The sequence below is a fragment of the Bufo gargarizans genome, chromosome 1 (genome assembly GCF_014858855.1).
Source record: "Bufo gargarizans isolate SCDJY-AF-19 chromosome 1, ASM1485885v1, whole genome shotgun sequence".
Classification (NCBI taxonomy): Eukaryota; Metazoa; Chordata; class Amphibia; order Anura; family Bufonidae; genus Bufo; species Bufo gargarizans.
Window position 1 is genome coordinate 97,403,852 of NC_058080.1, and position 72,089 is coordinate 97,475,940.

At 42.5% G+C, this 72,089-nt stretch overlaps 1 protein-coding gene across 1 annotated transcript; it reads left to right on the forward strand.

The window, feature by feature from the left end:
- Positions 1-6,832: 6,832 nt before the first annotated feature.
- LOC122931740 (max dimerization protein 1) lies at positions 6,833-7,634 on the forward strand. Its single transcript, XM_044285829.1, has one exon. The coding sequence runs from the start codon at positions 6,966-6,968 to the stop codon at positions 7,632-7,634; it is 669 nt and encodes a 222-aa protein (XP_044141764.1). The 5' UTR covers positions 6,833-6,965.
- Positions 7,635-72,089: the final 64,455 nt, after the last annotated feature.

A 72,089-nucleotide genomic window follows, 5' to 3' on the forward strand; every position in this document is an offset into this window, starting at 1 on the left:
TCACTCCAGAGGGGGATGAAGAGGCTGAGTCTGCAGCAGAAGAGGAAGCAGGATGAGCCAGAGACCTTTCTTGGTTTTTGAGGTGTCTACTCTACTGCAGCTCGTGCTTTGCACTTAGATGCCTGGTCATGCAGGTTGTGCTCAGGTTGAGAACGTTTATGCCTCGCTTCAGGCTCTGATTGCACAGCGTACAAACCACTCGTGTCTTGTCGTCAGCACATTGTCTGAAGTACTGCCACAGCAGGGAACACCTTGGAGCTGGCTTTGGTGTGCTTGGTCCCTTGCTGCGGTGGGCAGTAGCAGGCGTACCGCCTAGGGAACGGCCACTCCGCTTTTGCAGCCTGCTCCCTCTTTTGCTGTGCTGGTGGCTCTGTGCGACCACCGCCTCTTCTTCTGAACTACACAGGTTACTCGCATGACCTTGATTCCATGTGGGGTCGAGGACCTCATCGTCCTCCACATCGTCTTCCACCCAGTCTTCACCCCTGCCCTCTTTGTCGGTCTGCACACTTTCGAAAGCCACAACAGTTGGCACCTGTGTTTCGTCATCATCCGTAACATGCTGCGGTGGTCCTCCCATGTACTCATCTTGAAACATAAGTGGTTGGGCATCGGTGCACTCAATCTCTTCCACTTCTGGGGCAGGGCTAGGTGGATGGCTCTGGGAAACCCTGCTAACAGTATCATCAAAAAGCAGAAGAGACTGCTGCATGACTTGGGGCTCAGACTGCTTGGCTGATTTGCAAGGGGGTGAGGTGAAAGACTGATGGACATCGGCTGCAGGTGCCAACTCTGATCTTTCAGCAGGAGACTGGGTGGGAGACAATGTGAAGGAACTGTATCCACTGTCAGCAACCCAATCTACTATCACCTGTACATGTTCTGGCCTCACCACTCGTAGAGTTGCATTAGGCCCGACCAAATAACGCTGAAGGTTCTGTGGCCTACTCGCACCTGAGGAAGGTGTTTCACTTGTGCGTGTAGCTGGCACAGATCGACCATATCCTCTCCCTGCAACAGGAGCTCCACCAGCAGCACCACGACAGGGGCCACGTCCCTTATTTGACGCTCTCCTCATATTTCTCAAATTTAGGATTTTGCCCAAAAAGGGTGTTTTTTTAAAAACCGAATAGAACACCAGTATCTAACACGTGTATCTCACACTGTCAGATGCAGGAAAGGCTGCAGATTTATTATTTTGCCCAAAATTGGTGTTTTTTTTATAATATAATAGAACACCAGTATCTAATGCGTGTATCTCACACTGACAAATGAAGCATAGGCCCCTGATGTAGGGTATTGCCAAAAATGGGTGTTTTATTAAACCCAGAATATTATTGCAGTATTTCAAGCTTGTCTGTCAGATTAACAAATGCAGCATAGGCCGCAGATGTAGAAGATTGCCAAAAATGTGTGTTTTTTTAAACCCAGAATATTATTGCAGTATTTTAAGCTTGTATCTCACACTGACAGATGCAGCAAAGGCTGCAGATTTATAATTTTGCCCAAAATGGGTGTTTTTTTAATAACAGAATAGAACACCAGTATCTAACGCGTGTATATCACACTGACAGATGCAGCATAGGCCCCTGATGTAGGGTATTGCCAAAAATGGGTGTTTTATTAAACCCAGAATATTATTGCAGTATTTCAAGCTTGTATGTCACACTAACAAATGCAGCATAGGCCGCAGATGTAGGGGATTGCCAAAAATTGGTGTTTTTTTAATAACAGAATAGAACACCAGTATCTAACGCGTGTATATCACACTGACAGATGCAGCATAGGCCCCTGATGTAGGGTATTGCCAAAAATGGGTGTTTTATTAAACCCAGAATATTATTGCAGTATTTCAAGCTTGTATGTCACACTAACAAATGCAGCATAGGCCGCAGATGTAGGGGATTGCCAAAAATGGGTGTTTTTTTAAACCCAGAATATTATTGCAGTATTTCAAGCTTGTATCTCACACTGACAGATGCAGCATAGGCTGCTAAATTAAGTATTTTGCCCAAAATGTTTTTTGTTTTTTTTTATAACAGAATAGACCACGAGTATCTAACGCGTGTATCTCACACTCACAGATGCAGCAAAGGCTGCAAACTTAGTTTTTTGCCCAAAATGGGTGTTTTTTTTAATAACAGAATAGAACACCAGTATCTAATGAGTGTATCTCACACTGACAGATGCAGCAAAGGCCGCAGATTTATTATTTTGCCCAAAATGGGTGTTTTTTAATAACAGAATAGAACACCAGTATTTAACGCGTGTATCTCACACTGACAGATGCAGCAAAGGCCGCAGATTTATTATTTTGCCCAAAATTGGTGTTTTTTTAATAACAGAATAGAACACCAGTATCTAACGCGTGTATCTAACACTGACAGATGCTGCAAATTTAGTTTTTTGCCAAAAATTTGTGTTTTTGTAAATCCAGTAAATTGTTGAAGTATTTCAAGCTTGTCTTACACACTGACAAATGCTGAAAAGGCACCAGATGTAGGATATTGCCAAAAATGGGTGTTTTTTTAAACCCAGATTATTATCGCAGTATTTCAAGCTTGTATTTCACACAAAAAAATGCAGCATAGGCCCCAGATGTAGGGTATTGCCAAAAATGGGTGTATTTTAAACCCAGAAAATTATTGCAGTATTTCAAGATCGGATTTCACACTGACAAATGCTGCAAAGGCCCTAGATGTAGGGTCTTGCAAACAATGGGTGAGTTTTTAAACCCAGAAAATTATTGAAGTATTGCAAGCTTGTATTGCACACTGACAAATGCTGCAAAGGCCCCAGATGTAGGGTCTTGCAAACAATGGGTGAGTTTTTAAACGCAGAAAATTATTGAAGTATTGCAAGCTTGTATTGCACACTGACAAATGCTGCAAAGGCACCAGATGTAGGATATTGACAAAAGTGGGTGTTTTTTAAACCCAGATTATTATTGCAGTATTTCAAGCTTGGCTTTGAATGTCACAAATGCACATATGCTCTGCTGGTGCACTGAACTTGCAAAAAATGGCCGCCGCCTTCCACCTAACTAAAATACGGTTAAAAGTTATTGTGCACTGAACCACCAAAACTAAATCTGTGTAGATCGCTGACTTAACTAGCACTACTGATAAAAGATTCTTTCCTATTCTGTCCCTCACAGCAGCAGCATCCTATCCCTACACTAATCAGAGCAGAGTGACCTGCAGCGCTACGTGACTCCAGCTTATATAGAGCCTGGGTCACATGCTGCACTGGCCAATGACAGCCATGCCATTAGTAGGCATGGCTGTGATGGCTTCTAAGGGCACATGAGTAAAATGCGTGTTGATTGGCTGCTCTGCAGCTTTTCAAAAAGCGCCAATAAATCACCGAACACCGAACTCGAACCCGAACTTTTACTGAAAAGTTTGCAGGGTGGCAGGTGCCACTGTCACTCCAGAGGGGGATGAAGAGGCTGAGACTGCAGCAGAAGAGGAAGCAGGATGAGCCAGAGACCTTTCTTGGTTTTTGAGGTGTCTACTCTACTGCAGCTCGTGCTTTGCACTTAGATGTCTGGCCATGCAGGTTGTGCTCAGGTTGAGAACGTTTATGCCTCGCTTCAGGCTCTGATTGCACAGCGTGCAAACCACTCGTGTCTTGTCGTCAGCACATTGTCTGAAGTACTGCCACAGCAGGGAACACCTTGGAGCTGGCTTTGGTGTGCTCGGTCCCTTGCTGCGGTGGGCAGTAGCAGGCGTACCGCCTAGGGAACGGCCGCTCCGCTTTTGCACCCTGCTCCCTCTTTTGCTGTGCTGGTGGCTCTGTGCGAAAACCGCCTCTTCCTCTGAACTACACAGGTTACTCGCATGACCTTGATTCCATGTGGGGTCGAGGACCTCATCGTCCTCCACATCGTCTTCCACCCAGTCTTCACCCCTGCCCTCTTTGTCGGTCTGCACACTTTCGAAAGCCACAACAGTTGGCACCTGTGTTTCGTCATCATCTGTAACGTGCTGCGGTGGTCCTCCCATGTACTCATCTTGAAACATAAGTGGTTGGGCATCGGTGCACTCAATCTCTTCCACTTCTGGGGCAGGGCTAGGTGGATGGCTCTGGGAAACCCTGCTAACAGTATCATCAAAAAGCAGAAGAGACTGCTGCATGACTTGGGGCTCAGACTGCTTGGCTGATTTGCAAGGGGGTGAGGTGAAAGACTGATGGACATCGGCTGCAGGTGCCAACTCTGATCTTTCAGCAGGAGACTGGGTGGGAGACAATGTGAAGGAACTGTATCCACTGTCAGCAACCCAATCTACTATCACCTGTACATGTTCTGGCCTCACCACTCGTAGAGTTGCATTAGGCCCGACCAAATAACGCTGAAGGTTCTGTGGCCTACTCGCACGTGAGGAAGGTGTTTCACTTGTGCGTGTAGCTGGCACAGATCGACCATATCCTCTCCCTGCAACAGGAGCTCCACCAGCAGCACCACGACAGGGGCCACGTCCCTTATTTGACGCTCTCCTCATATTTCTCAAATTTAGGATTTTGCCCAAAAAGGGTGTTTTTTTAAAAACCGAATAGAACACCAGTATCTAACACGTGTATCTCACACTGTCAGATGCAGCAAAGGCTGCAGATTTATTATTTTGCCCAAAATGGGTGTTTTTTTTATAATATAATAGAACACCAGTATCTAATGCGTGTATCTCACACTGACAAATGAAGCATAGGCCCCTGATGTAGGGTATTGCCAAAAATTGGTGTTTTATTAAACCCAGAATATTATTGCAGTATTTCAAGCTTGTCTGTCAGATTAACAAATGCAGCATAGGCCGCAGATGTAGAAGATTGCCAAAAATGTGTGTTTTTTTAAACCCAGAATATTATTGCAGTATTTTAAGCTTGTATCTCACACTGACAGATGCAGCAAAGGCTGCAGATTTATAATTTTGCCCAAAATGGGTGTTTTTTTAATAACAGAATAGAACACCAGTATCTAACGCGTGTATATCACACTGACAGATGCAGCATAGGCCCCTGATGTAGGGTATTGCCAAAAATGGGTGTTTTATTAAACCCAGAATATTATTGCAGTATTTCAAGCTTGTATGTCACACTAACAAATGCAGCATAGGCCGCAGATGTAGGGGATTGCCAAAAATTTGTGTTTTTTTAATAACAGAATAGAACACCAGTATCTAACGCGTGTATATCACACTGACAGATGCAGCATAGGCCCCTGATGTAGGGTATTGCCAAAAATGGGTGTTTTATTAAACCCAGAATATTATTGCAGTATTTGAAGCTTGTATGTCACACTAACAAATGCAGCATAGGCCGCAGATGTAGGGGATTGCCAAAAATGGGTGTTTTTTTAAACCCAGAATATTATTGCAGTATTTCAAGCTTGTATCTCACACTGACAGATGCAGCATAGGCTGCTAAATTAAGTATTTTGCCCAAAATGTTTTTTATTTTTTTTAATAACAGAATAGACCACGAGTATCTAACGCGTGTATCTCACACTGACAGATGCAGCAAAGGCTGCAAACTTAGTTTTTTGCCCAAAATGGGTGTTTTTTTAATAACAGAATAGAACACCAGTATCTAATGAGTGTATCTCACACTGACAGATGCAGCAAAGGCCGCAGATTTATTATTTTGCCCAAAATGGGTGTTTTTTAATAACAGAATAGAACACCAGTATCTAACGCGTGTATCTCACACTGACAGATGCAGCAAAGGCCGCAGATTTATTATTTTGCCCAAAATTGGTGTTTTTTTAATAACAGAATAGAACACCAGTATCTAACGCGTGTATCTAACACTGACAGATGCTGCAAATTTAGTTTTTTGCCAAAAATTTGTGTTTTTGTAAACCCAGAAAATTGTTGAAGTATTTCAAGCTTGTCTTACACACTGACAAATGCTGAAAAGGCACCAGATGTAGGATATTGCCAAAAATGGGTGTTTTTTTAAACCCAGATTATTATCGCAGTATTTCAAGCTTGTATTTCACACAAAAAAATGCAGCATAGGCCCCAGATGTAGGGTATTGCCAAAAATGGGTGTATTTTAAACCCAGAAAATTATTGCAGTATTTCAAGATCGGATTTCACACTGACAAATGCTGCAAAGGCCCCAGATGTAGGGTCTTGCAAACAATGGGTGAGTTTTTAAACCCAGAAAATTATTGATAATACAGAAAGTTATTGTGCACTGAACCACCAAAACTAAATCTGTGTAGATCGCTGAGTTAACTAGCACTACTGATAAAAGATTCTTTCCTATTCTGTCCCTCACAGCAGCAGCATCCTATCCCTACACTAATCAGAGCAGAGTGACCTGCAGCGCTACGTGACTCCAGCTTATATAGAGCCTGGGTCACATGCTGCACTGGCCAATGACAGCCATGCCATTAGTAGGCATGGCTGTGATGGCTTCTAAGGGCACATGAGTAAAATGCGTGTTGATTGGCTGCTCTGCAGCTTTTCAAAAAGCGCCAATAAATCACCGAACACCGAACTCGAACCCGAACTTTTACTGAAAAGTTCGGGTCCGGAGTCCAAAAATCCTAAAGTTTCGTACGAACCCGAACTTTACAGTTCGGGTTCGCTCAACCCTAATCAGGATGTCTTTAGTTTAGTCACTGTGCAATTTTTGGATGGAGAAAATACTCCAGCATGCTGCAGTATTTTCTCCACCCAAAATTCCGGAACACTTACCGGAATTCCGGATCCAGCATTATTTTACATTGAAATGCATTAATGCCGGCCCCAACCGGTTTTACGATCTGCGTTTTTCCGGATGACAACCAAACAGACAACCAAACAGACTCGGTTACTTAGACACCGGGACCAGGCTGAGGACTCTGAGCGGCAGCCCGGCGCACGCCACCTTCTCGTCAGCCAGCGATCTGTCACCCCCGGTAACGCCGTGCCCTGCCACCGACACTTCTCTCTCCTCCTGTTCCCTGGTGCTGGAAAATGGCGGCCTCGGTCTGTGTCAACATCCAGATGCTTCTGGAGGCGGCGGAGTATCTGGAGCGGAGGGAGAGAGAAGCCGAGCATGGTTATGCTTCCATGTTGCCTTACAATAGCAAGGAGAGGGACAGCTTGAAGAGGAAAAGCAAGTCGAAGAAAAGCAGCAGCAGCAGATCAACCCATAATGAAATGGAGAAGAACAGGCGAGCTAATTTGCGGCTATGTCTGGAAAAACTAAAAGTATTGGTACCCTTAGGTCCTGAATCTAACAGGCATACCACGCTAAGTCTCTTAACAAGAGCAAAGTTGCACATAAAGAAACTTGAAGATTGTGATAGAAGGTCACAGCACCAACTAGAGCAGCTACAGCGGGAGCAGCGGCACTTAAAAAGACAGCTAGAAAAATTTGGGGTGGAAAGAATAAGAATGAACAGTGTAAGATCGGCAGTGTCATCTGAGAGATCGGATTCTGATCAGGAAGAGATTGATGTGGATGTCGAGAGCACAGACTATTTAACAGCAGACCTGGACTGGAGCAGTAGTAGCAGCAGTGCCAGTGACTTGGACGAGAGAGGAAGCTTGCAGAGCATTTGCAGTGACGAAGGTTATTTCAGTGCCGGAATTAAAAGGATAGAACTACAAGACAATCCCAAATCCAGTGTTACCCTATAAACCCCCAGTAAGAGAAGGTGAGGGGAGGAGGAGGGAGAGCTTTCAAGTATCCCAGCTTTCAAGTATCCGGTATTGAAATGCATTTGTGAGACGGATCCGCATCCAGATCCGTCTACAAAAGGTATCCGTTTTGCATACAGATTGCTGGATCCGGCTATGGAACTGCCTGCCGGAATCCAGCAACGCAAGTGTGAAAGTACCCTTTAGAGACACTAAATTACCAGCTTGGCCAGTGAGATACCAGCCAGATGGCTACCCTGCCCCAGCCCACCTGGAACACCTAATCATAGGCAGGCTTATGTTAGCCATACCCATTTTAATCCTTGGGACAGCTTGGATTTGCCAGGACAGCCCCTGTAGATTCAGGATTGGTGATTTTCTCAACCTTGCCGGTACGCTCCACCTTTAAAAACCTGTGCTATATACAGTGCCTTGCAAAAGTATTCACCCCCTTGACTGTTTTCGTGTTTTGGTGCCTCACAGCCTGGAATTAACATGGATTCTTTGAGGAATTGCATCATTTAATTTACAGAACATGCCCACAACTTTGAAGATTTTTTTTTTTATTGTGAAGCAAACAACAAATAGGACTAGTGTTGATTGCGAATATTCAAATCGCGAATTTTTATCGCGAATATCGGCACTTCGAGAATTTGCGAAGATCTAAAATATAGTGCTATATGTTCGTAATCGCGAATATTCTACTTTTTTTTTCATTAGTACCCTCACTGCTTCGTGCTTGTGGGCCAATGAGAAGGCTATCTTTGTCTGAGTTTAGCAACATCCCTAGCAACCAATAGGAAAGTTGCCTACCCATTACTATGTAGAAAACTCCCCAACAGCCATTTTCTGCAGTTTTTTGCAGTTCTGAGAGAAAGAGCAGTGTCATTGCTGTGTTCTGTGCTTTGCTGAGTAGTGTTGGGCGAGCATGCTCGGCCAAACACAAATTTTACTCGAGCATCGCAATGCTTGGCACATCGCGGTGTTCAGCCGAATACCACGTGTGCTCGAGCGTGATGCTCGATTCTCCTCCCCGCATGTTTTTTGGCTGCTACGCAGCCAATAAAAGTGCAGGTAAGTACTGCCACTATGCACAGACTCCACTCCAGTGGAACCCGAATTCCAGTGTCCTCAGCCCAAACCTGCCTAATAATTTGACAGAGCCAATATATGAGGACAGAACGCCAAACTCCTCAATCATCAGGCAACACCAATGTTGAAGAGTAAATCAAGAACTTCCTTTATTAAAGACCAACTCAGTATATATACAGTTCAAGAAGTCATACAACATAACTCAATCGAACATGAACAGCATGCAAAGAGACATCCCCTCCCCAGTGTCTTGATGAAACAATAGGGAGAGAGGAGACCCATGTGATGGGATTATCTCCTGAGTGTATCATAGGGTGATCTACTTCTCTACACCGGCTACTTCTAGAGTCAGCTATTTTAAATTCTTAATCCCATCACTAACACAATAAAAGAAAGGGACAAATAAACTAACACATTTATTGGGAGTCTCAGTGCAGAGTTAGCTCTTTTTGTGTTGCTGGATTCACACCATTTAACTTTAATGGGGAATAGGAAAGATGTGGCCTATAAACTCCACACATAAATCAGGGTTAATAGTTCCCTCTAACCCCAAGAGGTCTGAGGGGGGTCTCCATAGTTCTGGGTCTATAGTCCGTAGGAAGGAGGCTAGCCCTCAGGCTTCTCCAGCACCCCAAGTGACGGTTCAGTCCATCACATGTACGAAATCAGCCGGTTACATCCTTAATCTATACCTCGCTGTGTGTATAAATATATATATATACTCATGGCGAGGTAGAGATGTATGATGTAACCTGCTGATTTGCTACGTGTCACACCAGGAACGAAGTAATAATTTGTGAAGGGATGAAATACTAATTAGCATAACTGTATATATACATTACAGAGTGTTGGCGATAGATACAAAAGTAATGTATGTATTGTACCTGTGCATTTTCTGTCCAGGATTCTCTTTGATCCACTCTAAATTCCTCCTCTTAAAATCCGACCCTTTTTTAATATGGCCATCAGAGGGTGCCTGACTTTAAACTTTGTTTTGAGCTCGGAACGGAGCTCTTTTACAATGGCCTGTTTCTCTGCCAGGACCCAGGTGCGGTCATATCCCCGCTCCAACATGTGCTGCAGGATAAAGACACAAGCATATAATCCCAATTTTGTTTAATACAAATATTGAAAGTAATGTCCTCAACAAAACATCAAAAAGTATTTAAGTGTTTGAAGGGGAAATATTAGATTTAATGTTACCATTATAAGATCGGATTGTATTGCCATTGTACTGTATGTGTGTGGGGTCTGAGCAATCAGATACTGGCCAGCTAAGCAGAGATGTACCTGTCTCGTGAAGTGACGGTATTGGGTGTACAGCTGGTTCGCCTCCCCGTGGTGCACCCTGGGTAACTCTAAATGAACCAGTAAATAGTGGCAGTAATACAAAGAAAGCTTCACCTGAGTCCTGACCAACAGGACACTCTAATCTATAGACTCTGTGTGTGTGTGTGTGGATATAGTGTGCGGCAGGAAAATGGATGTGCATGTGAGAGATATTTCTATGCTGTCTATACGTACATGCTACAGACATAGTGCTGTGATGTTAGAATAATACTTAGTGCACCAATCAGTAATATTTACTTAGATCTGATAAAATATGAAGTTGTATGTATTGCGAAAAAAATATATTCGCATCATAAGTGGCGATTTTCGAAATCGAGAATATTTAATAACACCCTATCTGCATATACAGTGCATTGCAAAAGTATTCACCCCCCTTGACTTTTTTCGTATTTTGCTACAATATAGCCTTAAGTTCAATGTTTTGTTAATCTGAATTTTATGTGATGGAACAGAATACAATAGTCTAAGTTGGTGAAGTGAAATAAGAAATATATATATATATAAATAAAACTATTGTTTAGAAATAGAAAACAGAAAATCGGCATGTGTGTATGTATTTACCCCCTTTATTAGGAAGCCCATAAAAAGCTCTAGTGCAACCTATTACCTTCAGAAGTCACATAATTAGTGAAATGATGTCCACCTGTGTGCAATCAAAGTGTCACATGATCTGTCATTATATATACACACCTTTTTTGAAAGGCCCCAGAGGCTGCAACATCTAAGCAAGAGGCATCACTAACCAAACGCTGCCATGAAGACGAAGGAACTCTCCAAACAAGTAAGGGACAATGTTGTTGAGAAGTACAAGTCAGGGTTAGGTTCTAAAAAACAAAACAAAATTTTTGATGATCCCCAGGAGCACCATCAAATCTATCATAACCAAATGGAAAAAACATGGCACAACAGCAAACCTGCCAAGAGACGGCCGCCCACCAAAACTCACGGACCGGGCAAGGAGGGCATTAATCAGAGAGGCAGCACAGAGACCTAAAGTAACCCTGGAGAAGCTGCAGAGTTCCACAGCAGAGACTGGAGTATCTGTACATAGGACAGCAATAGGCCGTACGCTCTCCATAGAGTTGGGCTTTATGGCAGAGTGTCCAGAAGAAAGCCATTACTTTCAGCTAAAAACAATACGACACGTTGTGAGTTTGCGAAAAGGCATGTGGGAGACTCCCAAAATGTATGGAGGAAGGTGCTCTGGTCTGATTAGACTAAAACTGAACTTTTCGGCCATCAAAGGAAACTCTATGTCTGGCGCACACCCAACACATCCCATCACCCAAAGAACACCATCCCCACAGTGAAACATGGTGGTGGCAGCATCATGCTGTGGGGATGTTTTTCAGCAGTAGGGACTGGTCAGAGTTGAGGGAAAGATGGATGGTGTTAAATACAGGGATATTCTTGAGCAAAACCTGTCCCACTCGGTGCGTGATCTGAGGCTAGGACGGAGGTTCCCCTTCCAGGAGGACAATGACCCCAAACACGGTGCTAAAGCAACACTTGACTGGTTTAAGGGGAAACATGTAAATGTGTTGGAATGGCCTAGTCACAGCCCAGATCTCAATCCAATAGAAAATCTGTGGTCAGACTTAAAGATTGCTGTTCACAAGCGCAAACCATCCAACTTGAAGAAGCTGGAGCAGTTTTGCAAGGAGGAATGGGCAAAAATCCCAGTGGTAAGATGTGGCAAGCTCATAGAGACTTATCCAAAGCGACTTGGAGCTGTGATTGCCACAAAAGGTGGCTCTACAAAGTATTGACTTTAGGGGGGTGAATAATTATGTACATTGACTCTGTCTGTTATTTTTATTCTATTTGTTGTTTGCTTCACAATAAAAAATAATCATCTTGAAAGTTGTATAAATTAAATGATGCAAATCCATATTAGTTCCAGGTTGTGAGGCACTAAAATACAAAAAACGTCAAGGGGGTGAATACTTTTGCAAGGCACTGTAAAGCGATTGGTCTGACATGCATGTGAAAAGTAATCAAATACACTGGTGTAATGTGAAATTACTTACAGTGATCGCGAAATTTGCTTCCAACCATCTTTTTCAATCTCATCAAACTTCGGGTAGTTCAAACCAGTTGCTAAACTAGACCACGCCCTTTTTGTGCATGCGCATTATAAGAATTTTATTTTTCGATTTTGACATTGAAAAAAACTGTTAACGAAGATAACAAATTTGCGAATTAGCGAACATATGACAAATATTCGCCCGTATATTCGAGAAATACAGCAAAATCGAATATTGCCCCTGCCGCTCATCACTACTAATTACATACTTTGATTAATTAAATCATATTACACTCTCGTTACCCTGATGAGTTAGGGTCGTTATAGACTTTTTTTTCCAGCCTGCGATGTGTTTGTATTCCGCTTACGTACAGTGCTGGTGGATTGCATTGTACTATAATTACGGTAGTGCAAGCCTGTTAAACAGACTGATCTGATAATCAAGATGATTGCCATGCAACAGGAGCACACTAATTAAGCAGGGATTTTGCGGCATCCCATTTAATGGCAGACTCGTATGCAAATATAATGAAAGGAACACAAGATCAAGAGTTTCCTTTATCATTTTTTGGGGGGGATAGCGAGGAATAAATATATAATCAGCAACAAGAAATGCCAACATTTAAAAAATCTTAGTAGTGAACGGGCTAGGATTCTTATCTTGTTGCACATGTGGGCTTGTTTAAATCATGGCGTGGTATATTTCTGCATTCTATATATTTTTGCCATGTGGCATAGATAATATTTTGTACCAGATATAGCTCTTAAAGAGGAACTATCACTAGTAGGTCGTGGTTTATATTATGCAAAAATAAAAATTAAAAGAAGGCTTTTAATGCCTACAAATATCATGCATATAGACAGTCTCAACCAGGGGCATAGCTATAGTGGCAGCAGGGGAAGCGGCAGCTTTGGGGCCCACTCAGGATGAGGACTAAAAGATTTTATTGTCAGGACCCCCTCAACAGTATTATAAATTTACTTTATATATAGTGACACTGTAGTAAATGGATGGAGCGGCTGCCTGGCCTGGTCTAACAGAGAGATCTTGACTAGATGCAAGAGTGGGAGATGCACGAGAGGGTAGGGTCGAGAAGAAGTTGCTTGAGGGGGGGTCCTTCAAAAAATCTGCTGTGGGGCCCAGTCATTTCTAGTTACGCCAATGGTCTCACCCAAGTTGGCACCAAGCTTCCTGTCAGGCTGTCATGCCCATGTCAGTGCCATGAGAGAGTCTCTATGCCTCATGCACATGGGCGTATGTATTTTGTGGCCTGCAAATTGCAGATCCACAAAACGCAGACACTTTCCGTGTTGCATCCGCATTTTTTGCAGACGCATTGTGTTCAATGGGTCCTTGGTCCACATTTCGCGGCCAAGTATGGGACACATTTTATCTTTTTATAGTACGGACATACGGATGTGGATTATCCATGTGCGTTCCGTATCCACATGTACATTCCGTAAAAAGATAGAATATGTCTGCCAAATGCAGACCACTGAATAGGTCCGCAGAAAAGAAAATGCAATTGGCACACAGATGGCAGCCCTGTTTTGCAGATCTGTGATTTGAGGACCTCAAAAAGTATATGGTGGCGTGCATGAGGCCTAGTACTGCCTACTGAGCTCTTGTGGATCTCACAAAATTTACAGAATCTCCCTCATGGCACAGGGAGGGTACACTCCCCTCTATTTTACCTTTCACCATGGGATGGACATTTTTTTACTTTCTATGCCACAAGGGTTTATGGGCAGGTGCTGGGCATGATGGGATCAGCCTGGCAGGAAGCTCAGCACTTATTTCAGAGCTGAGTTTGTCTAGCGTATAAAGCCTTTACATGTTGGCAAATAGAATATTTTGTGGGTCTGCAGTAGGGGCATACACTATGCCTAGGGATGAGCAAACCTGTGGAAGTTCAGGTTCGCTGGGTTCAGCTGAACAACAGGTCAAAGTTCGGGTTTGGGACCCGAACTTGATCCAAAACCCGAACCTCATTGAAGTCAATGAGGTCCCGAACTATCACATGGTTATATCAGAAAAAAATAGCATTCTTAAGACAGAATGCAAAGCAATATGGCCATTTAGGGGTTAAAAAACAACAACAACTCACCTCATCCACTTGTTCACGCTGCAGCAGCTTCTATCTTCACTGAACAGGACCTGTCAATGGACCTGGGATATGCATGATGAAATCACCACGTGGGAGTGGTGAGGTGGATGAGGTGAGTTGTTTTTTAATCCCTAAATGGCCATATTGTTTTGCATTCTGTCTTAAGAATGCAAATAAATAATAAAATATAATGAAAATAAAATAATAAAATCACCCGAACACGGAACCCGAACTTCAGTGAAAAAGTACGGGTCCGGGTACAGGCGCTTGCAAAGTCCCTTCGCTCATCCCTGTGACCTAAAACCATAGTAAATCATGATACAGTTCCAATTTTTCACTTTGATGAAAAATTTGTGGTGTGTCTTTAATGTTGTTTTAAAAAAATTCATAGAATTTCTATCTATTAATATGTTGTCATTTAGACAAATGCAATCTAACTAAAATAATAACATAGAGTTACACTGTTCATGAATTTTATTGAGCACAATTGAGTAACCATCCACAGGGAGAATAAAAAAAGTTAAGCCCTAAATTGAATAAGCTATAGACCCCCCTTTACCAGCAATCACCTCCACCAAACATTTCCTCACAAAAAGCATTTGCACAATGGTGAGGAGGAATGTTGGTCCATTCCTGTTTGCAAATGTGTTTCAGTTCATCAATATTTGTGTGAAGCCTTGTGTGTACAGACCTCTTCAGGTCATGTAACAGCATCTCAATAGGGTTAGGGTCAGGACTCTTAATAGGCCTTTCCAAAACACATATCTTTTTTTTTTACCTGTAAGTTGATTTACTTTGTTTTGGGTCATTGCATTCTTGAATCACCAAAGCTCTCTTCAGCTTGGGGTCATTGGTCAATGGTCACAAGGTGACTTGTCCTTGAGCCAGCAAAGAAGCTAGAAACTATGATGCTCCCTTCACGTCAGTTGGGATGAGGTTTTGGTGTAAGTGTATGGTGTTCTTTTTCCTCTATAGAGCGTAGCATTGTGCCTTTGTGCTAAAACGTTCCACAGTCCATGAAACATTTCCTCAGAGGCATTAATCTAGGTGGTCTTGAGATGGTTCTCAATGTGGCTTACTTCATGGTATCCTTCAATTAACACTATTTTTGTTTAGAGCTTTTCTAACTCTTTACGCATGAACAGAAGTTTTTTGCAATTTTCAGTCTTCTGTATGACTTTTGATAATATCTTTAGGATTTTTTCTCAGCTCTCAGGATTGCTCTATGATTTTTACAGGATGCCTACAATTAGCAGTCTTGAATTTTCTACATAAGTAGATAATGGAGTGGGGGAGGAGGTAAATTATCATAGACCAGTCTATGATATCCCCTGCACAGCTGGAGGATTTGCCTAATTTAGGATGAGATGCAGTCCATGCGCCTAAACTGAAATCTATGCCAGCTCCGAACTGGCGTGAATTTCAGTCTTCTTTTATGCCAGAAAACTGGCATATAAGAGGATAAATGTGCCAGGTCTGCATAGTGCACTGTGTACATGATGTGACATCACAATGTACAGCTCATAGACAAGGTAGTGGCCACATCACTCGTCCAGATGGCTTTTAGGGGTGCACGTCTCACGGGTGATCTCCCTCCATCTGGGGATCTGGTTATATGTATTTTCGGATGTATTGGTTGCAGCAACCCACATGTGGCCAGACACCATTGCAGCCTGAAGAAGGGCACCCATACAAGGGCCCGAAATGTTGCACTGATGTAGAATATGTACCACTGGTGTTGAAATGAATTAATAAAATAAGCAATTTTCAAAAATACTTCACTGGCTTGCTGTCTCCAGTACATCCAAAATTTGTTAAGTCTGAAGTCTCAAAACTTCGGTGAAGATCTTCAGACTTCGATTCTACAACTTTGAAAAACGTTTTAAAACAGCAATCCGAAGTCGGCTTTGGTATCAAGGGACAAGTCAGCACTAAAGCCAACTTCGGATTCCTGTTTAAATTTTTTTTTTAAGTTGTAGAATAGGAGCCTGAAGTTCTTAACAAATTTTTCCTCCACCCAATGCATACATTTTAACTCTATACGGAGACAGGTTTCCGTACAGCATAAAAATGAAGTTGGGGAACGAATCGACTTTGGATCTTGGATCTGAAGCATGAATCGCTCACCCCTACTGATGACCTATCCTGAGAATAAATCATAAATATCTTTTCCTGGATAACCCCTTTAAGCATAGAAAGAAAAGGGATTTCTGTAACAGGGCACCTTTAAGTTTGTGTTCACATCTGCTCTGCCAGACAAAATCGCGCGGCATGCTGTAAAATGAAGAACACTATACACCTAATTATATCATTGGATATTTAGGCATCATTTGAGTCTATCATGTAATGGATTCGGCGCTGTCAACATTTTTATTGCATGATCGACACAACGGTGAACAAAGCTTAACATGAAGGACTTTGTATTATTTTGACTGTTGGACAAGGATACGATAGCAAAGACAAAAAGCAGATGTAGACAGTAAAGGGTCAGCGGTGTCAGCTATTACCAGACAGGGTGCACGTGATGACGTCATTTTTTGTTCAGCACATTCTGACCAATATTATATGTCTGAATTAGAAAACGACATTTGTGTGGGTCTTATGATGCATAATGCATGCTACATAAAATAAAGGAATAATGACTATCACATGTGCCCTACATGATGTAAGGTCACACGTCTGATCACCATTACCGCTATACTACACTCCACTGAATATATTATCCTGCCCTTAACTCACTCCACCCAACCTGTCATGTGAATCACGTGCCACTTACATTCACCATTCCCATTACATCTGGTTTCTATTTTATAATATAGCCATTGCAGACTTTTGAGCCAATTTTGGTCTTTTTTCTGATACATTTTGGTTATAATGAGACAATTTATTGCTCTCTACTGTCAAGATTCGAGTCGGTTTCGAGGATGTGGCCAGATTTTTTAAAATTTTATTATTTTATACAGATTTCTTTAGAGAGGTATCATTAAATGTATTTACTACTGAACTGCAATTGTGCGGTATAATTATATCTATTACAAATCTAAGCTCTGCTTTTCTATTATTTACTTGATAATAGGGAGACAGATCAGCCGTCTTCAAGGTGAGTCTCAGTTTTAAGTGCATAAGTGATAACACACATTTACCACACTGCAAAAAACACATGTATTAACTTGATTTTGCTGGAATTGAGGTTGTGGCGTTGAACAGAAGCAGACCCCGGAATAGGGAATAACCATGGCGGCAATTGCAGCAAAAACTCAACAAATTTGCATTCTTGCGGTGCAGCAATGGTGAATTTCTTAGGTGCCAATCTGCCCATGTTAAAATTGAAGGGAGTCCACAACAAGTGTCATCCCTATGAAGCCAAGCCCAGTGCCAAATACAGTAGGTACCTGCTGACCTGATTACAGCGGTGCCCCTATTTTCTTGATCTGCAGGAACCCCACAGGCATTTAGTGCATCAAGGACGACGCTGTTGCTCTCTTTGCATCCAAGGTGGGCAGGTAATCTTGCACCAGTCATCAGGGGCGTAGCAATAGAAGAAGCAGAGGAAGCGGCTGCTGCGGGGCCTGAAATCAAAAGGGGCCCACCCAGGATGAGAACTAAAAGATTTTATGGCCAGGGCCCCCTCAACAGTGTTATACAATGACATTATATACAGTGACAGTACATACAGTGACATCACATACAGTACATATTTGTAGGAAACGGACGGATCAGCTGCTGGACCTGGTCTGAAAGAGCGATCTTGACTGGCCGCAGGAGTAGGGGGTTGCACGGGAGAAGGGGGTTGCTTGGGGGGAGAGGGCATTCAAAAATTTGCCGTGGGGCCCCATCATTTCTAGCTACATCACTGCCAGTCATTTTCACAGTGATACAATACACTAAGGCTGGGTTCAGACCTGAGCGTACTGAACGTACGCTCTGTATGCGCGATTGTATGGGCGTTTGCAATCGCGCATACAGAGAGAAGCGAACGCCCATTGTCGCGCGTTCCCGAAAGTCTATGTACGGGAACGCGCGACAAGACGCCCCAAAGAAGCTCCTGTACTTCTTGGGGCGTCGGGCGTTTTACAGCGCGATCGTACGTGCTGTAAAACGCTCAGGTAAGAACCATTCCCATAGGGAAGCATTGGTTCTTGCCTGTTGAGCGTTTTACAGCGCGTAGGAACGCGCTGCAAAACGCTCAGGTCTGAACCAGCTGTCAGACTTAGACCAGTACATGCACAGGAACACAGGACTAGGTGAAATTACATATCTACTGCCTGGTCTTGTGAATTAACAGTCCAAAGGAGGGACTGGGCAGAAAAAGAAGCAGACCTTGGGTGCAATGACAGAAGCGTCACGGCCCTTGTTGCACTAAATGCCTCATTTGCATATTGATAAAGAATGGAATTTCTCTGCAGAGCAGATCAACAAGACAAAGGCACCATTGTAATCAGGTGATCCATGCCCATGTGGAACTGGCACCGGTTACATAGGAAGGCTGGTGACAGACTCCTTTGTGCTCCGTGTTAGTGCGGCCACAGAGGGATGTTTTCAGCAGCAGCCCGTAGCCGCAGGAGTGGGGGTTGCATGGGAGGAGAGGGTTGCAAAGTAGTTGCTGAGGGGGCTCCATTCAAAACTTTGCTGTGGGGGCCAGTCATTACTAGTTACACCACTGTGTTTCTCATCTACCTGCACCCCCCTGGCTGCTGATGAACAAGTCTCATATTGTGCACCCCTGATGCTTAGGCTCTGACAGTTACAGCCTCCTATAACTACTAGTGCAAGAATTGAGCATGCTCGACCAGTAAGCTGAAGCAGAACTACAAGCCGTAACCCTAGGCAGAGAGCTTGAAAAGTGACATTTTTGGCCGTTAAGTGGTGAGTACAGATGAATTTCTGTAAATAAGATTGGGTTACGATTCCATTAAATCGATGTCTCTCTCCGAAAGATCTCCTGAATCAGATCACTTACAATTATGATTCTATAGATTCCATTGTTTAAATTTTTTTTTAATTCTTACTCTGTAGAACTGATTTGCTCATCCCCAGTAGTGAGCGATTACGCGGGAAGTTACTGAAAAGATTTCCTTACTATATCATACCACCCAATTTTTTGGATGGTCAAAGACGGACATGAAAGATCCAATCACTGGCTGAGGCAGGTCATGGCTGCAGCCAGTGATTATACTGAACAGCATTCACAGCCATTTCCTGACATGTCAAGACAGTAGCAGGAAGTGGGGTGCAGCAGAGACGCAGCGCCATCAGAGCTGCAGTGGCGGGGAATTTTTTTGTGCATGTGCAGCTCCTCACTTTAAATCTTAGCTCAAACATCATCTGATAATAGACATTTTAAAGTCAAAATTGCTCAAAATATTGAAGACCTATATAAAGTGAGGTCTAATATACAGGTAGGAACCAGTTTAATAAATGTAATGTATTTATTAATGCAAATGGGTTTCCCAGATCAAAAAGAGAAACTTTTAAGGGGCCAAGAGGGACAGAGGGACTTGAGTCCAAGTGAGGGACTATCCTTCCACCACATACTTTCAATAGGAGTTAAGTTTCATATACTGGAATACCCCTTTAAACACCCTTTTGTTATTTTATTTAAAAAAGAACCAAAATATTGTAATTTCCTATATCTCTTTAAAGGAAATTTGTAACTTTGAACATGACGTCTGATCTACAGGCAGCATTTTGTAGAGCAGGAGTAGCTAGAACATAATGTCTGAATGTACTTTTGTTGGAAAAGATTTAGGCCCTGATTATCAGCGCTTGCTGCACTGGTCTTGATGGGGTCTGTGTTGTTGGAGGAGGTATGTAATTTATGGTAAGGCACAGACCTCATCATAAATTACATGCCTTCTCTGGCTCTCCATGCCATAGATCTCAGCCATTATGTATGCCAGTTTCTGGAGTAAATAACGATGAATGATCTGAGATTGATGGCCCTGCCCACACCCCGCACTCACCATGCCCTTTTTTCGTAAGCCTGGTGAGGGGCGGCGTAAAATGGCAGTTGCGACTAAAAAAAAGTCACAATGGCATTGAAAAAGTCACAAAACACATAGGGTGAATGATTAATTTTTCCCCTTAGTGTCACGAACTGTGTTGTTACCCAACTCTCCCCCGCTGGCAGGATGCCATTTCATCCAGGTGGTCTATTCAATTCATGTCTGCTCCTATTTTGCTCTACAAATTTAGCTCAGCTCTTTTGGATGCAATTCAGCTCTGTTATACTCTTGTGTTGTTCTGACTTCATTGCTCAGCCATATCCCGCCAAGCTAACAAAGCAACATATAAAGCTCCCATGACTGGACTATGGCTAGGCAAAATCATGCTCTAGTTCTGATGTTTGGCCTCTCCTGCTATTTAAAGGGGTCTTCTAGGGAGATATATTTAAAAAAAGATCAAGAAAATAATTAAATAAATAAATAAGATATACCACTCTTCACTGCTCCAGTCCCGATGGTGGTTCGGTAACCACTGCTCTCCAGTGCCTGGTCACTGCTCGACACTTTGGAAATTCCAAGAAAGACCCACTTGGCTATCGTCTGGTCAGTGGTTGGCTGAAAGGGCCTTTCTTGGTGGTTCTGCTTTGTTTGCTGATTACTGCATTTGGTTCCTGAATTGTTCCTGAATATTGTGACAATACCTCTCTACTATGACTATCTCTCTAGTTCAGTTACAGTGAGCTCTCTTCTACTGTGACTATCTGTCAGTGTTTGGATCATCTGCTAATGACCATGGTGCTCCTGGTCTCTCCCACTTCTATCAGAGGCGTTCTCCTGGTCACTGCTCCTAGTGTCTTCTGGTTCCACCTGAGGTCTACTTATGGTCACTGTTCCTGGTGTTTCCTGATCACTGCTGCTGGCTCCTGATGACATCCTGGTGACTACTGCTGATCACTGCTGCTTGGGTTTCTGAGTGCCATCCAAGGCCTACTTCTGGTTCCTGTTCCTAGTTTCTTCTGGTACCATCCAAGGTCTGTTACTCATTAGAGATTAGCAATCCTGTCGAGGTTCAGTAGGGTTCAGGTTAGCTGAATTTTTCAAAAAGTTCCGTTTGGTCCAAACCAGATTGGCTCCAATTGCCCTGGATATTGGTATATAACACCCTCTAGTCTCCTTTTTTAAGGAAAACATGTTATCTCTTTTCATTCATTTTCTATGATTTTTTTTTTTCCTCTATGACAGGAATAGTAAGTCATGTCTGAGTGACACTGACATACATACACTGACATGTATGGGTAAACGCACATTTGACGGCATTACCATACAGTGTGTTTAAAATGATACCACACCGTCACATGTGTCATGCTTTTATATAAAGCTTAAAAAAAAACTGTCTCTTATCGGGGACAGATGGTGCTTAAACACACATGATGTAAAGTGATAAAAAAAATAAAAAGTGGCTTGTTGGAGGACCAAACATCCAAAAAAGTATGCCTCGACAGGGTCAGAAAGCCAGTGTCACGACCATGCTCATGGCCGTGACTCCTGAAACCGCATGCAGTTGTCTTGTGGTCAATCACAGGTGAGGGCTGAAGTATGTTGCCTCACGTGTGTTTGCTGCAGGCAACATGTTGTATTGGCAGTATAGCAGCCTGAGCTGTTGCTAGGCAGCTTGCTGTCAGGTGCATGCGGTTGCACCTGGCAACCTGTCTTTGTAGGTGTGCCTTTTATCTGTTTGGTTTACACGGGGTATATGTGTGTGTGTGCACTTCCCCTTTAAGTGGCTTCACTACCCTGTCTGGCGTTGGAAGGATTAATTCCCTTTCCACTGTGTGTCTGTGTGGGTGTGGCTACTTGGACTATTTAGCTTCTGCTGAGATCTGAAGCTGAGGGGTGCTCCAGCCTTGTTGTAAGCTGGAGTCATCCTCCTGGTCTCTTATACCATCTGCCAATGAGGGCCACCCTTGTGGTCATAAAAGTTATGTGTGATCTTTATTTTATGTTTGTGTGGTGTTTATTATCACTGCAGCTATGGATCTGGTTGCCTGTGTGTTTATGTGTGTGTGCTGTGTCCTTTTTATGTTTGGTGTGGACACTAGCATTTGAGCACGGGATCCAGTCAGTGTGTCTGTGGCAGGTAGGTGTGGAAGTGCTTTCACTCACCTGCCATATCCATAGGCTGTTTATGTTTCCCCTTCCTTGCAGTTTGGCCAGATTAGACTCCTGTTCCTCGGTGTCTAGGAGGAACAGGTTGTCTTACCCAGCTCCTAGCTCAGGGATCTGCTGAGGGATAGTAGGGACCCGAGGTTCCTGAGTATGAGCCCTCCTACCATCTGGGTCGGCTCATACAGTTAGGAGTCAGGGTCAGAGTTAGGGACGCTGTAGGAGGTGACCTGCTCCCTAATTCTGTTGTCCTGGCCAAGCAGCTTCCACATATGTTTAACATTGCACGGCTGAGGGTTTCCCCCATTCTCAGTTGTGACAGCCAGTCCATATGACAAGCACAAATATTAATTGTCAGAAGAAAGAGTGGCTTGTTGTGAACAAGCCTAGAAAAATTATTCCTCTTAAATGGGAGCTGCAGCATTGCAGTATAAATCTGGAAAGGGTAAGGTATTGGAGGCACATAGCTGGAACAGTAGCAGCAGCAGAAGCAGCACAGCATGGACCGTACAAAGCAGTAGGTCAGCTGTCTATCGGTAGTAGTAGTAGTAATAGTATTAGTGGTGGTAATGGTAGTACTGGCAGAGGCGTAGTGTGAATAGTGGTGGCAGTGTCGTCCACTGCTGCATGAACGTCAACGTCTGTTCTAAGATACATATGAGGGGAATTAGGGACCACTGGAGCATGAACGGCTTGAGCTGCCTGACCTTGAAACAACACATGTTCCCTGCTGAGGTGGTCTGGTGCATGACAAAATCGTCTTTCCATTGCTCATACAGACACTCTAGCATGTGCAATGTTGAGTTAGAATGTCATCGATTAAGCGGTGTAGCTGTAAACTGTTCTGTTGCTGGAAGTCCAGAAGAGTGTTGTTCGGCACATGAGAATGGCTGAAAAGAGGGACAGCCTCCTGGACATTGCCAGCACCTTGTGCAAAATAGTGTACTTTTTAATGCAGGGAGCATGTGTTATCTCCCAGGTTCAGGAGCTGCGGAATTAACTGCCGCTGATCGCAGCTTCCTGTCATATAGGCTGGGCACCACCTCCTGTATTTGTATTAGACGTTAACTTTCATTGGTGGCGCTGCCCCTCCTCCTCCCGTCTCTCCTCATTGGCAGCACGGCACAGGGGGGAAGGAGAGAGTGACTCCTTCTCCCCTGCTGCTGAGGGAACATGAGCGCGCTGACCGCAGTGCGCTCATGTTCTGTGATGGCGCGCTGGACGCATTATCGGCATATCGGCAAGGTTAGATGCTGATACTGATAACTTTTATAATCATGAATATCGGCCAATAATATCGGTAACTCTGATAATCGTTCAATCCTTAGTGTCCACTGCGGACTGCAGGTTGTCGCACAATGAAAATCGCAAGGAGAGGCCCACGTTCTCCACGATAGGAGACTACAAGGCATTACTGAAAGGTACAGTAGCGACTGCACTGCCAGAAACTTGGCCAGGTAGGGGTTCAGCTTGTAGACCAGCTAATTGCTAATGGAGAAAAGTTTTTTCATGGCCAAACATTCCGTTGTCTCATGATTGAATGTCTCAAGATGGAGTGAAGGACAAGAAGGATTCTTAGCAGGAGAAGAAGAAGGTGATGATGATGATAAAGATGATGTAAAAGATACCGTATTGCTGTATTGGTTGCCACAAAGAGGATCAGGAGAAGAAGGACAGACTTGTTATGACTGGGAATGCTGGCCAGTTGTATTTTCACAAAGGATCACAGGAAGACAGAGAGGAAACTACTGAAAGCCTTCTCAAGGACTGCAAGGAGGAGGAGCAGGAGGAATGCTCTGACCCCTGACTCCACAGCACAGTGTCAGACTCAGAATTCACCTCCACGCCATCCTGCTATGACTAAGAGGAGGAGTGAGCCTTCCACAATCTCATTCTCTTTTTCCTGAATGATAATGTTGTGCCTTTCCAAAGCCAGCAGGAACAACTGCAGCCTACTACTACTTCTGGCTGGATAGCTGGTCCGGGACCTGGGTCTTTCGTTTGGAACCTTTCCGTATCCCTGACATTTTTGGGCCTAAATATATATGACAGTCACACAAAGTATGGAATGGTTTGCAAATCTGATTTCTGGTAGTTAAAGACAGGGAGGCGTAATATGATGTCCTTCCCTTACCACAAACACACTAAAGACACTGTTACTGATTTTGGAAATAATACAGTATCGGCGTCACTTTGGGCCTACTGTAATTAGGAGTTAAAATAAGCAGATTCTGAAAAAAAAAGTTTTTTCTAGTTTAAAACACAAAATGTCAAAACTGCTATGCAATTATTCCCCCTCCACCCCCACACCCCCATCACCACACCAACAGTTGAACTGTCTAGAGATGCACCGACACGGATTTCAGCTGAGTATTTCATGTTATCACACAGACATGTAATCTGACTGTTACCATTTGTATTGTAAGACAAACTAATATGCTCTTTTCCTAAACTTAATTTTAATTTTTAAATTAATTTTAAGTGCCTGGAGATGCACCAACACAGATTTCGGCCTAGTATTTTACTTTATCACTCAGACTGGTATAGACTGCTAGTCCACTACTCTTTGTATTGTAAGACACACTAATATACTTTAAATCATTTTTATTAATATGAACCAAATAAATGTGCAACATTAGTCTTACACCACGGCACATACGTGATGCAGTAACAACAAAAAAAATCACAGTATAAGGTACACAAGAGCATCCCCCTTACAACTCCCACCCCTTTCATTCTGGTATCACACTCCTACGTGCAGGTTACCATTTGCTACCTCAGTACATGCCAACCACGGGCCCCATGTCTTTTCAAACTTGAGATGACTGCCTCTTTTCTTAAAAACCGCTTTCTCATACATGATTATATTGACTTTCCTCTTAAATTACTCTACTGATGGAGGAGCAGACTGGAGCCAGTAGATCCAGCTTCCTTGTCACATATAGCAACCTACCAATACATTAGATAAATTTAGTACTTATATAGAAGTAGAATTTTTTTGAGTAAAATATACCTAAAAGAATATTACATGAAAAATCCAATACTACGAGAGGATATGACCCCAGCTATATATAAACATACTGATCTTAAAGAAAAATCTAAAAACTACCCTAAACAAGAGATCGGTCAGGAAATAGCCACTTTTCGGCAGAATATTAGATACGATATAAGGAAATAAATCAGTACTTAATAATCTAAAAAAAATGAGAAAGAGGCCATAAAACAATTACAAACTCAACATAATATCACCATCAGACCAGCGGATAAGTGAGGGGCAATTGTAATAATGGATACTGATCAGTATGATGGAGAATGTAGACGACAATTATCAGATTCTGACACATATACAAAATTAAAAAGAGACCCTACTATTGAATATCATAGAGAATTGGTTAAATATTGCAACATAGGATATAAAAAGGGGATTCTGCTTGAATGTGTATACAATTATGTAATTGGCACACCAAAAAGGTTGCCAATTTTTTTTTGCTTTCCTAAAATCCATAAGAACTATAATGAACCTTCGGGAAGGCCCATCATTTCGGGCATTGGCTCAATATCGTCTAATCGATCACAATACATAGATAGATTATTACAACCCACTGTCAAACAGATTCCTTCTTATATAAAAGACACTACAGATATAATATCCAGTTTGGAAAAACTGGAAGTTTAAGATAATTGGATGCTCAGCACAATGGATGTACATTCACTGCACACAATTATAGAACATAATCAAGGTATGGAATGCAATGGGAGGCTGACACCATCAGTCCATTACTGGGTATTGGTGCTATGGCGTCATTACATAGACAACATTATATTTATTTGCCAGGATACAGAAGAACTTCTAAATACTTTTTTTACAACAAATTTATAATAATGAGAGAAATGTAAAATTCACTATTAGTACAAGCAAGTCACAGATAGATTTTTTGGATTTGACAATAAGGAATACTGACCGTAGATTAGCATGTAACACCTATCATAAACATGTTATGAAGAATAGTTATACTCTTTTTTCAAGTTGTCACCTTCCCCGATGGCTATTGAACATCCCTACAAGCCAATTTAGACGACCGAAACGTAACTGTACAGTGAATGCCCATTTTGAAAGTGAGCCGATCCAATTGAAACAGCAATTTCTAGACAAGCAATACCCGAATAGTATATTAGATTCATCATTGAATAAAGTTAGGGGTAGGAATAGGGACACGTTTTTCATGACCAAAGAGAAAGAGAGCAAACAAGATGAAAACCTTCTCATGATTTTGCCTTTTCACCCGCACCGTTAAGAAGATTATTAGAAAACACTGGCACCATTTACTGAGAGATAAAGTGGTGGGGCCTACACTGACTACTACTCCCCAAATTACATTTACTAAAGCACCCAATTTGGGTCTAATGGTTGCACCAACAGTAAAAAGAAAAATGACAGGAACAAAAACGGATTGGTTATTTTCAAAAGGCTTCTATCATTGTGGTAGGTGCAATCATTGCAAAATAACACATTTTTCTAAAAAAAACGGTACAAGTTAACTCTACCCAAAATTCATTTCACTACAACATCAACAGTTGTGATACAACTGACGTAATATACATTTTAGAATGTCCATGCCGTAAACAATATATAGGAAGAACTAAAAGAACATTAACCCCTTATGGACCCTGGGATTATCCATTTTTGCGTTTTCGTTTTTCACTCCCCGCATTCCCATAGTCCTAACTTTTGTATTTTTCCATTCACATAGAATTGTGAGGGCTTATTTTTTTGTGGGACAAGTTGTACTTTCTAATGGCACCATTTACGGTTGCATACCATGTAGTAGGGAGCGGGGGAAAAAATTGGCTGATCGCATAGCAGAGACCCTGCGGCTAAGGCGCCCGCTGCACGAGCAAGCGGGCGCCATGTTTAGGGATTAGACCCATGAGGTACAGCAACGTCATGGCTCCTTAAGGGGAACAGAGGGTGGCAGAACATATCACAAATATTAGAAATGGTTTTGAGAATCATTCAGTTTCACAACATTTTAAAGATCATCATAATAAAGATCCGCAGGACACGTGGCTGGTATGATATTGTGATATTGTTATACTGTGATTTACTTGGCTGCTATAGGATTGACATACTAATAGAGTATATGTTTACTTGCACAAGCACTTTACTATATAATACTGTGTGTATTGCTCCTATATGTATGCTGTTTATAGAAAGTAATATATTTCTTTAATTGTCAGCCCACATTGCCTGCCTGGGAGTTTTGTCCCATGTTCTCTGTGACCACCTGATTTTTTAAAAACCATGTAATAATAAAGAATTGTTAATTTATATATCTCCGGCTGTTGCTTTTTCTTTGGTGTAATATTTTGGTGCGTAAACTGGTGAAAGTTTTTGGCTCCTTGAATTTGGTAGTGGTTAACAATAAAGATCCGTCCAAACTCACATTTGTAGCTCTGGAGAAGATAAGGAGATCATGGGGGGGGGGGGGGGGGGGGGTAATCATATTGCCAAAATCTCTAGAGCCGAGTCTAGGAAAATTTTTGAATACTATACGATGATTCCCACTGGCTTGAATGCTGAGATGGAGATATTTGGTTTCCTGTAGTGCTGGGATGGGTGCCAATCAAGGACAGGACATCGAGGTCTGGCTGTTTACCACCTTGGTAGGCTCCTACCCCCTTTCTGCATTCTTTTCACCTGTCCACATTCACAGAAAGATGTAAGAAAAAAGTAAAAAAAAAGGACAAAATACATTTATACAGATAGTAATAAATAGCATTAAAATCAATATATCATACTTACATTCTATACACTTAATTGATTGTGATTGCTATTCTGTGAATGAAATATACAGAAGATAGAGCATTTGAATATTTTTCATTTTTAATATATTATTTTTTCTAATTTAACTTTTTACATTTTTCATTTTTATTTTTATATTTTTTTTATTGTAGATATGATTCCTTTATTGTTTGCTTTGACAATATGGATTAATATATAATTAATACATCAAAGCATTGAGAAATACAAAAATCGCATTTAAAACGCATATGACATATAGTTGAGTTTTTTTGGCTATATGCAGTTGAATCTTGAGTATAGTCTTATGTATAATGTAATATCTCAATTGGAACAGGCGTTATCTTTTTATATGTATAAAAAATACATGATGAAACTATATATGAACATGGGAACCAGCATCGTCCATCCCGTGTATTGTTTTCTGTCAGAATCATAAACATCTCCTCCTTAAAGGGAATCTGTCACCTATTTTGACCATATAAAACTGTTAAAATAGCAATGTACAATAAAGTACCTTCTTACCTATATGTGTCTTCTTTCTTTTATTCCACTTTTCATTCTTATAAAAAAGCGATTTTTGTGATATGCAAATGAGTTTCCAAGGTGCCCAGAGGGGCGTTATTACTCTGCTATAGTGCCCAGTAACGCCCCTCTGCAGTGCCCAGCCCGCCTCTCTTCCAAGCACAGCCGGCCTCCTCATAAATAAATGTCCTCCCACATACTTCCCGAACGGTGCCGCCCCCTCTCCACCACGTCATTTAATTTATTCATGCAACATCATGCTTCCTCCTCTTTTGGACTATGGAGCCGCCCCCTCCCGATTACGTCATAAAATGTATTCATAACACCGGCCCTCCCTTCCTCCTGTCTTGGTCCACTGCGCCGCCCACCTCCCGATTACATCAGTAAATGTATTCTTAGCACCGGACCGGCCCTCCCCTTCCTCCTCTCTTGTCCTCCGGAATTCCTGCGCAGGTGCAGTATGGGTGAGTGCCTGCGCCTGCACGATTCTCCTGTGGCAGAAGGCAACAGCCTCAATATTGTCACTGGGCATGCGCCGAGCCCAGTGACAAGAGAGGAGGAAGGGGAGGGCCGGTCCGGTGCTAAGAATACATTTACTGACGTAATCGGGAGGGGGGGGGGGGCGGCGCAGTGGACCAAGAGAGGAGGAAGGGAGGGCCGGTGGTATGAATTTAATGACGTAATCGGGAGGGGGCGGTGCCATAGTTCAAAAGAGGAGGAAGCATGATGTTGCATGAATAAATTAAATGACGTGGTGGGGAGGGGGCGGCGCAGTTCGGGAAGTATGTGGGAGGACATTTATTTATGAGGAGGCCGGCTGGGCTTGGAAGAGAGGAGGGCTGGGCACTGCAGAGGGGCGTTACTGGGCACTAGAGCAGAGTAATAACCCCCCTCTGGGCACCTTGGGAACTCATTTGCATATCACAAAAATCGCTTTTTTATAAGAATGAAAAGTGGAATAAAAGAAAGAAGACACATGTAGGTAAGAAGGTACTTTATTGCACATTGCTATTTTAACAGTTTTATATGGTCAAAATAGGTGACAGATTAAGGATCTATCTTTAAAAGAATTCCGTTACATACTCCGAAATGCATCTGAATGGAGAGGAGACAGTACTCGGAGGAATGATATTATCCAGTATACCGGTTTGAACATCTAAGTCTGATTCCACTAGCTACAGGAGCGCTCCGCATTATTTCATTGACTGGCCATTGAGAACTGAAGGTCCCGGCTTCCTTACAGCATGTGGGACGCCACGTGGAACGCCAAGGATTTTCAAGTGACTGAAAGACAATCGGGCTGCAGTGAGACATCTGCTTCATATTCGCTGAATTTCTCTGGTCATTCAAAGGAACTGGTAATGTAACCAACACTTTGTATACTTACCTATATGTTGCTAACAATCAACAATGCTTACTAAAGAACAGTGGAATACCAACTAACCATATTAACCAAGTAACTGTTTATGTATACAAGAGGATTTAAGATTGACACATTGAGACAAATATCATCGGGAATCTGCATTTTATAGCCATATGAAACAGCTGATCCATCAAAACGGATTATTATGTGCAATAGACATTCATGTTTTTTCATGAATATCATAAAATAACTGTTTATGTGAAAAACTAAAAAAGATTAAATGTTCCCTTAACGATTGGACTTTTACCAAAAATTGTTGTCTCAATACTAACTTGAAGTGATCTGAAAGGCACATTATTATATCAATACTAAGCATTCGTTGTTACCATTATTTTATTCATTTAGAGGATATTGTGATACAGTGCTGCCCATGATTATTCATACCCCTGCAAAATTTTGACTTAAAGTTACTTTTATTCAACCAGCAAGTAATGTTTTTGACGTGAAATGACATAGGTGTCTCCCAAAAGATAATAAGACAATGTACAAGAGGCATTATTGTGGGGGGGGGGGGGGGGGGGGAACATTTCTCAGCTTTTAATTACATTTAAGCAAAAAGTGTCCAGTCCAAAATTATTCATACCCTTCTCAATAATCAATAGAAAAGCCTTTATTGGCTATTACAGCAATTAAACTCTTCCTATAATTGCAGACCAGCTTTTTGCATGTCTCCACAGGTATTTTTGCCCATTCATCTTTAGCAATGAGCTCCAAATCTTTCATGTTGGAGGGACTTCTTGCCATCACCCTGATCTTTAGCTTCCTCCACAGATTCTCAATTGGATTAAAGTCTGGATTCTGGCTGGGCCACTCCAAAACGTTAATGTGATTAGGCTCCCTGAGCCATTGGCTGAAAAACACCCCCAAAGTATTAGGTTCCCACCACCATGTTTGACAGCGGGGATAGTGTTCTTTGGGTTGAAGGCATCTCCTTTTTTACGCCAAATGAAGGAAACATCATTGTGACCAAACAATTAAATTTTTGTATCATCTGACCATAACACTGGCATTGAGACATTGCCACCAGCAGAGTTACCAGGATGACCTTGGTGGTGATCGTTGGATTCCTTTCCATCTCTCTAACTATCCTCCTGGCCAGCACAGGTGTCACTTTTGGCTTCTGACCACGTCCTCTGAGATTTTCCACAGTGCGGAACATCTTGTATGTAAATAAAAGCTGAGAAATGGTTTTTTTTTCCCACAATAATGCCTCTTGTACATCATCTAATTATGTTTTGGGAGACACCTATGTCATTTCCCGTCAAAATATTACTTGCTGGTTGAATAAAGGTAACTTTAAGTCAAAATTTGCCAGGGGTATGAATAACTATGGGCAGCACTGTATATTTTTTTTCATTTTTTATACAAAAAATGTTTGGTTGTATTTTTTTTTATTTTTTTTTATTTGTGCTTTTCTAGTGTGATTTTTTTTGTATACTGCTGCAAACTATATCAGTTTACCGCATTATACTGTATATTTCACATTGAAAGGTGGAATTTGTGTTGTATATGCACTTTATAACTGCAAAAATGTATAACTGCAAAAATTTCTCACTTTCTTTCAAAGAGGATTGGGGTACTGTAATAAGGATATCTGACCAGTTATCCTGTGGAATATCACCCAAATCCTGTTCCTATTTGCACATTCGGACCAAAGGGTGGGACTCCAGAAATGTATTCAACAGCAGCTGATATCATAGATATGATCCCCCTCCTCTCTCCACTGGATACCATTAAATGTAAGGTTGTATTCCGTTGACACACCATGTTCCCCTTTCTAGACAAGGCACTGTGTGCATGACGCAATTGAAGATATTGAAAAAAACATGTTTGGGGGAGGGGATAATCCTCCTGAAGGCTAGCAAAAGATCTAAAGGCCAGCATCCAGAAGGTGCCCCACCCTGCACACCCCCTTTCTTTCCATTCCTCAAAGCCTTCTAAGGAAGCAAAATATTTTCCCAAACTTAAAGAAAAAAATTAATTACACTGTCAGGAGATGCACCAACACAGATTTCAGACTAGTATTTCACGTCTCTATATCTCGTATTTTCACAAGAGATAATTGAGTTCTATTCTAAGTATTGTAAGACACACTAATATGCTATTTCCTCAACTCAGACACAGATTTTGAACTGAGATTTCATATGCTATCTATCTCCTGCATAGTAAAACACGTGCTGTACAGTTTTGAGCTTACCCAACACCCCCTCCACATACACACACGCACAAAAATGCATTTCTGTTAAAATTCCAAAAAAGGAAAAGATATGTCCTTGCAGGTAGCTGTTTTTGATGTTCTGCAGCAGCTACAGCTGTGTTATAAGACAGTAATTGCAGCTAGAATGTACTGCCAGGTGCACCCAGCCTCAGCTCCTCACTTCTCACTACCTGGCTGACAGCTTTCCCTGCCTTTCCCTATTCTACACAATTCTTCATTCTAGTCTTTCCCTTCACTGTCCCTTACACTAGAATAAAGCTTGATTTTGACTGTAAACTGTCCCTAGGGTCGTTTTCTGTCAGATACTGCTTAGACCCATGCACACTCGTTCACAGCCCAACACAAAATGCCTGCAGCAACACTGATTGGCTGACAGAACGACAGACAGCCTGGATTAGCCAATCAGTGTTGCAGCAGGCATGGAGATGGCAGGCCAAGCGCTCCTCTCTGCCTCTACTTAGGGCCATGTGAGCATCCTTATTCCTCCCTAACGCTTTTTCCTGCCGACATGTGGAGTAAAATGGTGCTGTGCACCGTTTTACTAGATTTGTCCGAAACAAACCAGAAAAGGTCCGGGTTGACCTATTGTACAAACTTTTTCAAACACACTTCATTACGAACTGGTTTGCTTATCGCTACTACTTATCATTGCTACTGGTGTCTCCTCGTTCCTTCCTAGGCACCTACTCCAAGCTGCAGTTTATGGAATCTCTTTGTTCCTGGTTCCAGTTTCTCTCTGTGTCCTTGGGCTGCATGTCTGGTCCCTGCTCCAGATTAGGTCCCGCCACTTCACAACTGCAAACTCAGTTTTGCTACTTCGCAACTATGAACTTGGATTTGCTGAGGCTTTTCTGCCAGTTTTTGGACTATATGATTTACTCTTTGTTCCTGTTTCTACTCCACATGCTCCTGCTATGTTATCTCAATGCCAACTGGTTGAAGCCCAAGAAGTCATAATCCAAGTCTCAGAAAGTGCTTTATCTTGAAACCTGTTTGTTTGCAGTTTTATCACTGGAAACCACCAGCAGAATAAGGAACTAATTATCAAATGTAATAGCGACAGGAATAGAAAAGTGCTTTACCGCAGGGATTACACCCCTTCAGTTGGGAAATATGTGGGAGTGCTGATTCATAGATCCCTTCATTTTTTTAATTACTTTAAATACCTATATGACTAGATGAATTAAAGTATAACTCCTTGGGAACTGTCGTATATAATCCTACACAGACAGACCTTATCCCATTAAGACAACCCTTTTCTTCTTGCTGGAATATCTAGCAGCTAGAAGTTCTTGACAGGGGCTGCTGCAACCCCCCAATATTATGTGTATATGCCTCAATAGGGCCACCTATTTGGTATGGCATTCATTTATATTGTGTTTTTTTTCACTGATCCATATCCAGTAGTAGGCTTTGGCATTGACATATTGTTTGTTATTTCAAGTTACTGTTATGCAGGCTTCAGTACCGTATATGTGTTATACAGTGAATTCACTTTTTTAGTTATGGTGCCATTAGTAGTGACAGCCGTCACTGTTATTCGTTAACATTAATAGGGCGTTCTCGGTCCAAACCCTTGTTGGTATTCTATCTCCTTATTATTCGGGGTTACTTTGATACTTTTTAAATATAGTTTTTAAAAAAAATAAAGATTCTATTTATGAGCAAAGTGGTATTGGCTCAGTTGATTGTTGTATCAGGTTGGTAATTATTAATATGAGTAGCTGAGCCTCCTCTAGTGAAGTTAGGCTACTTTCACACCAGCATTTTTGCTAGATTCGTCATGGATCAGCAAAAACACTTCCGTCATAATCATACAACCACCTGCATCCGTTATGAACGGATCTGGTTATATTATCTTTAAAATAGCCTAGACGGATCCGTCATGAACACCATTGAAAGTCAATGGGGGGACGGATCTGTTTTCTATTGTGTCACATTGTGTCATAGAAAACAGATCCGTCCCCATTGACTTACATTGTGTGTCAGGACAGACACACCACATCGCAGACAGAAAAACGCTACTTGCACTGTTATTCTGTCCGCTATGGGGACACAACCAAGTGGAACGGAATGCATTTTGATGCATTACATTTTGTTCAGTTCAGTTTTGTCCCCATTGACAATGAATGGGGACAAAACAGAAGCGGATCTCTATAGCGGAAAGGGAAAGAGCAAGTGTGAAAGAAGCCTAAATTATAGGACTTTATGCAATGATATTCACAGATGGCGTACTGTGTACAGTTCTGGGCTCCTGTGAACAAGGCAGACATAGCAGAGCTAGAGAGAGCTCAGAGGAGGGCAACTAAAGTAATAACTGGAATTGGGGGACTACAGTACCCAGAACGATTATCAAAATTAGGGCTAAGTTTAGAAAAAAGCAGACTAAGGGGAGATCTAATAACTATCTATAAATATATCAGGGGTCAGTACAGAGATCTCCCCCATCATCTATTTATCCCCAGGACTGTGACTGTGACGAGGGGACATCCTCTGTGTCTGGAGGAAAGAAGGTTTGTACACAAACATAGAAGAGGATTCTTTGCAGTAAGAGCAGTGAGACTATGGAACTCTCTGCCTGAGGAGGTGGTGATGGCGAATCCACTAAAAGAGTTCAAGAGGGGCCTGGATGTATTTCTGGAAGGTAATAATATTACAGGTTATTACTAGAGAGGGAGTTATTCTGATTGGAGTCAGGAAGGAATTTTTCTCCCTATAATAAAGAAAATTGGCTTCTACCTCACAGTTTTATTTTTGCCTTCCTCTGGATCAACTTTGCATGATAACAAGGTGAACCTGATGGACGGATGTCTTTCTTTTAGCCTTACAGGCTATGTCACTGTGTTGCTATCTGAACACATATGGTACTGTACATGGTTCAAAATGTTCATGGTTCAAAAAGCTCATTGGTAGCAAAGCATATGTACCATCACATTAATTACTTTAATATTGTTAAAGAAAAGTACATACGAGTATGATGCATTATAAAGGAAGGTAATGTTTGATGATATGAAGGATTTTTTTCTTTATGGAAAAAGCATTTATACTGTGCAAAATAAATATATGTGTATGCATCTGTCCCAACAAACATCCAAATTACAAATAAGTTATAATACCAAGTGTATTGAAGGAAAACATCTTTGTTCACTTATATCCAATCATAGTTTACACATTGCCAGGATGAGAAATTGGAGCAAAAAAATGATGCCTAGAGGATGTGATTTCTGTCATATACTACCTTAGAACAGAATGTAAACCCTCTTGTTGCATTTGTTTCATGGCTCTATAAAACACCTGTAGGTAAAATACAAATATAGTCACAAATTCAGGAACCTAGAAACCATGTTGCTCAGGCAAGGATCAGGTGACATGGAAGTTTTAAATAGGGATTCATTTATAGGCTAATCACTGGTCATTGCAAGATGCTGAATAAGCACATTAGGAAGGATTTATCACAAGGGGAACTTTTGAGATCAGTTTTGCAGGAGTCTGTGTTGATACAATTTGAATCAAATGTGTCAAATGTCACATAAATTTGGTGTATCTTAAAGGGATTCTGTCATCAGAATTTAGGCCTATAACCTAAACATATGGCGAGGTCCCTACTAATACGCAGAATCCTAAAGTGACCTTATCAAATGCGCCTGTGGCTCTATAATCATATAAAACAGGTTTATATAACCTGTCACTCACGTCACAAATGTGTCCAAGGGGACGTCTCACGATGCAGGGTGCCCGGCTGCAGCCATCTCCTTTCGGTGCCCAGCGCCGCCTTCTGAATTGAAATCGCCGCCCTCCCTTTCATTAGAGCCGCCTACCTCAGTTCATTGCCGCCTCTCTAACGTCAGCGCCGCCTTTGAAATCGTCCGCTCTCCTCAGGTTATACCTAGTGCACACGCGCGGGATCTGGCTGAGGAGAGCGGACGTTAGAGAGGCTTCAGCCGGGCACCCTGCATCGTGAGACGTCCCCTTGGACACATTTGTGACGTTAGTGACAGGTTATATAAACCTGTTTTATAAGATTATAGAGCCACAGGCGCATTTGATAAGGTCACTTTAGGATTCTGTGTATTAGTAGGGACCTCTCCATATGTTTAGGTGTGCTCTCCATTAATTGCTATGGGACTTCCAAATGAGCCTGCAAGTGCGGCCACCGCTGGAAATGGCCTACCACTGGCAGAAATTTCAGAACTCCCATTGCAGTGAATAAGAGGGTGGACTTACATGCATGGCTTGCTCTCCCTTCACTTCGGGGGCTACATTCTAAGGATAAGGTGGAAGGTGGGGATGGCAGTGATATGCTGTAAATGGTGAGATGGGCCAAGCCCTTTAACTCTGGCTTAAATCATCTCGCCAACCATGCCCACATCACTACCCACTTTTCAAAACTGGAGTGTGTTGTGTGAAAAATTTAAATGGACTCAAACCCAAACCCCAAAAAGTGTGAAAGCCCTTTTTTGACACTTTTTGAAACCATAATTCTAGCGTGCAGGGCTTGACAAATTTCTCCTCGCATTGTATCTGCGCTGCTATGAGTAACAGAACACCATCCAGAAGCACAGCCGTGACTGTGGCCTCAGGGAGCTGAGGCAATATCTGTCTTTCATCAAATTATATTAGTCATTTCTATCACTGTTCCTGTGTAACACTACTGTATAAGTCAGATTGTAGCTATTTTGGACAGTAAACATGCACATTAGAGTTCTATATGCCATGTACAGCTCTATGTATGTTTCATATGGACATAATACTGATATTCTGTGCAGTTATTTTTCCTACACGTTATGATGGTTTGAGGTCAAGGCTTATTTACTGGAAAAATTAATGTACATATTGCTTCACTTTATCCCTATCGGTTGCCATGTGCAGTAGGTAGTCAGTATCCTGAACTATAGAGCCTATTGTTCCATACCTTGCATTTATAAGAGGCGATAAGTTCAGCGGCATGAAAGTTGCCTACATAGATTTTTGCCATTAACTAGAGGTTTCTGGAGGTATACCGTAGTTGGTGTACAGGGACACATAAGGAACTACGTGCATGACTCCACCTAAATGTTCTGCATAGACCAAATCCCTTAGATTTTCCCTATGAATGTATATTACAAAAAAAAAATATTTTGTGGCAGTACAAATAGAAGAAGGAAATGTCCATAGCACTGCCCATCATTAGCCCTTGGCGACATCCGGCGTGCATGTATGGTGGATGTCAGGAGATTAATCCGTAGAGGACCAGCACCATACATGTACAGCCCTGTGATCGGGCGGGTGCAGGAGATGCGCCAGCCCGATCCACAGCAGGAATCCGGCAGTCATTAATAGTCGGCATTGGTGAAATCACTGACGCCGACGCATTAACCCTTGATGTGTCACGGTCAGCACTGACCGCGGCACATGCGATGTCCTTGCAGGTATCCGAGCTTCCATCGGGTCCCAGTGCTGCTGTGACAGGGACCTGATGGCAAGAAAGGCAGCCCGATGCCTTCCTTAGGCCTCGTAGCTGCCTTCTGGGAGAGCCTGTGAGATCCAGTCCCCTTGATCTCACAGGCATACAGACTGTAAGTGTATCACAGTGTGTAATACACTTACAGCCAACTCATCACAATACAGAAGTATTTAAAATAAAAAAAAATCATAATAAGCCAAATCTTTGTTCTGCATAGATTAATTATCAGCAGTCATCTCATCATCATCAAGATTACAGGCAGTATTACAATGACAGATATTACCTATAAATAGATAACAGAGGATTTACCATTCACAGTAGGTGATGTTGCAGCTTATCTACTCCCCTGCACAATGACCTCAGCACAGGTCACAGAACATTGTACTATCAATATAAGACACAAGGTCACATCTTTGTAGTATGCCAAAGTACAAAGTTACAGAGCATGCCAACAACACTCTGCTATAGAATTCAATAAACATCTATAGTCCATATAGAAGCATATCTCTGAATTCTTTTAAAAACAGTTCAAGCAAGATATTTGCCCTTATAACCATGTACAGAAAATAGTATTTGAAAAATTTACAAAGAAAAAGTTAAAAAGATTAAAATTTGAGATAGATCAGTATCTGGCTTTACTTATTAAAATGTAGGGGATACAATCCCTTTAACAGATTTAAACCTGATTAGAAAGAAAGCCATTCAGTTATGATAGAACGGTAAATTTTGGATTGTTTTTGACTCCGTTGTTATAAAATGCTAAAGTAACAGTGTCCTATAGTCAGTGGCGTACATAGAGAAGTAAGGGCAAGGATCAAACTAGACCCCCACCCGGAACAAAAGGTTTTCTGCCTAAACCCTTTTCAATGACTCTTGGGCCATTTTTCCACTGCCTCGTTTGCTAAAAGTTGTTCCTTTAGAGCAGGGGTGCACAACGTTTCCTGGTTGGGGGCCACATTGCCAGACTGAACCAATGACGAGGGCCGAAATTAAAATTTAAAGGTGTATTAACAACTGAAATATTGTACTTATGGCATATTGAACACATTATATACCATTAATGTCTAGTTACACTTCCAGGACTCCCATCTAATGGGAGAAATACATGAAAAATACATGTGAGCAGCCACAAGACATAGGCATACATGTCTGTTACCAGATGGTTGGGGGCCGCACAGAATGGTATCAAGGGCCGCATGTGGCCCCCGGGCCGCAGGTTGTGCACCCCTGCTTTAGAGGGTAGAGTCCTGACCAAGTTTTCACCTTCAGTAGAAGAGGAGATAATCCCAACTAAGACTCGGCCCCCTCTTGCCCTGGGCCCTATATGAGTCGCATGGTCTGCCGCTATAGTAGTTACACCCCCGCCTACAGTTCACAAATAATGCCAACATGCAGCTTTATAAAATATTAGTACCCTCCAGTTAACCAAATAACACTGTTTTAAAAAAGCTACATAATACTGTCATATCCAAATATTAGTGCCGGTCAGTGGCCAGAGACCAGCATAGCGCTGATTCTACTACATGCCCTCAACTCCCACAGTTATTTATACAATCCAGCGCTGATGTGATGGCCACTGGTGTTGGTCGAGCACCAAAGTAGAACCCGAGCATTAAACCAGGCACCCCCTGCTCTGAAGAGGGGAGGGTGTCGGGACTCTAGTTCGGCTTAGGAGTCCCTGCTTTGACTCCATATATATATATATATAGCTATGTCCATATATGGAGTCAGTGCTAAGGGACACCCAGTGTATTTAAATCTAATTTAGCCTCTATTTCTGCAAAGTTTCTGGCGGGATTCGAACTCCCAACTTTCTACATTACAGCCAAAAAACTTAACCACTACACTATAGAGCTGCATGGCCAGTTACTTAAAAATCCAAAAAAATAAATAAATATGAGACTTCTGCTGTATAGGAATACTTACTAGTAGTAAGTAAAGATGGCCTTGCGGTTCGCCCGGCGGTCGTTTCTCGGCGAACTTTGCTCGTTCTTGGTTCACCGAACATGTGAACATATGGCGATGTCCGCTGGCGCCATATTCTTTTGCATTGTGCCAAATTTTGACCCATGATACATCCATCAGGTGGGACAGGACAGCCAATTGAGACGTTTCAGCACATGGACACACCCCCTACCCTATAAATAAACCTGATCTGGAAGCCATTTTACATTCATTTTTTTGCCAGTGTAGGGAGAGGTTGCTGTGTAGAGCAGGGAAAGACTGTTAGGGACACCAAACGCTAGCCAATAGGGCCACAAAAGTCCTTTTAAGGACTGGTATAGGTGTGCTATCGATAGGTGTGACATACTGAGCGGTGTGATATACCTATAATATGCTTTCTAACATACAAAGTATTTTATAGTGCATTTGTATTGTGCAGCAGTTGTGTGCGGTTCTGCTGAGATACCGCAGCTACACAGAGGGACAAACGCTATTGGAATAACTAGTTGCAACTGTACCTGTTGCCCCCCCCCAAAAAACTGAGCCTAAGTGGGAAGTTGGAGAAGGTGCGTGCGATTACGTCAAAGGATGCACCAGAGTTGGTTGAGTGGCTCACTCAGCCTTCTGCTTCTGCACTCTCCTTATCCTCTATCTCTGCACCCTACTCACTCTCTCATAGCCCCTCTACTCAAGTCAGAGAAATTATTTTCTCATCCATTCCCAGACCTTACCAATGTGCACCCATTCTTGGCATCGGATCAGGAAGAGGAAGTAGCAATGGCCACCACCCAGCGGTCTGACGACAGTACCCAGATCAGCCCAAGGACAGAGGTCCACGCTGTTGCTGCCTACTGCGAGATCTCTAATGTCAGTGGTGGTGAAGGTGACGATGATGACGTGTCGATGGATGTCATGTGGGTGCCCACAAGAGAGGAAGAGAAGGGGAGTTCAGAGGGAGAGACAGAGTATCAGATAGGGGGTAGAAGGAGGAGAAGCAGGCAGAACTCGCAGTGCACAGGAGGCAAAAAGCAGACTGCAAATGTATCTGGAGTGAGCCATCCACCATGCACGGTCACATCTTGCGCTCCCAGGATGCCGACACATGGCTCTGCAGTGTGGCCTTTTTTAATGAGTCAACTACTGACAATAGTGTTGCCATCTGCAGCCTGTGCTGTCAACGCATAAGTCGCGGTAAGCCCAAAACTCACCTAGGGATGACCGCCTTAAGAAGGCACCTGGCTTCCCATCAACGAGCCTAGTGGGAGCAATACCATCAGAACCCACAAAGCCATACTCCCGACACTCCACGTCCTGCCTCTTCTCCTCTCTCATCCCATTTGTCCTCCACTCCACTTTCCACCGTGCCGTCGCTGCGTTCATCTGGCAAAAGGCAGGCTTCCGAGGCCCAAATGTTCGAGCGTAAAAAGTTGACGGCGGATAACTCTCTTGCCCAATGGCTGACAGCTGGCTTGTTGGAACTGCTAGCCCGCCAACTACTGCCATATGAACTAGAAAATTTGGGCAAAATGACACACAGGCTGCAGTGTATAGCACAAGTCTTGAACTTAGTCGTGCAGCGATTCGTTGCCAAATACCCCGGGGTCCAGGACGTCTTGCGGCAGGCTAGGAAAATCTCTAGCCATTTTAGAAGATCTTACACGGCCATGGCTCGCCTTGCTGACGTACAGCGGTGACACCACCAGACATCTGATTTGTGACAGCCATACGCGCTTTAACGCTACCTTGTATATGCTTGATAGGCTGCTCCAGCTGCAACGTGGAGTTAACGACTACCTATACGAACTTTGCAGCAGGACAGGTTCTGGGGAGCTTGGCTTCTTTTCACTGCGCCAGTGGCGGCTCATGCGCAACGCATGCAGACTTCTGCGGCCATTTGATGAGATCACCAAACTGGTCAGTCACTGCCAGGGCACCATCAGTGACATTGTACCTTACGCCTTCTTTCTGGAGCGTGCATTGCGTTGTGTCATTGATCAAGCCGGAGCAGGAAGATGAGGAAGTCACAATGCTGAATGAATTCCCAGGGGAGGCTACTCCATCTGAGACAAGTCAGCAGAAGTCTGAAGAGGAGTCAGAGGAGGATGGTGGCTGGGGGGAGGAGGAGGTGCAAGAAGTTTTTCGGGGATCCCTGGTGTTGTCCGTGGCTTGGGAGAGGAGACCGAGGATGACATTCTCCTGGGCGATGAACAGGAGCCATGGCGATCCACCACTTCCAATTTAGTGCAAATGGGTGCCTTCATGCTCCAGTGTTTGAAGAGGGACCACTGTATAAAAGGCATAAAGGGCAAGGACCAGTACTGGGTGGCAACATACTTAGACCCCCAGTAAAAACACAAAATGGCGGACATGTTACCAGCATCACAGAGGGCTGTCAGAATGCAGCTTTTCCAGGCCTTGCTGTGAGAGATGCTGCATTCTGCTGTTGCGGGTGCTGGCAGAGGAATTTCCATCCACAGCGAAACAGGTGCGGGTACCAATCCTACCGCGCCTGCATGAAGAGGGTGGTTTGAAGATGTGTTGGTCACTTCAGATATGAGATCATTCTTGCAGCCAACCCATCGACAGCCGCCCTCCGGATCCAGCCTCAGGGAAAGCCTAGAACTACAGTTGTCTGACTACATCGGGTTAACAGCCGATGTGGATGCTCAGAGAAGCGAGGAACCCCTGGACTACTGGATGCGCAGGCTTGACCTGTGGCCAGAGCTAGGACAATTTGCCATGGAACTCTTGGCTTGCCCCTCATCGATTGTCCTGTCCTAAACGACGTTCAGAGCAGCAGGGGGGATCTTGACCGCTAAGCGCACTCACCTAGCTCACGACAGTGTGGACTACCTCACATTTCTAAAAATGAATGAAGCATGGATCTTGGAGGAATTTAACACCTGTGACGACCACATTTAATTGAATTTCCTCATGCCAGCCCACACATATCTGCCACCACATAGAACAAAGAATGGTCCCTGTCTTATGTAAATACAGCGGCATAAAAGGGCTTTTCTGTCCGGTGAATGCCTAATGTTTGGGGCCTGTACTCCACTGGCCTGCAGTAAAATTGATATCCAATGACCATCTAATATACCTCCAGCCACATAATCACTTGACCTTTTTTGTACGGTAATTGCATACTTTTTGGGGCCTGTAATCTAACTGGCCAACAGTAAAATTGATATCCAATGACTGTCTAATATACCTCCAGCCACATAATCACTTGTTCTTTTCTGTACGATGAATGCCTAATGTTTGGGGCCTGTACTCCACTGGCCTGCAGTAAAATTGTTATCCAATGACCATCTAATATACCTCCAGCCACATAATCACTTGATCTTTTCTGTATGGTGGATGCCTAATGTTTGGGGCCTGTACTCCAGTGGGCTACAGTAAAATTTATATTCATTGACCGCATAATGTACCTCGAGCCACATAATCACTTGTTCTTTATGTCAGGTGAATGCCTAATTTTTAGGGCCCGTACTCCTGTGGCCTAAAATAAAAAATTTCTAGGCTCCAGCGGGGCACATTTTTGAGAATTTCCCTTTAAGACGCATAAAAATGGCCCCTGATTAAAATACAAATTTTTTGTGGAAATTTTTCTTATTGATCCCCCTCTAGTATGTCACTGTTCATGTTGTGGGACTATTTGTGTACTTCTAGTAAGTATTTGGTGGCTGCAAATATGACCTGAAGGTTTTCCAAGTTTGCCTGCCATTAAAGTGAATGGGGCCTGCCGTGAACTTGCTTTCGCGCAATCGCTTTTGCGAACCGTTCCGGCCGATGTTCGTCCATTACTAGTAGTAAGTATTCCGATACAGCAGGAGTCTCATATTATTATTTAAGTAACTGGCTGTGCAGCTCTATAGTTTAGTGGTTAACATTCGGGGTTGTAGCGTAGAAGATTGTGAGTTTGAATCCTGTTAAAAACATTTCAGAAATAGAGGCTAAATATAATATTTATAAGTTTTTAGCTATAATATATTATCATATATTCACTTTTTTTTAATAACACATTTTTTACAATTACTAATAAAAATATAAAATATAGAAATTTTATTTAGCCTCTATTTCTGAAAAGTTTCTGACAGGATTTGAACTCACAACCTTCTACATTACAACCAAGAATGTTAACCACTGCACTATAGAGCTGCATGGCCAGTTTCTTTTAAAAAAATTATAATATGAGACTTCTGCTGTATAGGAATACTTACTACTATTTTTTTTTTTAAGTAACTGGATATTCAGCTCTATAGTGTAGTGGTTAACATTCTTGGCTGTAATGTAGAAGATTGTGAGTTTGAATCCTGCCAGAAACTTTTCAGAAATAGAGGCTAAATTAGATTTAAATACACTGACTCGAGCTCACGCGATATTCTGCAAAACACCATAATGGGCCAAGCATGCTGACCCAACACTAACGGCCACCATTAATGAAGCATCTGATTCCTCACAATAATATATTCTGCTATACAATATGTTGTCAGTGTTACTCTATCACCATGTTTGATCATTTCAACCACTTACACAGAACATTTCTCTTATTTCAGATCCAGACCAGACCCCTAAAATTGACTTACATTGTAATTCTAGACGGATCCGTTAGGCTCCGCATAGTTAGACTGTCACCAAAACGCTGCAAGCTGCATTTTAGTGACCGTCTAAAAAACGCAATGGAGACCAAACGCAGCCAAACTGATGCATTCTGAACGGATCCTTATCCATTCAGAATGCATTTGGGCTGAACTGATCCGTTTTGGGCCGCTTGTCAGAGCCCTGAAACGGATCTCATAAGCGGACCCAGAAACGCCAGTGTGAAAGTAGCTGAAGCTAATTCCAAGCAGGAGTATGGGAGTATAACTTATTAGTGTAGATAAATTCCAAATTAAATGAAGTTTTAGTTAATCCATAGTATTTGGGAATTGGTACGTTGTGAAGATCCGGAAATCCATGTGCAAACTGATAGCATTTGTAGATGGATCCGGATGCGGATCAGTTTAACAAATGCATTGAAACACCGGATCCATCTTTCTGGTGTCATCCGGAAAAACGGATCTGGTATTTTTTTTGTGTGTGTTTTATAAAGGTCTGCGCATGCGCAGACCGGATATCCGGATCCGTTTTGTCAGAAAACTTTGTGCTGGCATTAATGCATTTCAATAGAAAATAATGCCGGATCCGGCATTCCGGCAAGTGTTCCGGAACTTTGGACGGAGAAAATACAGCAACATGCTGCGGTATTTTCTCCAGCCAAATACCGTAAGAGTGACTGAACTGAAGACATCCTGATGCATACTGAACGGATTTCTCTCCATTCAGAATGCATTAGGATAAAACTGATCAGTTTTTTCCGGTATTATGAGCCCTTAGGACGAAACTCAATACCGAAAAAATTTAACGCAAGTGTGAAAGTACCCTAACTTCAGCGTTGTGTCACTTGGTGTAGACTCGCAATACTGCGGTTTATGGGGTTGTGCACTTACACCTCCCCAGAAGGTACAATGGAGTGACATAATGAATCAACTATATTGAACCTATGAATTGATACATTGCATCATTATCGATTCTATAAATTGAAGCACTGAATCAATACCGAGGGTATAACAATATCACTAACTAATAATTATGTATGATATTTATTTACCATAATGGAGTACTAGTTTATAATGGGATCAAGTCTACATCTGGATTTTAATTGATTAATTCAACATTTTATAGTATATGTATTTTTATTTATTTTCATATATTTTCTTTATTTTCCCTTTTAATTAATCTATATTTGTTTAGTGTTGTTTAATAAACTAGAAAAGCTACAATTTCTGGGGAAATTGTGTGAAGTGTTCTTGCCTCCACCAGTAGTCTACAACTGGAGTGGGCGGAGTAACTGGGGGGAGTGGCTTGAGTAACTGTTGTGTGGTTGGAGTGGCTGGAGTAACTGTGGAAAGGTTGGACTGGGCAGAGTAACTTTATGTAGTGGGCAGAGTAACTTTATGGAGTGTTTGAAATGAGTAAAGATAGTAAACATTACACTAACCAATTGATTGATCAAATTTAAAAAGTGCACATGGCGAGCTTGATAGAGTGAGAAATGCATTTCAACTTTTATTTATTTATAGAGCGCATTTAATTGCAATGTTTTTGCCCAAAGTGCTTCAGTTACATTAAAACATACATTTATAAAAACATTAGCAGCATTATCAAGCCTAGCAGATGAAGGTATGACCACATGCATTTATAGAAACATAGAATGTGTCGGCAGATAAGAACCATTTGGCCCATCTAGTCTGCCCAATATACTGAATACTATGGATAGCCCCTGGCCCTATCTTATACGAAGGATGGCCTTATGCCTATCCCATGCATTTGGAGGGTTTCAGCACATTGAGGTAGAATGGAGGTGAAGGTGTGCTAGCTGTTTGATGATGATCAGTGTTCACAACCACTGTTTCCTGGCATTGCTCGTGCCCCGGTTATGCAGGCTCTAAGCGTGTGACACCACATCACTATGTACCTCCTGGGCACATTCACTGTCACAAACCTCCATTTTCACTATGCTGCTATGGGGCTCCGGATCCCGAAAGCATGGGTATGAAAGGTCCAGTTTAGTCCAGCGTATCTTTGCAGCTTTAGATCTCTTTCCTTTAGATGGCATGATGATATTCACACAGCTGTAATTTCTTTTCGGAAATGTAGCTAGTTGAAACACCTCAAATACTCTCTACTGTATAAAACTAATTTCCATACTTTTAAAGGGGTTGGCCACCCCCGTAAGTATCAAAAATCCAAAGTGCCCCAAACAATAGCCCAAACTATGAAGTATTTATATGATGCTAAATGTGCTGGCTATATGTCATTTTTCTAATCTGTTCACCATGACATGTTCCCCTGAGGAGCTTCCTCAGACAGGCTGTGTGGGCAGAGCAGCTGTAAAGTGAAAGTAAATATCCCAGCATGCATTGCAGCAAGCAGCTTCAGAGGAATAGTCACATGACATCCCCGCCCACCTCTGTTCCTATAGAGCCCCTCAGACTTCTGTACAGACACAGCAATAGAAAGCACACCCCAGTCCCAGCAGTAAAGAGGCGGTTGCCATCACGACTTCACTGGCGGTTGCCATCTTCAAATGGTTGTAGTTTAAAAAATTATAAATCCTACAGCGAAGAGCTTTATATTGTGAGAATCATAAGACCCAGACCTACATTTTGATGCATAGTATGTCTCTATAATATTAAATGGAGGCACAGTCGCAGTTTAGAAATTACCCTTCAAATTTGAGGTGGCTAGAGTGGAGTTTCAATGAAAGTCAATGGGCGGAGTGAGTTGCAAACAAATGGTCATATTGTGAAAACTATCAGGACTATGGCTTAGCCATGGACATTTTTAGTGGCAGCTGAACATTTTGATGTAAGATTTGTCTAGGTGGGCTTGAAAATGAGGGAGTGGTTGCAGTTTAGAAATTATGTCCTGATTTTTCAGCTCACACTCTAGCTTTTGTCAGCTCCAACTCTAGTTTTGAACATTCCGCCATTCATTCCTATGGGAACAAATTTCGCCCCACAAAAACGCCGATATTTCGTGAACCATTAAGCAAAACATTCCACAAAGTAATAGCACACCAATCGGGAACAATCCGCACGTTTTGGTATATTACTGTCTATGTAGTGAAAAAAGTGTGGGAGGAGTTAGGGTGGTAAATCTGGCTCTAATAATAAGAATATATATGTGAGATAACAGTAAGTGGTCTTGCCATGCAAGAACACTTAACTATTTAAGGTCAAGTATTTTACTGTAATCTCTATATTTCACAGAAGTTTCCAATAAATTAACGACATAAGTAGCTCTTGACAAAATCTTCTAATTGAGCTGATATGCGTGTTATTTCTATAATACTTGACAAAACTTGTCTCCATGTTAAAGATAAGTCATCAGCCACCAAGAAGCCAATAACATTATACTTATCAACAGTCACTTCAGATAACTTCTGAGTACTACTCATTCATTCTCCAAAGTAATATCACCTTCTTTAGCTAGTGGAAGTAATGTGATAAAATGGAAGTAAAATTAAAGGGGTTCTCAGGGTTCGGGGTTGAAACCGGACATAAGCTCCCCTTCACTCCTTTACCATGTAGGAGTGGAGCATCACAGCATTTTCTTGCTCCGATGCTCCCCTTGCCTAGAGATGCATCACATAGGGCACGGTCTGTTGGTGTTAGCCGATGACATACTGGGCTTCACATCAGTATGCTAGGCAGAGACTTCCGCCTTGCAGGGACCCCGGTGACATCACTGACACAAATGGGCGATGTACAGAACAGCGCTATACACCGCACATTTGTGCCGGTGACGTGACCGGATTCCCTGTTAAGCGAAAGTCTCAGCCTAACATACTGATGTGAAGCTCGGTACGTCAGCAGCTCACAACAAACAGACCTTTCCCTACACGATGAAGCTCAAGGCAAGGAGAGCATCGGAGCAAGAAAATGCTCCGATGCTCCACTCCTACATGGTAAATGAGTGAAGGGGAGCTTATATCCGGGTTCAGCCCTGGACCTGGACAACCCCTTTAAGTCTGAAAGTGGTTTTCTGGGACTTAAATATTGATGACCTATCCTCAGGACAGCAAAGATTACTGGCAGGTCTCTTCTCTATGCAGAGTACTCTCTGCTAGATGCAAAACCCATTTAGGTGGAAACCTTAAAAGGGTTTGGCCACTTTGAAATATTTTTCGTTTCCTCCTTGAATTTCTGTCCCTGCTGCTGTTGTCTTCATTAACTTTCATCCATATTGTTTTTCATGGGCTCCTTTTGGACCGGCTGCTGTTGCTGCTGTGCATAGGTCATGTGGTTTGTTTTTGCAACTCCGGACCATTGATATGACATCACCCAAAACGGCTTCGTAGTCTCCCCTGCTGTGTCGACATTGCACACTCCTGTCCTGTCTTCTACTGCGCTTCTACAGGCTTAGTAGATATTAAAGTAGTATTACCATCTTACTCATTTATGTAGAATATGTGTGGAGACCTGGAGGCATGATAGATGGTGGCGTTGGAGAGGATGGGAGTGGTGATGGAGGCAACATTTACACTGGCACTAGATTCGCTGAAGTTATGTAGAGGCCAACACCTCTACATAACATCGGCGGATCCACCGCCAGTAGAGGGGCTTATTAGGAACCAGCGCCTCTTCAACGAATAAATGACCCCCATAGTGCATTAAGAAATACGTACTTTAACAATGAATCACAACATTAACTCTTTAGCATAAGTTTAATTATTTAGCAGTGCGTCTTGATGACTTTAACCCTTTTGAAGTGATCCTCTGGGTCTCTGCATATGGCATAAATGTTTGATACATACAGGCGCCACCACTGAACCTCGTCCTGCCTGGTGTGGAGGCCACAGATCACCACATCCAGGCAGATAACGTATGAAGAGGTGGCCAATAATGTGTGCAGCAGATGCCTCCATTCACTTCTATGGGAATCACAAAAACAGTCAATACACTTCCTCGAGTAACTCCCATAGAAGTGAATACTCAATCCTCCTGCATTGCCCTGTAGTAAATATACTGCTGCATGGTACCCGTTCATATTAATGGGCGACCATCTACCCCATGTGTGCCAGTGGGAGCTGCTGTTTGCAGCGGCTTTTTGCTCTGTCCTGATATGGCACAGAAATGTCTACACACAGGTTCTGCCAGTAGACCATTCAATCATCTTCTGTTAAATTAGCTGGACCGGATAATATCAGCCACAAGCAAATGTGCATTTTATGCATTCATTTTCTTTTTAGTTTGTAAAACAATGTGAAAATTAAAAGCAGAGAAATTTTCATTTTATTTTATATATCTGTAGAAATTGCCACCTCCAGTATATTTTTAGTGAGTCTGCTTTTTCAACACTGTAGCATGGAGTGAGCGCACACCGCACAACAATCTCTCCCGGGAGCTGCTTCATGCAAAGCGTTATCCTGCTGAGAGAGTGGAAATCTACCCATTAGGCATTCCTCCTGCAGACACCAGGGGAACCTGATCAGAATTTTTAAATATATCTCATGATTTTGCCAGTTCCTCATCCCCCATCATTTTACTTCCACAAGATTAAAAGCAGCTTTTTTTTCTCTTTAGTGTCATTCCATTTCCATCTACATATAGATGTATTTTATTTTTATTTTTTTTCAAATAAGAACAAAAATTAAAGATAAATGTTTTCTATACGATGTACAGTACAGTATAAATGTGAGGTAATAATAGCAGCAATAGTTATTGACAAGGATCTGATAACACAGCACACGAGAGGATTACCATCATCATATGTAGATTAGGTAGATAGACATAAAGACAGTCAGACAGATATGAGAGAGAGCTAGATAGATAGATAGAAAGATAGAAAGATAGATAGATAGATAGATAGATAGATATGAGATAGATAGATAGATAGATAGATAGATAGATAGAAAGATATTAGATACATAGATAGATAGACAGACAGATAGATGATAGATAGATAGATAGATAGATAGATAGATAGATAGATAGATATGAGATATATAGATATTAGATAGATAGATAATCCAAAAAACGGACAGCACATCCAGTAGAAAAAGCAGTGGTTTAATCGCCCATGTGGTACAATGAGGCAACGTTTTGGCCGAAACACAGAGCCTTTCTCAAGCATTTTAGATAGATATATATGAGATATATAGATATGAGATACTGTAGATAGATAGATATAGTGAGCTGTTTTCACATCTGAATCGGAGACTCAATTTGGGAACTGCAAGCAAGAGTTTCTTCATCCAGTAGAAAAAGTGGCAACCTTAACGGAAACGGATTGGACCCCATTATAGTCAATGCGGCTTGTTCAGTGCTGTTTGGTTGAGTTATATGCTGAATCCAGCACTTATGCTATTTATGTCGTTCTGCTAATGGAGCACAATTCCAGAAATTACTAGAAAGTGTGAACCTTAAATAGCTAGAAAGATAGATAGATGGAAAGATGATAGATAGATAGATTGATAGATAGATAAATCTATCTTGGGCTTAGTATTCCAGAGGGATTACACCCATTACTCAGATTGTGACCAGTGCTGCTGTTTTATGTGTTTATAGATAGATAGATAGATAGATAGATAGATAGATAGATAGATAGATAGATAGATATGAGATAGATAGATAGATAGATAGATAGATAGATATGAGATAGATAGATAGATAGATAGATAGATAGATAGATAGATAGATAAATAGGAGATAGATAGATATGAGATAGATAGATAGATAGATATGAGATAGATAGATAGATAGATAGATATGAGATAGATAGATAGATAGATATGAGATAGATAGATAGATAGATAGATAGATAGATAGATAGATAGATAGATAGATATGAGATAGATAGATAGATAGATAGATATGAGATAGATAGATAGATAGATAGATAGATAGATAGATAGATATGAGATAGATAGATAGATAGATAGATAGATATGAGATAGATAGATAGATAGATAGATAGATATGAGATAGATAGATAGATAGATAGATAGATAGATACAATATTGTGGTCAGCATGTTTTACTCTATGTTTTCCCTGTAACAGATAATAAGAAAATGATTTATTATTTTACACTTTTACTATAAACACATATACGTTTTCCTGGCATTATATTTGGGGGTATGTGAATATCTATTCATAACAAATCGTGAAAGTTCCTAATTTCTGTGTATTTTGCCCACAAGTTTGTGACCTTATGCCACTCCCCGCTGCTCAGCCACTGCAGCCTAACACGTTACAACTTAGCACTAAAGTCTCCTTCATAGCCGGCGTACATTTCAAGTTGTGGCACATGGATAGCACAAGATGCTGACCACTTTCTCACTGAGGGGCCACCGTAGCACTTGGAGCACCACTACTGCTACGCCCCGTAGTGCTCAGTGCACTCACCCCTCCCCTTTGATTGGCAGGCCATTAGCTTTGTCTAATGGTGCCTGCACTGCGACTCACAATCATTGGCGCCTGTATGTATTACAAAATAATGCATTCCAATTACTAGTAGTGGAGAGAGCATTTTATGGGGGACAAGAGGATACTTACTTTGCGATTCTGCCTGCAGCTGCGTTCTTCTCTTGTGTACAGGCACCATTAGACAGGGCTCTCTCTGCAACTGCCGCGCCTCTCTGGTTTGATTGACAGGGCCAGGCGTGGTGACGGTTACACTGACTAACCTTGTCAATCAAAGTGGAGAGGGGGCGACAGCTGAAGAGAGAGCAGAGCCTCTAGGTGTAACGGCCACGCCCCTGTTGCTCCTAGGATCTCATTTACATATATTAAAACTTCACTTTTCTCAGCAATGCGGACACATATGAACATGGGACCAACACAGATGCCTGCAGCTGCCGAGCGCACATACAACAGGTCAGCCAATGTCATAGGTAGAAAACTGCTGACAGATGCCCTTTAACCATTTATGATTATTACAAAATGGCATCATTAAGCACCCCACAAGAGGCAGCCTGGCGATCCTTGGGCACTTCACGTTGTATCCTCTTCCTCAAGCCCATCAGGAACATGTGATGTATTTTCTGCCCATTTCAATTTCTACCTAGTCTGACTCATTTTTGTGTCTATCTAACTGTATCAAGTGTAGCTTTTCTTAACTAATACCAACCCCCTGAGGAACCCATCCGGGGGAAACGTGTCGGGATGATGTTATAAATAACCTGAGCCAGGGGTCAATTCCTGGTGAAAAAAAGTGTGGGAACTCACCCAAGATAATCTAAATAGAGTTGATGTTTTAAGGGTCCTTTTTTCTGCAATTAATTTATTATTACAAAAGGTTTACTTTATTTCAGCACTAGATTTCCAGTATTGTATTTACATAGTAAGGTTGAATAGGGCCTTTGAGGGAATCTGCTACCAGTTTTACCCAGCATAAAGTGGTGACAGATACCCAGAGCAAAATGCTGGGTGATTTTCCATTTGTTTCTCTAAAATCTGTATTGAGAAGCTCCAGCATGAGCCAAGCAGTAGAGTCCACTCAATACAGAGCATGAGCTCGGGAGTCCTCCAATCCATCTGGCCCACCATTCCCCTGCCACTGATTGCTATAGAAAGAGAGCTGTCAATCAGCGGCAGCATAAAACTGGTAACAGATTTCCTTTTATAGTCTTATCAACAAAAAATATTCAAGAGGTTACAGGTTCCGGTTCCCTAGGAGACAAAAAAATATATAAAGATAATGTTCCCTTCAAACTTTTTTCTTTTTGTAAAACCTCTTCTTCCATTTATTATACAAAAAAAAAAGAAAAAATACATTCTATAATCTGTATCACTGCATCTGAAAACGAACAAAATATTAAAATATCACATTATTTATCTTATACAGTGAATGTCATAAAATAAAATGGCAATGCTAGGAACTAATCTCAAAAAGTGACAGCCCATTTGAATCATCACATAGTTAAAACATAACTTTTAATGTAGATATTTAAGATAAATGAGAAATTGTATCAAGCACAGAATAAATATTCAATTATAATTCCCAAAATGGTAATAAATATATGCAAAAAGGTGCACAATGTTACCAAGGTGCACGGCGGCACCTAACCAGAGCTAGAAATACAAAACCCCGTTGTCCTACCACATCAAGATATATTAAGATTTCAGGTTGTTCTAGCAGTAGGTCCAGTATCACTTCTGGTATTTATTTGGGGGGACGTCTGGTATGAGTTCCTTGAAAGGGAGGACCTCTATCATTATCCTGTTCCCTGTTTTTTTAAATATATCTTGGGGCCCATTGATTGTTCGTTTCCCCTGAAGAGCAGTACAACTGTGAAACATGCATAGATGCCGGCGCGCACCTTGGTACCATTCTGCACCTTTTTGCGTACATTTATTACCATTAAGGGAATTACAATTGAATATTTATTCTGTGCGTGACACAATTTCTCATTTATCTACATTAAAAGTTATGTTTTAACTATGTAACCAATCAAATGGGCTGTAACTTTTTGAGATTAGTTTTATATACATCCCGGTGACTCACTGAATTTAGTGAAGTTTTGATTTGGAATGCTAGGAATTGCCATTTCTGTCACTTTGCCTCCAAAAAAGAGGAATAAAAATTAAATAAAAAATGTATCAATTAATTGAACCAATAAAAATTACAGTTCACCCTGCCAAAAAAAAAAACTAAAAAAAAAACTCCCATTGATGAATTTTTTTTTAAAAGGTATGTGGTGACAAAAGTTATAGCTGTTGGAAGGTGGGGAGAAAAAACATAAATACAATTGGCAAAATTGGTTTGGTCATGAGGGGTTTGATCCTGTAAAGTTGCTTCAAAGTTTAACTTGATGTTTACCAATACACAATAGCAGCAAACTTTATCTTGACGCTTAAAGGGGGTGAACAGCCTCTAGATATTGATGATTTACCCTTAAAATAGGTTATAAATGTCAGATCTGTGAGGTTCCAATATTCAGTACCCCCACTAATCAGCTGCTTGGGGGGCACCAGAAATAACACAATGGACATAACTGGAAACAGACAGCTCCGTTCATGGGAGAGGGGCTGTTCCATCATCAATTTCTAATATCCAGACAACATCTTTAGCACAACAAAATCCACTGAAAGTGGCAAGTAAAAATTTGCTATAGCTACAGTAGATATTAACCCATAATTATTGTAAAAAAATGAAAATCAGACATCATATAGGACATAACAATCTCTTTCTAACAAAGCTAGAACCAGCCCTGTACCTCACATGGATCCCGAGATCTTCCCATTCATTGCTTTGCTAGATTTATATCAAGCTGACAGCTCAGGGGGAGTGTCTTTTCTGCTGCAGCTCAGGGGGCGTGTCTCAGCTCTCCCTATCACAGCTCAGGAGGCGTGTCTCAGCTCTCCCTATCACAGCTCAGGAGGCGTGTCTCAGCTCTTCCTATCACAGCTCAGGAGGCAGTGGAAGGATGAAACTGAGCATGTGTGGCCATCTCAGTGAGCAGGACAAAGAAATTAGAGAAACAACAAACAGCAGGTGGCTCTATTCAGATACATTTTATTTCATAACTCAGAGGCTATACAAAATTTTTAATAACATGCAATTACAAAAGTATTCAGATCCAGATGCTGGTTTGAAAACTGTAAAAAAAAAAAATTGTGGGACAACCCCTCTTTCAAGTTAAAGTGAGCTACATCTGCAGCTTTCTGTTGTGAAGGAGCAGAGCTTCTGCAGTAAATGGTTATATCTGAGAAGACTCCTTGGTTTGTTAGGACTTGAAGCGGGGAAATTGTTTGCTGGCAGAGTTGGAAAGAGACTGTTTCTGTACAGGGTCTGAATCCAGCAATGCAGATTAGCAGCAGCACCTAGGTGGGCACGTGGAAGCAAAAGATAATGAAAAGGAAGTTTTTACACTGATAAGACTGTAAATTACTTTAAAGGTATTGTTCGTGGGGACAATATTTTTTTAAGGACCAGGATTGGTTAGAAATAAATATAAGTCTTACTCACCTCCCAATCCCCAATACTCTCCATTTCCTGGCCCCAACTCAACAGACAGTAAATGGTTGGAAGTGCCGCTCAGCTAGTCATTTCAAGCCATCTCCTGTGTGTTAAATCAGGACCAGTAAAGAACAGGAAGGACTACAGAACAGCCATCATAACAGCAGCAATGGTGGAGCGGTGCAGTGAATAATGCTTAATTTTTATTTTTAACCCATTTTGGTTCTTTAAAAATATATTCCCCTGGAAACCCATTTAAAACTGCAATTTACAAACTTTGACACTTTTGGTATGAAAATGATTTATAGGATAATTCATTTTAAGGGGTTATCCCATGATTAATGTAAAAAATGAAAATCAGACATAATCTAGTAAATCAGCAACAGATAACAAGGGGGCACACTTGAGAATAAAGTGGAGTGCCAGCAACGGTTTTAAACACCCAAGCTAATCACTGAAAACAAGCAAAACCGTATGAAAAGCAGCACACGCCAAGTGAAATCAATTAATATTTTATTGAAAACCACAGAAATTTAAAATGTTGCATACAATAGAAACCTTGTGCAGGACTGGATATGTCCATGCACAAACATGTGCAAATTTAGTCTCAAATATGGACAATCAAATATAACTAGACGACACCAAACTTAGTAAATATGATCCAAATTATTGTCCGAAACATGACATCAACTGCAGTAACATAAACAGCAATGATCCTGGTAAAATGAGTACATCTACCTTGACATATCCAGTCCTGCACAAGGTTTCTATTGTATACAATATTTTACATTTTGTGGTTTACAATAAAATATGAATTGATTTTATTCTATAATCTAGTACATGACAATCTATTTCTAACAAGGCTAGAACCAGCCCTGTACCTCACATGGACCCAGAGATCTCTCCATTCATTGCTCTGCTAGATTTATATCAAGCTCAGCTCAGGGGGAGTGTCTTTTCTACTGCAGCTCAGGGGGCGTGTCTCAGCTCTCCCTATCACAGCTCAGGAGGCGTGTCTCAGCTCTCCCTATCACAGCTCAGGAGGCGTGTCTCAGCTCTCCCTATCACAGCTCAGGAGGCGTGTCTCAGCTCTTCCTATCACAGCTCAGGAGGCAGTGGAAGGATGAAACTGAGCATGTGCGGCCATCTCAGTGAGCAGGTCAAAGAAATAAGAAAAAAAAACCAGAAGGTGGCGCTATACAGATACATTTTATTGAACAACTCAGTGGTTATACTAAATGTTTAATTGCATGCAATTACAAAAGTATTCATCCAGCCTAGTTTGATTAGGGTGGTTTGCTGATTATGAGTCTATTTACAGATATATTCCAGACCTCACTTCATTCTGCTTGCCAGGTATAGTGATTTCCATGCGTAATTCCTCCCAGATTCTGTTGTTTTGATCTTATTTTACTTTAATGTGTCTTCTCTGTATTCTGTTGTACATTGTTCCACCAAGTTGTATGTGTTGCTGTCTTTGCAATTAATCTTTGGCTATGCTGTTGTATGGCTCTAGCTATTGCTGATTTGGTCAGATAGGATCAATTCAGTATTGCTCCATTTCTGATCACTGTCATTTATCCGCGCTCTTGCTGGATCATTTCCACGTTCCGTCACTCTCAACTTTTGGTTCCTGTTATTCACTGGTGAGTTTAGGTGTCTTGTTTTCTGGCAATAGTGATATATGTTTCAATTGTGTGTTTTTGTGACCATCCGGTGATCAACCTTACTGTAAGTCCTTGGGGTATCTCAGTACCTTGCAGGGGCGATGCTAGGGTCTCAAAAGATCCAGGGCCCAAGCCCCAATGAATATGGCCCCCCGGACCTCACATTTTGCTGAACTTTCTATGCAGCAGCACATACCTCTCACATCAAGGGCCTCCCAGGTAACGTCTAATTGGATGTAGATCTTCTCTGTCATAATCTTCTCCATTTAGTCCATATAACTTCTCTCAGCCACCTCGTCTCTACAGAGTGTGACACACAGACATCTTAGCTTCCTCACATTTCTATCATCATCCCCAAGCCTTGAGTCCCCACAGTGTTATCCTACTGCTAGCTGTGCTCCCCAATATCCCCAAATATTATCCTGAACAAATATGAGTGCCCCCATAGTAATAGTGCTTCTCATAGTCCCACCAATAGTAATTCCCTTCTAGAATGCCTTCATTAGTAATACTGCCCCCTACAGTGCCCCCAACCATGATAATGCTCCCTAAGAGTGCCCCATTCATAGAAGAGCCATCCAGTATTAATAATACCCTCACAGAGCCCCCAGTAGAAATAATGCCCCCTATTGTTCCTCCAGTGGTAATAAAGCTATCTACAGACCCCTCAGTAGTAATAAGGCCCCCATAGTGCACTTAGTAGAAATAAGGAAGATCTATAAGTCCCTCCTATAGAGCCCCCAGTAGTAATAAGAATGCCTATAATGTCCCCTGGTTTTATAATACCCCTACAGTGCCCCCAGTATTTATACTGCCCCCTACTGTTATAATGCTCGCCCTGAAGTGCCCCCAGTATTTATAATGCCACCTGCAGTGCCCCCTGTAGTTATATTCCTCCCTCCACCATACAGTCCCTTGTAAATAACATCACACCATCTCTCCTGCCCCCTCCAAAAACAGCCCTATGTAAATAACATCACTCCGCTCTCTTCAGCCCCTCCAATACATAGTCCCATGCAAATAACACTATTTCCCTCCCTCCGCCACAGAGTCCCATGTTAATAACATCACACCATCTCTCCAGCCCCCTCCAACATACAGTCCCATGTAAATAAAATTCCCCTCTATCTACAGCCCCCTCCAAAATACAATCCGATGTAAATAACATCACCTCCTCCCCAGCCGTCTTCAACATTCAGTCACAAGTAAAAAATATCACCCCCTCCCCAGCTGCCTCCAACATGCAATCCCATGTAAACATCACCCTCTCAACATTCAGTCCCATGTAAATAACATCATTTCCCCACCAGCCACCTTCAACATACAGTCCCATGTAAATAACATTGCACCCTCAACATTCAGTCCCATGTAAATAACATTATTCCCCCCCCACCAGCCTCCTTCAACATACAGTCCCATGTAAATAACATTGCCCCTAAACATTCAGTCCCATTCAAATAACATCACTTCCTCCCACAGCCGTCATTAATATACAGTCCTATGTAAATAACATCAATGCCTCCCCTATCCCCCTCCGACATACAGTTCCATGTAAATAACATCACACCCTCCCACAGCCGCCTCCAACATACAGTAAGGGCAGGTTCACATCACTGTTATAGATTCCGTTTTTGTTTTCCGTTATAAAGGAAAATAATGAAATGCCCAAGCAGAATGCAAAACGGAAGCCTTTAAGAGGCACTCAGTTTTGATCCATCATAATAGAAATCTATGGGCAAGCATAACGGATCCTTCAGCCCTAACATACAGTCCTAGTTAAATAACCACAACTCCCAGCATTCCTCTGCCTCTCCCTTCACTTACCTCTCCTCATGTACAGACATCACCACAGCTTCTCCCCCCAGTACTTCTCCTCTTCACTGCCATCCTTTCCTGCACTGGTCACTGGATGGTGACATCATCGCAGGTCCTTCTAAACCACTGCCTGTTTTACTGGTCACATGACCTGTGATGTCATCACAGGTCCTTCTTCAGCTCTTCCAGGCAGGCAGGATATTCGTGGCCTGGGACAAAACATAAGGGGCCCAGGCCCCAAATGTTTTAGGCATAACAAGAAAAAGTTCTAGCATTGGGTGAGCTGCACTAATACATTTATTGTTTGGACTGTAGCCCGAATGTTTTAACCTAGCAAGACCCCTGTTACCTTTTAGGAAAGGCAACCATGAAGCCCAGTTTTGCGGTCTTGTGCAAAACTGGCGTTGTTACAATAATGCAATTTTTGTTCTGAGGGAGGTAAACAGCAATTTCTTATGAGGTTGTTGACCTCACTTTTAGGGAAAATAATTCCCTACTTCCTGGATCAATTACTCATCTCTAGCAATCTACTGAAGATGACTTGGAATACCGTATTCTGGGGCAGAGAGCTGTTCTTACAGTATGACCAGCACTTCAACGCTGATAGAAAATCTTCTTTAATCTAGCAATAGTGAATGCTCTTGTTTCTGTGTACTGTAGTGCCTCCATAATTCCATAGCCTTCACCTGGGAACCCTGGCTAGCAATTATGTAAAAGTACTACATTGAAGTCATGGTGCATAACTAGACCTCCTTCAATGACTGCCATGATTTTGTTTGCTTTCATAGCAGCTGCCTGACACTGGTGCTACGGTACATAAATATATTATTAATTGATGAAAAGCCTAATACCCATGTGTAACATGTTCAGTCAAGACTGTAGGAAGCTAATTATGAATTCTCTTTAAAAATATAAACCTATATCTTGCTCAAAAAATCCAGTATTCAAATGGATAGGTTACAGAATATGCATCGGTTTTACCGAGGGATTGTGTAAATGTGAGAAAAAGAAAGTTATGTACACTTATTTCCATTATGTACTGTGAAGTTTATATGTAACCGGGCTGGTACCAGGCTAAAATGTCACTAATGGTGGCATTCTCAGCAAGACTAACCATTAACCACAGTGGGAGAACAAAATAAAAAGCAACTTGGGCATCTTAATAACTATTACAGTGTTTTTTATGGCCTGCTTACTTATTGTGACTGGTACGCCTACACTTATACTATATAGTGTTAATATATAAGGCATATTTAGTATAATGTGTGGCTAATGTATACTGTATGTTTTTATGATAAGTGTTGTATATAGGAATGCAGATAACTGGACTGTATTGCTATTCCCCTTCTAAATTTTCCCTTCTTCTGATACTTAGAACAAATGGGTCCTAGTGCAGCATGCCCAGGAGAGCAGTGTGGAGGAAGGAATTAGTCGTGCACACAATTTTGGTGCTTTCCGAGCTGTGCAGTTACAGATAAGGAGTACTTTTCCTTCCTTCACAGCACACCTACGGCACACCAGAGCAAGGGTTATCTGCAAATGGTTTGTTCTTTAATGTAAAGTTATTAAATGCTATGTTATACATTGTTATGTTGTCCATTGTAATGCCTTTGCCTTGTATACTCCCAGTATAGCTCTGTATGCTACACATAGCTAGTACGCTAGTTTAAGAGGTTGTCCGGTCCCAAAATCAAAATTTTCCACCATGCATATACAGTATATGCCCCAATACCTGTTTTTAATGTCTGTGCTTTCTTTCCCCTTTTCTGGGCAGCAGAGTATTCTGGCAGTTCTGTTTACATCCAGCACTTCCTGTTTTCTTCACTACCTAGCTTTATTTGTAAACAACCCCGGCAGCTCTGCAGAGTGATGAGTCTCTGGCTGGCCCCGCCTACCGCCCTGCTCAGTCTGCAGGAGCTACGCCCACTACACCTCCTGTAGCCATGTTACTGCACCCACACATGAATCCTGCTACTGTCTTGTCTCTTGCTGCATCACATCACTAACAGTCCACAGGCTCTTCCCTCACCATCTAGGAGTGCAAGCACATCAAAATGCATCTGTATATTAAAGCACACGGATGGTGCAGATCAGCATTTTGCAGAAGGCAAAATGGATAAGGTCGTATGTATTAGGCCTAATCCTATCTTTTTATTTACTGCCTACTGAAGTGTTTAGATAGGCCTATCATGTGTGATACTATATGATCAGCTTCTGTATCTAAGGGCTTATATACATGACCATGGTCAGCCTGGGAAGCACGGTCCATATGTTGGCCGCAAATTATGATTGTTTGGGTCTGATCACGGGGCACATGATGATGAGCAGAAGCGAGAAGACAAAGTTGGACAGGAAGCCTTGAAAATGCAGAAGGAGCGGTCAAGTGACTGTGAAGAGGATCGTGGAAGTGCCGCTGTTGCCTGTGGTAAGTATGGCTCTAACAATCTTCTCTCCACAGTTTAGATTGAGGCCACAGTTTTCAACTTAGGGCCAGAGAGCCTCTTTAACTAACTCTGACAGAGCCATTTGCAGGAGGTTGCTAGGTGGTGGCTGGGTCCACCCCTTGCACTAGGTAGTTTTAGGAGAGTCTTAGGAGTGAGTTAGGAGAGGAAAGATGTTCTGACCAGTGTTCCCAGCTGCAAGATCTACAGCAAGAAAGATAAAGGAAAAAAAGGAGAGAAAGATAAAAGGAGAGAATTGAAGAACTTGGAATCTGCATGGCATTGGAGACAGTAAGGTAACCTCTGTTGAGGGGTTACAGTTAAAACACTCTACACCAGGCATCAGCAACCTCCAGCACTCCAGCTGTTCTGAAACTACAACTCCCAGAATCCTCCTTTCACTTCTATGGAAGTTACAAGAACAGCCAAGTACATACACATGCTGGGAGTTGTAGTTTCACACCAGCTGGAATGTCGAAGGTTGCTGATCCCTGCTCTACACACTTAAAGGGGTATTCCAGTTTAGAAAGTTATCCCCTATCCATGGTAGGACCCACACTGATCATGAGAATGGGGGTTACGTACCTCATGCATACCCCCTGAAATGGATGGAAAAGTATTCTGCCGCTCTGTTCATTTCTATGGGAGCGCCGGAAACAGCTGAGTGCTGTACTCGGGTATTCTCATAATCGGCTGTTCTCGTGAACGGTGGAGCTCCCAGTGGTAGGACCCCACCTATCTGTGGATAGGGGATAACTTTCTATAACTGGAATACCCCTTTAAGGAACGACCAGGCCAGTTGTATCATTTAGCCTGTACGTTGACGTGTGCGTTACAGGCATAATTGTCAGTGTACTATTGCCTGCCAAAGAGTGACTTTAGCAACATTGAATGGAATGAGAGCTTTGAGTCCCATCATTGAAGAGAACCTTTCACTGGTCCTGACATTTTTTCTGTAGCCTTAATGTATGTGTGTTACCCTTCTCTGACCAATGTTCTGCAATCCAGTGTTCTGTAAGATCCAGTATCTCTTTCCCTCGAGGACTAGTACATCAATTGTAACTTTTGCTATTGCAGGAAAACTTCTCTGTTCAGCACTGCTCACTTGTTATTTTCTTGATCACAGCTCAGAGTAGACTAAAGGCAACCTCCTCTAGGAGGAAGGAGTGGTGCCAGCCCTGCCAAGCTCCATACACAGCCAATGGGACACAGTGCACAGAATGCAAAGAAAAACAAAAGGGGGTCAGTCAGCACATCCCAATGCGCAGGTGCACGTCGCCATGGCTGTGCACAGAATATAATGCATGAGATACAGTGACTTTCACACTTGCAGTGGAGACACTACACTAGCACTAATGTTCATTAAGGAGACTACAAAATAATAAGTATTTGATTGAGGACAGAATTTTAACATGATCTGTCCAAAAGGGGTTGTTCCACCACTAAATAAAAGCATAGCATATAGCAATGTCCACTTAATGACCTGGGTGCTGGTGAGCAAACATGTTCAGTCACTCTCCCCACTGCCGAGTCCTCATTGTTATTCTGATCAAGTGATCCTCTAGTCACTGAACAGCAGCCTATACAAATTGCTTCTACTGTGCTGGCCAGAGAAAGATCAGAGCATGTGCAGTAGCCTAGCAATAAGAAGAAAAGCTAAGCAGACTGCTTCTGGAGATTGACTTGTGAGGATATCATTTTTGTATATTTGAAAAGTGAAATAAATATGGGATTTTATATGTATAAACCCTGTGGGGGTACAAGCAAGAATTATTTCTTCTTACTTCTCTAGACCCCATTCTACATTTGTTTTCTAACAACCTGCAGGAGAATTTACTGGGGATTATATTTATGGCTGCAAGAGGGGAAAGGAAACTGATTAGGGAATTTACTGGGGATAATATTTACATTTGCCAGAGGGGGAAGGAGACTGACTGCTGTTATGCGGAGCATGGAGGAGTGAAACACATACAGTATAGGGAAGTATTTGCCTTGACCTGTGCACCGCTTTTCTGGCATAGGAAAGTCACGAGATTTCCAGATTTTCTGCAGCTCCTGGCGAACAAAAATGGGTTAAGACTGGAGGTAGTGGTGGGGCCTCCTCGGTCAGATAGGTTTATGAGAATTGACACAATATTTAAGTTTGTGGCACACAGACGGGCCAAAATGTGCCAAATGTAGTAAAAAGCTTGCACTTCCATGCATTTTCCCCTGTACTGGTGAAAGCGGCAATGATGTAAAAGTGCAGGATGGCGATGTAAGGCAATGATGAGGCTGGCTTTGGGGTAATAAGTCCACTGTGCTTAAATGAGGCAATTTGGGAAAATGACACACGCAGGCACTTGCAAAATAAGTTCAGTCTTTCCAGGTGACATGCACAGTTTTGCCAAGGCTGTATACAGGGATATAGGGTATACAAAGTATAACTCTCTGAGTCTCTTTCAAGTTAATCCAAGTAAACTTCCCATTTTTGGCAAGAGGTGCAAACTGTCTCACTATGCATTCTCATTCTCAGCGTAACTTTACAATTAGACATGAGCGAATCGAAGCTGATAAAGTGGAATTCGATCCGAATTTCAGGAACTATTCGATTCGGACTGAATTCAAATTTTCTCACGCTTCGTGGTAACGAATCAAATTTTTTCCTAAAATGGCTGCTGCACGTTTGAGGACATGGAGCAAGGAACTCTTGGAACGAGAGATCACCAACAATGCCATGCATGCAGCCAATCAGCAGCCAGCCAGCCCTGTGATGTCGCAGCCCTATAAATATCCTCATGGATCTTGGATTTAGCCATTATCCAGTGTACTTAGTGCAGGGAGAGATGTTGGCAGGCGCTAGGGACAGTGCTAGGAAAGACTTGAAAACGTATGTTTTGCTCAATAGAAGTTCAGGGAAAGAGCATTAGAAGTATAGGGAAAGGATAGGAAGGAATTATTCTATAGTATTGAAGCAGAACAGGGTTCAGTAGGGGAGGTTACAGCCTGGGTAATAGGAACAATCCTATTACACCTTGCTGCACTGTCTGCGGATCCAAATTGCCATTATACAGCTCTGTAATTCCAGCAAACCGTTCTTGTTATTGGGGTCTTATTAGCCCTTGTGCGGTGCAGTTCCAATTCTAAAGCCTTTTTTTGTCATGTATTAGGGGGGGGGGAAGGGGCTTATTAGCCATTGTGTGGTGAAGTGAGAGTAGTATAGGGCTACTGTTCTTGTTAAACTAAAAGTGACTGGTCGACACGCCTCTTTCCCTGCCCATAACCCACCCACTTCGCCCACAACCCACCCACTTCGCCCACAACCCTTCCCAAACCAAGCATAAATACCGTCCCAAACCACGCCTAAACACCGCCCATTCAACGCCCATTCAATGCCCCTTTTTATTCTGTTAGCGCTGATATTATGTCAATAATTTAATTAAGTTTTAATATCTTTAAAAATAAAATGATATTAAGCTTGTATTAACCTCTTACTAAGCAATTAAAAAAGCCATTATAAATATTGACAATAGCTATTTCATCCGTCTAGGATCCTAAAACTAAAAGACCTTTGATGATGTCACCGCAGGTCCTTAAAAGTTAACTCTTGCATTCCCTTTGTTAATGGACCTGCGATATTTGAAATTTGCTTTTAATTATATACGATCATGTATATAAAAAAATTGAAGCAGTATGTGATTTAAGCAAACATATATCAACAGGAAATGAAGTTATCTAGCTAATCTATCTATCCAGCATCTATCTATCTATTAGCTAAAGGACCTTTAATGAGTCCTTTTCCCCGCCCATAAACCGCCCGAGCCTCCCACAAACCCACACAGCCCCACCCAAAGCTGATGTCACCGCAGGTCCTGTAAAGTGAACTGTCGCAGTCCCTTTGTTAGCGGACGTGCGATGTATCAAATTTGCTTTAATTATATAGAATCGTGTTTAATAAATTTGAAGGCGTCCGTGATTTAAGCAAAATATTTGATTGCCGCATCTATCGCAGATATATCTCATTTATAAATATTAACAATAGCTAATTGCGGCACCCAACTTTCCCGGGTGTCGATAACACGTATCTTTCTTCTAATAATCCGTCCGTCCAGCAATTTGTACAAACAGCTACCAAATTTAGAAGCCAACAATGTTTATACATGTGTTACGAGACATGGTCACCCTAATGTACAAGCAGCTGCGACAATAGCAAACAGTTGTCAAAACATAGCCGGACACGTCCTAATATCTTTAAAAATAAAATGATATTAAAGAGGACCTTTCACTACTCTACAAACTAAAAACTAACTATACCTGTGGGCAGAGCGGCGCCCAGGGGTCCCCCTGCACTTACTAGTATGCCTGGGCGCCGCTCCGTTCGCCCGGTATAGGCTCCGGTGTCTGCGCTCCCTCTGACTGATTTCTTGTAGGAGGCGTGTCCCTTGCTGCACTGCTGGCCAATCGTAGCGCACAGCTCATAGCCTGGCTATGAGCTGTGCGCTGCGATTGGCCAGCAGTGCAGCAAGGGACACGCCTCCTACAAGAAATCAGTCAGAGGGAGCGCAGACACCGGAGCCTATACCGGGCGAACGGAGCGGCGCCCAGACTTACTAGTAAGTGCAGGGGGACCCCTGGGCGCCGCTCTGCCCACAGGTATAGTTAGTTTTTAGTTTGTAGAGTAGTGAAAGGTCCTCTTTAAGGTTCTATCCTAACTATCTATCTTTCAGCCGTAGCCAATTGGTGATATGTAAAAGAGCGCTACACGCGCAACAAAAACACCAACATATTTATAGCCTGTTTTACATCCGCCTATGTCAGACTCGAATTATACACACTGCTAGACAGATACTGGAAGGTGAACTGACGCAGTCCCTTGGTTAGTGGACCTGCAATGTAGGAAATTTGCTTTAATTATATACGATCGTGTTTAATAAAAATCAAAGGCGAACGTGATTTAAACAAAATGTCTTTATTTACGACGCATCACGGTACATTTTTCAATAAAGCAGTAGGGTAGGCACGTTTGAGGAGAGAATATTTAAAAGAAGAGGAGAGAATATTTAAAAGAAGAAAAACTGCTACAAGAGGACATAGTTTTAAAAGTAATATCAGGAAGTATTACTTTACTGAGAGAGTAGTGGATGCATGGAATAGCCTTCCTGCAGAAGTGGTAGCTGCAAATACAGTGGAGGAGTTTAAGCATGCATGGGATAGGCATGAGGCCATCCTTCATATAAGATAGGGCCAGGGGCTATTCATAGTATTCAGTATATTGGGCAGACTAGATGGGACAAATGGTTCTTATCTGCCGACACATTCTATGTTTCTATGTTTTTAAATATTTTTAATACATTTTCAAAAGACATTCCTTTAGCAATGCAATGCAAAATATAGATGCAGTAAGGTCTGTAGACCGAACTAGCGGCACCCTGAAGTTGTCTGTTTTGATACCTTATAATCTTAGAATTTTTACATAAAAAAATTCACCAGGAAATATTTAATTCGCAGGTGATAATCCATAACTGTAAAAAAAAAAATTGATATGTCATTCGGGTATAATATCATTAAAATCCAGTGCTTTCCCCGCTGATATGAATTGTCCGTATAAATCGCACGGAAATACACCTTTAAATATGCGGCAGGCGTGAAAGTCGGCTTTGATAACGCAGGTAATTTTATAATTATTCATTTTTATTAAAAATCATATAAAACCTCCCTTCTATTGTTTATTTCAATAATATTTTCATGAACGGAATACACAATCATGTTAATAGTTTTTAGCACCGGCTCAGCAAATCTAATTTCAGCTCTGAGATTTCCAGTTTTTACTAGAGAGAAATGTCCGTCGGGCTTTTGATACGGCGATAAATCAAAAGCGAACAAAGTGTACCCGTTCAAAAATTCTGACCGATCAACGGATAAAGGATTGTCAGCCTTTAGCTTCCCCAAAATGTGTACGAGCGACATATATTTATTATTTACGAACAGCCGAATCGTCTTAAAAATTAGGCTGAAACGGTTTTGTGTGCATCCAAATATAAGGCGGCATAATTCACATTATAGTGATCGAAGCACAAAGGATTTCTTTGGTAGTTCCCAGAAAATTATTTGTTGTCCACAAACGCTAGTATTACTGTTTTTGGGATGTCCCCCAGAAAAAAAGATTCTCGTGGTTAGATATGCGAGTACCAGCGGGAATGCTATATACTTTGAGCGACGCGCAATCGACCGAGTACTTTGCCTTAGCGGTTAACAGACTGTGCCCGATTCTCACAGCAGGCGATACTTGAACTCTTTTGACAAACAGCGAAGCGTGCTGTATTTGGACTTTAAAATGGGTTACCTCGGCAGACATAAGACAGAAGGAATCTTTGTTTCTGGTCAACTTTATCTTTAGATCTAGGCCGTTCAGTATTAACTTCGGCTGATTAAATATATCGGCGTAAATGGGGCCCATTAATTCCACACTTCTAGAGCGTGTCGTATACTGAGCTCTCTTGGCGAAACCGACATTACAGCCGTCGAGAACCAGGTCATCATGATGTCCCGCTATATCTTTATAGAATAAGCCGGATGTAAATTGGGCAGCTAAAGTTTGAGTTATGGCCGGACTGGGGGGCAGAGCCTTTAGGGGAGGCCAACATGATGGGGGGGTTGGTTCAGGGAGACCCCGTGGGGTTAGGGATAGGCTAGTTTGGTTAGAGGGGTGGGTTTAAGGAGACTCTGGGGGGTAGGGATTGGCTGATTTGAGTTTAGGGGAGGGGGATAAGGGGTTAAAACGTTGAGGCAGGGAGAAGAAGGGGGCCATTTTAAAATAACAGAAAAGAGCTAAGCCACGTTTCGTTACTGTTAAACTTAAGTGGTAATGGAGCAGCTTGAAGACACCATCAGAGAATTGAGGGCGGCAGCAGAGGTTCAGGGCACCGGCTGGGTTCATGCCCAGGTGCAACAGCTATTAAGGAGGGCGGCTGAGGCACCAGTATCGCCTCAGCCCTTTGCGACCCGGCCACGGCGGGCCAGACCTCTGGCACGCTTTAGCCCACAGATTCCCCCCCCCCCCCCGGGGTCAGAGCGAAGTACGGAGCCCGTCAGAGGACTCTTCACACCGGGGAGCGTAGGGGAAAGCTTCCTCCCGCACTCCCCAGCATGGAAGGAATCCGACAGGTAGGCGCAGCCCACGAGGTGGCCAGGCCCGGTCACCTCGGTCTACAGTGGGGGGCGGCGTTGGACAAGGCGGGGAGGGGAGGAAGGTGACCTCCAGCGTGAGCAGGATGTCGGGAGGCACGGGGCTGCTGCAAGTCCGGTGGCATCGTGCAGCAGGCCCCCATCACCGAGACTCTAGCAGGAAGAAAGTTCCTCCCCCTCTGAGGCACCCATGGAGGTGAACAGCTCTAACGTCCCTAGCTTGAGCCCAGCCAGGGGACAGTACGGGAAGCGTTTTTGGCTGAAGCAGGAAGGTCAACGCAGAGGTGTGGACATCTGTACTCAGGGTCTTCGGCTGATGGGGTCACAGCATCCAGACAGCCAGGTGAGACTTTGTGGGGACCTTTAGCACAGTTAGCGGCGGTTAATGGGGGGCAGGGGCCCCTGATGGATTTAGGTAGAGGTCTGGAGTAGCTATTGGGGGGGGTTAGCAGGCTTATTAGCAGTTTGGGGTATGGGGGGGATGTCCCCATTGCCGGTATGGGGTGTGACGGGGGCCCCTGGAGGGTCTGGTATAGTGGGGGGAGGTAGGTTAAGGATAGGGATTAAAGTGGCGGGTGCTGTGGTGGATGAAGAAATGGTACGTTTGGGTGACAAGGCAAGAGGGGAGGTATATGTCTGCTTTGAGGGCCCGTTGGGAAATTAGGAAAGGTGAATACGTGGAGATTTTTTCTTTGCTCCCGTTGGGTAGGTTTAGCCTGGATAGGGTACTGAGGGAAGAGTATAAGAAAGAGGATGAAGAGAAGCAAAGATATCGTTTAATACCGCAAACTTTTCTGAATTGGTTGTAGGCGTTTGCGATATTAGCAAGTGTGATAGGGGAGAAGGTGGCAGAGTGCTGTTTGGCACTGTTTTGCTATTTGGACGCAATCGGCGAGGTGTATCGAGCAGTTCAGCAGCGGGAGACGGTGCGTCCAGAAATGAGGTGGGATCACAAAGATATAGCTTTGTGGTTGAAGGTGACTGCGCCTATTAGGTCGGGTCAGTCCTTTCGGGGGAATCAGGAAGTTGGGGCCAATCCAATGTAGCGGCAGCGTCCGCAAAGGGATTGTGCTTTCCGTTCAATGACGGGGGCTATAAATTTGGAGCAAAATGCAAATTTAAAGGGAACCTGTCACCAGGATTTTGTGTATAGAGCTGAGGACATGGGTTGCTAGATGGCCGCTAGCACATCCGCAATACCCATTCTCCATAGCTCTGTGTGCTTTTATTGTGAAAAAAAAAATAACGATTTAATACATATGCAAATATCCCTGATATGAGTCCTGTCCCTGAGATGAGTCAGGGACATGACTCATCTCAGGTTAATTTGCATATGTATCAAATCGTTTTTTTTTACACAATAAAAGCACACAGAGCTATGGAGAATTGGTATTGCGGATGTGCTAGTGGCCATCTAGCAACCCATGTCCTCAGCTCTATACACAAAATCATGGTGACAGGTTCCCTTTAAGCACGAATGCTCCATATCAGGGGGAACCCATGGAGCTGCGCTGTGCTTCAGGGGAAATAGACAAAGTGGGGGGGACATCAATAGCAAAGGGGGAGACGCCGGTCCATCTGGAAAGGATGGAGCCGTTCCTAGATAGATACCCGGATTAAGAGGTGGCGGCTTTGTTACGGGAGGGGTTTTCATTGGGTTTTAAAATTCTGTTAGTTCCAGGGGACGCAGTGTTGTTAAAAAGGAATTTTAGGTCGGCTAGGGAGCATTCAGAGGTAGTGGCAGAAAACGCTAAAAAGAGGTCATGCTAGGTAGAATGGCGGGCCCGTTTTTGGATCCGCCATTAGCAAATTTGCGGGTGTCACCACTGGGGGTGGTTCCAAAGAAGGAGATGAATGGGTTTCAGCTTCTTCATCATCTGTCTTTCCCAAAGGGATCATTGGTCAAAGACGGTATTGATCCGGCCTTGTGTCCAGTGGTCTATACCTTATTTGACGCGGCAGTTGCGTGGGTTAAGAAGTTTGGGAAAGGGACGTTGCTAGCAAAGACAGATATCGAGGCCGCGTTTAAGTTATTGCCAGTTCATCCGGACTGTTTGCATCTATTGGGGTGTTTTTGGGATGGGGGATTTTTTGTGGATCAGTGTTTGCCAATGGGCTGTTCCTTGTCATGCACGTGCTTTGAAGCGCTTAGCTCATTTCTTGAATGGGCGGTGGTGGATTTGTTAGGTTGCAAATCCATCATTCACTACTTGGATGATTTCCTTTGTATTAGTACCCCGGATTCAAGCGTGTGTGCACTGTTGTTGCACACATTGGGTACGTTGTTTGGGGAGTTTGGGGTTCCATTGGCAACAGAAAAAATGTTGGGGACGGTCACTGAATTGAGTTTTTGGGGGATTGGGATTGATACGATTAGGATGGAATGTAGATTGCCGAGCGACAAGTTGGAGGATTTAAAGGGGGCGACTCGGATGAAAAAGATTAAATTGCGTGAGCTTCAGTCAATCCTGGGAAAACTTGATTTTGCGTGCCGAATTAGGCCCATGGGGAGGGTTTTTAGCAGGAGGTTAGCAGGGGCAATGGTGGGCGTAGTTTCACCACACTACTACATTCGTTTGGAAAAGGAATTGAGAGCGGACTTGGAAGTTTGGAGTTCCTTTTTGGAAAGTTATAACGGTCACTCGCTATTCATGGCTGAGGTGGTGAACTTGTTTGATTTCAAGCTGTTTTTGGATGCGGCGAGGGTTGTGGTTTTGGAGTTTCCTGCGGGGGTCAATGGCATGCTGAGGGATGGCCAGAGAGTTGGGTGGAAAAGGGCTGGGTAAAAAATGTAGCATTGTTGGAACTTTTTCCCATTGTGGTGGCAGTTATGTTGTGGGGGGAAGTTTTTCAGGATAAAAAGGTTTGCTTCCACTGTGATAATTTGGGAGTGGTTCAGGCGATAAATGGGTTGTCGGCCTTGTCGCCATTAGTGGTATGGCTGCTACAGTGGTTGGTATTAGAGTGTTTGTCGCTCAATGCTTGGATGTGGCGGTGCATGTGTAGGGGGTCGATAACTATGTTGCTAAAGCTCTCTCTCTTTCACAGTGGGATCGTTTCTGGCAGCTGGCCCCAGAGGCTGAAGAGTTTGGGAGGGAGTGCCCGAGTTGTCTGTGGAATCTTCTTCTGGAGGGACTGTAGCAGGGCTCATTCAGGCATCATTGGCGCCCGGTACGTGGGCGACATTTTTGAAAGCATGGCGGTACTGGGAGGAATAGTGTAATAGGTTGGGTGTTGGGAACGATGAGTTAGAAGTTCTACTGTTGTTGTTTGTGGGTCATTGTAGAGAGAAGAGTTGGTCGGTGGCAAAAATGAATAGTTACATAGCAGGGTTGGCTTTTGGGCTCAAGTTGAGGAAAATGACAGACTTTACAAAGTCCTTTTTGGTCATGAGGGCATTAAAAGGTTGGCGTCGGTTTAGGGCAGGGGAAGATAGTAGGAGGCAAGTGTCTTTTGCGTTGCTTTTGGGATTAGCGAAACAGTTAAAGGGCAATTGCAGTTCGGCTTCGGAGGAGTGTTTATTTAGACTAGCGTTTTCTTTGGCGTTTTTCGGGGCGTTGCGCTTGGGGGAGTTAGTCTGTCCGATGGTTAGGGATGACAGGGTTGCTTAGGGATGACATGGATTTGTTTCACAATAGGGTGGAATTTGTCATCCGCCGTTCAAAGACGGATGTAGAGGAAAGAGGGCGTAGAGTAGTGTTGTTCGGTATTTCGGACTGTACAATGTGTCCGGTGCGATGTATGCGGGACTATGGGCAGATATGAGGATTGGGGTTTTACCGTTGTTAGTGCATGTTGATGGGACTTTTCTGTCCCGTTT

Coding starts and splice junctions, on each gene's coding strand:
- LOC122931740 (XM_044285829.1), top strand. CDS start 6,966: ATGGCGGCCTCGGTCTGTGTCAACATCCAGATGCTTCTGGAGGCGGCG.